Below are 60,948 nucleotides of genomic sequence, written 5' to 3' on the forward strand. Positions count from 1 at the left end.
TTGGCACGTCTCTGTCGGTGTTGTTGCTCTTTCCTGCTCGCCTTTGACGCTTATCTTTTTTTTTTGCCCTTTTTTAATTGCATTTTCAGAGAACATCACATCTGCCGCTCGTCGCCGGCTGGCCATCGTATCCGACGGAAAGACAAGCGAGAAGGCCCTCTCTTCGCTCCTTCTCCTTTTGGTGACCCTGGAACGCCTCTTCGGCTTCATCTATGTGGCGTCTTCGGATGGGTAGGCGGACAGTCGCGACACCAACTGTCATGACATCGGCCCCTTCTGCGTCGCACTCGAGCGGTGCATACACGACGTTGACATCTCGACTGCGCTCCGCTGCCATCGCCGCTTCTGCAAGCGCTGCGGTGGGGACAAGGAGGGGGGCACTTCGAGCAGACTCGCCGCAGCTTCACGGCTGCGTTGGCGCAGGGGGGTCGTCGCCAGCGCTGTTTCGCCCCACGCGCGTCGCCCGGATTCCTCCACAGCTGGCGCGGTTCTTGATCGCCGGTAGTGCTGCGCTGCTGCAAGTGTTTATGGTTGCGTACCAGCGGGAGAGTCAGAAACTTCGCCAGGAAGAGCAGGCGCGTGGTGCGGTGGGATCAGCGGAGGACTCCACAAGGTTTGGGAACCCTCGTGCGATGTCCGCGATGGAGGCGATGCAAGTGCTTGGCCTTGATCGCAGCTTCCCTGATGCGTACACGAGTGTGCAGCAGGCGGAGGCCAGGTCGATGTCGACATCCGCGTTGCTCCCGCTGGCGCCTGGGGAGGCACGTAGGACGGCGCAGCAAAACTTCGAGCGCATGTTCGACCTTGCCGCCAAGGAGGGGAACGTGTTCCTGGCAGGCAAGCTGAGCGCCGCCTACCGCATTTGTGTGGACCCAAGGTGGGATCAGGCGACGTCGGGTAAAGACGAAACGGCAGATGCCAACACACGATCGACGACGGCGACAAACGCTGGTGAGCAGGGGCGCACCTTGTAGGAGGACAGGGTGGGTCGTGGCATGCCGTTTCTAGGCAAATGCGCACGCATGTGGTGCCGCCCCTCTAGTTGCCACGTTTTCGTGTCGTGCCGATACCCAGGTGTGTATGTGTGCGCGGTCTCCCTAGTGCTCTGCGTGATTGAAACTCGGTCTACTCGACCGTGTGTCTCACGTGTCTTTGCTACTGATCTTTTCGGTAACAGGCTTCTTTCACCCCTTCTGCGTCTCCTGGTGGTCGCCACATCTCCGCGCCTGATTCACCGTTGCACCGCTTCTCGTCGCTGTTCCTCCGCACGAGCTGAGGCACATTCTTGGTTGACGAAGCGCAAAGGCTATAATCGCCCCCCTTGCGTGCACGCAGTCAGAGGGAAAAGCGAAGGCGACGCTGCTTACTGGATGAGTTCCGTGGTTGTGCGTCAACGCACGTTTCTTGGGAGACTTCAGCAGCAGTCGTTGCGGGCTCTGAGCGCTCTCTCTCCTTCTCCCCCCAACGCTGCCCCTTTCTCACAAACTTGCGCGCGCTCGTTTCAGCGTTGTCCTTCTCCCCATCTGCCATCGCAGACGTAGTGCTCCTCCATCACTTTGCAATGTGCTCTGTTACCGCTCTCCTTCGCCTTGTGCTTGCTCTTGTGCCTTCGTTGTTTGCCTCCTGGTCTCTCTCCCTTACGCCCTACTTGCGCAGTCATCTGAAGAGCACACGTACACACACGTACACACACGTACACACACGTACACACACACGTACATCCTATGTATATCTTTTAGGAGTCGGTGACACTGTACTAAGGAAAGCGCAGGCACATATTTTTTTTTCTTTTGTTGTTGTTGCACCCTCGCCTCAGCTGTTGCATTCTTTAGTCTGTGCGACGCGCACCCTTTCCACTTAGTCCGTCAGTGACCACTACACCACACCACTCCCTCTCTCTCGTGCTCTCTCCACCGCCCCTCCGTGCTTCCTTCGAAGAAACAAATAAACACACACACACACACACACACACACGCACAGAAGTCACACGACAGCTCTCTGCTGCTCTCAAAGCACCTACGGAGGGGGGGGGGACGGCCGCTCGCGTCGTCGAGAAAGCGAGAGAAAGGGGCAAGCGCGTGTCCAGCACGTTAGAGACGCGAACACACACACGCACACACAAACGCAAACACGCCCATACATACAGTAGGTACGAACGGGCCGCTCAAACAAAACCTCCCCCCTCTCCCTCTCCAACAACAAAAAACAGCATTTGCTGATTTCGCGTCCAAACACCGCTGCACGCTCTCTCTGTTTTTTTTTTCGCGTTTGATGCTGCGTCGTTTTATTCGATCCTCTTCCCCCCTCCCTCACCCGCCTCCTCCCTCCTCCCATTCGTTTGTTTCCGTGACATCTGCTCGACGCATCTATTCCTTCTTTTTGTTTCGTTTTTGCTTTACTCTTACTTCTTTCCCTTTTCTCTCGCGGGCCGCTTACGAGTTAGGTAAGGAGCGCATCTTCATTCGTTCGGTTCTCTCTTTCCACCTTTTCTCGCCTTTCGATCCGTTGCGTCGCTCGTTACTGCTGTGCGCTCTTTTTCTAGCCGAGGAGGCCTCACTCTTTCACACGCGCACACATACTCGTCAACGCGCCACCACCTCCTCAGGCGACGGAAGCGGTTGCGGCGACTTTCTTCTTCACCTGCCTTTTGTTTTCGATTCTGGAACTATTAAAAAGAATTATATGTATACATTTCGTTGGCACCTTTTGTTTGTCTTCCCTCTTCTCCAGCGCTCAGCGAGAGGGCCCCCCCCACAAAAAAAAAGCGGAAAGGAGGCTCGACGTATCGCGGCTGCGTCTTTCTTGTAGTGCTGGTTTCTTTGTGATTTTTTTTTTTGGGGGGGCGGGTGATTTGCTGTTGCTCGTGCGCGTGTGCTTCTCTCTTGAATCTGAGAGGTCGTGCGTGGGCACCTGAGCTCACGCATTTTTCTCTCCCGTTTTATCGTAATTGTGCCTTTTCGTCACTCCTGTTCTTTTTTTTTTCGGTCGTGTTCCCGTTTTTTTTTTGTTTTTTGTGTTGCGCGCGCGTGTGTGTGTACTGTTTTTGTCTCCCGCGCATGCGTGTTTCACCTTCCCATTGCCGCTTTCCTTCTTTGCAACCTAAAATAAATTTCCTCTCGCTCATTTCTCTCTCTAGTCCTCTCCCCTCAGCCTGAATCGTCGTCGTTTTTGGTGCTCGTGTGCTTGACGTCTCGCCAGGTTGGATGACGCGGCAAGATTTCCCCCAGAAAAGAAAGGGGATCTATCGTTTCGCCTGCACACATACATACGGAGAACTAAGTGTCGCGCAGACGTAAACAAACACAAGTGCACCTGGGCGAGGGCTGTTGTGGCCAGGCGGCGCATCTCCTACATCTATATTTTTTGTGGTTGTGAGCAAGCCCAAGTGCAAGCCGTGGAGAGAGAGAGGCTTTTGACCTGTTTTGAGCTCTGTTACAGCGGCCTGTGTGTGTGTGTGTGTGTGTCTCACGTGCGCGCCACTTGCCCGTCACCCTATCTCGCTGCTGCGGCGCAAAAAAAAAGAAACGGAGAGCACGCGCATTGCTGCTTTGCTGGACTGCGACTGCAGGCGCAAGTAAAAGAGAGAAAGAGAGAAAAGCTAGAGGTGCAGAGAAAAGGACCAACAACAAAAAACGAAACAAGCAAGCTGAGCTTACTGCCGGGTTTGCTGAGAGGCTGTGTTGTGTGTGCTGTGTGTTGTGTTTTCACTTCGCCTGCTCCAGTTCGGGGCGTAACGCCATTTTGGTAGCTCCTTTGTTTATATTGCTTCGCCTTTCGCCTTTTTTTTGTAAGAGAATTGTGGAACGTTTGGGGCTCATTTCCTTTTTTTCGCTGTCTTTTCTTTCATCGCCGCGCCCTCACCATCTTGTTTTCCCGACCGCGTCTCTCAGGTGTACGCCATCGCACATCGGTCAACTCGGGGCTGTGAAGGAGAGCGGCATCGCTAGGAGGTATCTCGCCTCCTCTGTCGTCGTGCTGTTTTCCGATTTCCTTATCCTTCTCCTTTTAAGGGCGATTCTTTCGAACCACGTTTTATTTCCCTCAGTCGAATGGTCACCTCACGAGGCAAGGTGAGGGGTCATGTGAAGCCGGCTTCGCCGGCTTCGGCGAAGGATGCAGCTGCATTCTTCGCTGCCGCCTCCACGGCAGTCACCGCCTCCAAAACATCTCACTCGAGCAACGATGGACACAACCCCCTCATCAATGACCTCTTAAAGGATCTTGACAAGAACTCTTCGAAGGACGTCCACGGTCTCGGTCACGTGCAAGAGCAGAGCGGTAGCAATGCTAACAGCTTTTCGAACTTCGATCTACAGCTGCGGCGGCCCAGCGAGGAATCGACGGCGAGTTGCCGTAGCAGCACCCGAAATCGTGACAAGACAGCCACGGATATTCTCTGCAAGACTGGTCAGCACTTTGTGCACGCCATGTGGATGCACAAGCTTGAGGATTTCTTCTGCCCTGCTGACGGTGAAAGCGCGGAGGACGTGCTGCGACGCCAGCTGCGCAAGAAAGATGAAGAGGAGGTGGAGGCGGTGGTGCTGACGTTAGTGGAGCTGCTCGAGGAGGTGCGCAAGGCACGGAGCCAATTAGTGCCACTCGCCGGCTCACTCTCGTTGCTCGACATGCCTGGGCGAAAGCGTGCCTCCTTCAATAGCATGCACTCCGCAGTGAGCACGGCCAGCCTCATGCGGCCACCGGTGCATGAGACGAATCAGCTCGCCATGGCCTACGATCAGCAGGGAAACCGCATGATTAACTGCTACCGTGTGATCGCGAATCTAGGACGTGGCGCGTACGGCAAAGTGAAGCTTGGAGTCGACACTAACACTGGCCAGATGGTAGCCATCAAAATAATTGACAAGAAGCTTCTCAAGAGGATCGGTGGCATGGGCAGCAGCAACCAGGAGGCGGCGCTGAAGCGCGAGATCGCCATCATGAAGAAAGTGCGCCACCGAAACTGCGTATCTCTATACGAGGTTATCGACGACCCGGATTCGCACATACTCTACCTAATCATGGAGTATGTGCCAAACGGGCCCGTTGTTCGGCTGAAACCGCAGGAACTCAGCCGTACTGCCCTGGAGTCTATCGAGGCGGGCATTCCGCTAAGCGGCGAGGTCTGCGACAAGGCCCTGATGCGTTGTGCGGTGCGGCAGTCCGCCAACGGCGATACTGCGTCCCTCACCGAGGCAGAGATCAACAGTAATCCGACAGTTTTCCTCTGCAAGCCGCTTAGCCAGCACATCTGTGCGCTGTACCTGCGCCAACTTGTGAGTGGACTTCGATATATGCACAAGCGAAACCTCGTTCACCACGACATCAAGCCGGACAATATCTTGGTTGGCACCAACCATCACGTTTTTCTCAGCGACTTCGGTGTTAGTGAGATCCTCTCCACTCGGCAGGAGGTGAAAAATGCTGTGAAGAAAAATCGTGGCAGCACGAGCGACGACCTCATTAGCGAACACTCCTTCGAATCCGACGCTAGCGATTCAACCAGTGAGGATGACGCTGGCAAACCTCGCCTGGGCGGTGGCACGCTCCTCTTCACCGCGCCGGAGCTGTTTGACACCTCGGTGACTAAAAGATTGCTGGATCCCCACCTGACCGACGTCTGGGCGCTCGGCGTCACGCTCTACTGCATGCTGGTTGGCATGTCCCCGTTTTTTGGTAACACGTACGCCGAGGTGCGCGCGAACATCCTCACGCAGACGTACCCGTGGTGCGGCAAGACGATGTACGGGACCCCACTGGCGGCGGAGTGGCGGGTCGTGCTGAACGGGCTGCTGGCCAAGAACCCCAACAATCGCTGGTCGCTGGCGCGGCTCAAGTCGTTCCTCGACCAACAGAGCTTTCAGCAGGCCATGCGGCAGAGTGCGTTCCTCGAGGCATCGACGCGGAATCGTTCCTTGACCTCCCTGGACGGCGACGCATCCCCCTCCACTTCCACAGCTCAGCGCGCCGCTGGCTTGGCAGCGTCGTTGTCGACCGGGACGGTCGCCAAGGGACTCAAGCTGCCGCTGGTGTGTAGCTCAGTGGCGAAGGGCACGAACGCCTCCCTCCCTCCCCCTCGCGTGGTTTCTTCTCCCAGGGCCGTTTCCGCCTTGCCAATGGAGGCGAGCAGCGCGGCTCGCAACTTGTGGGACTTTGACGTCTCGGAGAAGGAGGTGCGGGGCGCCACGCGAACGGTGAAGGTCGAGGTGATGCGGCAGACGACCGTTCTCTCGGCGCACACGCGCACCATTGTGCGCCGCTACGTCGAATGGATTCGCGCATGCATGCACGCTCGGAACTTCATTCCACTGGGCTGCGCGTCCCCGTTAAGTAGAAAGTCGAAGGTTGGTTCCCTGGTCTCCGTGCAGATGTGCGCTGGCGCCAACAAGAGCAGCAAAACGTTGACCGCCAGCGGTGAAAAGGCACATGTGACGCACGTCCCTGTTCTCGCTGTGGCGGCAAGGTTTCACCAAGCCAGCGAGGCCAGCCCCATAGACACTAGATCTTGCGTGTGTCCTCCGCGGAGGAGCCCCCATTCACCGGCGGGAGATACTCGTGCGGGGAGGCAAAGGAAGGGCAGCTGCAGCAGCAATAACGGCGGTGGTCGCGCGCTCACTTGCGGCAGCCTGGAAAACCGCGCCTTGGACGGCAGATTGCAGTCGCTGGATGCCGCCCTCTCAATAGTGAACTTGCAGAGCACCTTCGATGGGCACTCCCTCACCTTTAGCTTGACGTCATCGAGTCTCTCCTCGAAGGCTTCCTTTTCTTCGCAGCACGGGGACAGTGGGCACCACGCTGGCAGGGAAACCTGCAGCAGTAACGGCATGCTGGTGGGCAACTTGACAACTCCGAGCGAGAAAACGCTGGCGCCCAGGAATGGGTTGGCCAACAGAGTCAGTTGGTGTAATGTGCAGATGCCATCGACGGTCGCGCAGACGATGCTGCCCAGCAGCGTGACGCCTTCATATATTGCTGAGGAGGGTAGCCGAAAACGGGCGGGTGCAAAAGGCATCAAGGGCCGGTTCCAACAATTCACGCGCGGCACGAAAAAACAGAGCGACACCTTCGTCAGTGACAACCTCACCTCTTATCAATCCACGTTTGCACCCAGGTCACATTCCGTGGTGTCGCCGTTGCTCGACTCGGTTCTCTGTAGCGGCACCAGTGTCTTGGAAGACAGCAACCCCGCTGGGTACTGTAGTACATACCATAAGCCGAAGACTGTCAGCACGACTGACCGTTGTCTTGCCGTGCCACCAGCCGAGCACCTCTCGGCGGTGCAGTCGTCAGGCTCGGTGGGCAACAGACACCCCGTAAGGCCGATGCAGGAGCGCCGTTGTGACGGTAAACTGGTTGTTCCAGCCTTGACATCCTTCGAGCAGGTGCCGCGCGTCACGGCCTCGAAGGGGCTTTCCTCCGGTGTTCGGAAATGAGATTGACAGTTATAGAGTAGCACAGCGGGGGAGGGGCAGAGACGATACGGAGAGAATGGGAAGAGTACAAAAGGCGCAGGGAAAGCAGAGGTGCTCTTTTTCACCGACGGGAATGCAGGAGAGCCGAAGGTAGGCGTGTTCGATGTAGCACTCAAGACAGCAGCCATGTGATCCTCATCACGTGGGTAGGCGCACGTTTCTTATACCCTCAATTCGTGTTGGGTGAGGTAAGTTTGTGGTGTAAGGCATGCCATTCCCCTCTAATGCTCTGCCTTGAGTTCCCTTCTGTGTGTGCTCCTCTTCCGCGCCACGCGACTCCAGCTCCGTGAAGACCAGCTCTGGATGTGGGGGCACCCCTTGAGACGTCTCAACAAGTTACTACGTTCTGTTAAAATTTTGTTTTTTTTTCATGCGTCGATCAGTTTTCCCCTTTCGGCCTTGCGTGACTCTTGAAAAGTCGTCGATACTTCACGTTTTGCTGCATCCCGCTGTCTCTCTACCCGTACGTCTGCCCCCCCCCCCCCGACCCTTCTAGGACACAACATCGCACCATGCGCGTGCCTCCTCTCTTACCACAGCATCTCCCCTCTTTCTCCCTCTCTTTGTGTTGAACTGTCTTCGCTTTTTTTTTTGTGGTTTGTTTGCTTTGCCTTTCCGGCGTTTTCCTCTCTTCATCTTCGTCATCTTCGTCTTCATCGCCGTCGTCGTCGTCGTCCGCCGTTTTCTTGTTGGTTTTCATTTTTGTTCGTCTGGTCTCTTCACGCATTTGTTTTTCTGTTCGGTGTTGTTCGTTTTTCTTTTCGTGTGGTGTTCGTATGTTGGTCGGTGTGGACTCTTCCTGAAAGTTTGTCGGTGTCGCGTATATGTATGTATGATGTGCTTCGGCACGCCGCCCACCTTCGCCCACACGCACGCCCCCTTCCTTCTCTGCCCCCTCGCCGCCTCTCCCTGTTCCCCTCACAGGTCCCGAAACACACAAAGAAGTGTCTTTTTTTTTGCTTCGTTGTTGGATTGGTTTTCCCCCACCTCTTTTTTATTTTTTTTTTTCACCCCAAAAAATTGTGTGGTGCTGCTTGCTCATTTCCGTTAGCTTTTCCCTTTTTTTTCTTTTTTCTTTGCTTGCTTACTTGGCCCGTTGCTTCTGTCACACGCCGCCTCCCGTGCTCTTTTCCCCTCCCTTTCCGCGTTGATGTACCATAGTCTTCCCTTCAAACCGCTGGAAGAGAGGGAAGGCATGAGTAAGGGGCCTACACGGGGTACGAGAACAGCACAACGGAACGCAAACAAGACAAGTCCCCAAAAGAAAAAGGAAAGTCATAGAAAACGGCGCACCCGTTCTTCCCCCTTTTCCTTTCGATTTATTTACCCGCGTCTTTGATGCGCGACAACCATTTATTGGGGCGGAAGGACTCATCTAGCGTGTGTTCCAGATCGAGTGCTGTGGTGCGCGTCGACAATCGAGGGTGCACGTGCGCACTTATGTTTGTGCCTCTCCGCACAGTATACGCCGATGATCTTGTTGCCGGTATGCTAGTGATCCTCTGATGACAGGGGCGCCACACCAGTGTGGCATCTCAGGGTCCAGTGCCCTACCGTGTAGAAAAACCAGTCATCTTCCCTTTCCTTTCTCAGCACCGAACCACTTGTGGTGGTGGTAGGGCCAGATGCCTAAAAGGCAGCGAAGTCGAAGCGATGTATCGCTACTGATGTCAGCGGTCAGGTTTTGGACGGCGTTGCGTTGGAGAGAGCTGCGACATTGCACACATGCGATTCTTGGGATGGGCAGATTGTCGGCGTGACTCGAACACATCCCATACCCGGCCCTCACATTTCCCTACTGCTATGGATAGCCTGAGTGCTACCCCTACGTGGATGCACACCAGGTGGCGACCGGTACAATGGGAGGAGCTGTGAGGTAACCTGCGTGGCGGATGAGTTTGCAGAGATTGTTTCGGGGGCCGTACTCAGGTAAGTGAGTCGGTGCATTCGCTGTAACGCGTGTGTCTACGGTGGCTTCGCACCACGCGATGAGGCCTCTGTGGCAGGCTGGGCGACGTGGAGTTGAGCTCATGTTTTACGGAAGAGAGAACGCCGCCACGTGGAAAAGCCAAACAACAAAGAGCTTCACATTGTTGTTATGAGCGGGCTAGCCGTGCGTGTGTCCTGGTCTTTATGTTCGCTTCTTCTCCCCTCAGCTACTTTCTTTCTTTCTTTCTCTCTCTTTCTGTGTGTGTGTGTGTGCGTGTGTGTGTATGTTTGTGAGTGCGTCTTTGTGGTTGTTCATGTGATCATGTGCCCTGCTTTCTTCGCTTCTCTCTCGGGTAGCTCTTCTCATATTAACTCTTGGCTCCATCGGATCATGATGTTTTTTTTTTTCTATGCTTCTCCTTGTTATTACTTTGGTACAAGTAAACACAAACAAACCAACTCCCCCCCCACACACACAGAAAAAAGGCGACAGGGGGAGCACAAACAGCTGCGAACTCCTGCTTCTGCCCCCACCCGCCACTGGCCGACTCTGCCGGCACAGGCACCTGTATGCACGTGAGCATGGGTGTCTATCTGAAGAGGTGTGCGTCTAAACGCTTTTGCCACACCTTTTCCGCCGCGCCGCTGCACGAGGGCTGCTGCCCTCTCTCGCCTCCCTCTGCCGCTACTCTTTTTTGTTTTGTTCTTTGTGTGTTGCCCCCGAAAGCAACGCAAAGGCGAGGGCAAAGCGATATGCCCGTCATGCACGCCAGAGCATGCATTTCGCGGCGGGAGTGAACGCTGGCGCGGGTACTCCTCTGCACCAATACTTCTCCACTTCAGCGGGCCGTGCGGAAACGCTCAGCGGGAAAACGGAGATATCTCGTGTCGCGGCGCGCGAAAGCAGAAAAAGAGGACAGGGGGCAGCACTGTTCTTGAACGATGACGGTCGCCAGAGTCCACTTCGCTCCCTCTCTCTTCCTCGCTTTCTTCCTTCTTGTCCCCCTGCCCCGGATCGGCGGGGCTGCGGGTTTGCTTAGAGGGAGGAGGGGTGCCTAATAAACCAAAAGATACGGAAAGGGGAGAAAAATACAGTACGGATTTGCAGCAAAGAGGCACCGATTTTTGAACATTGTGTCGATGTGTCTCTCTCTCACGCTGACAATACATCACGAATTCACGCTTGTTGACACGGTAGAGGCCCACTCGAGTTGCTATCTGCGAATTGGCGCACCCACAGGGCGCTCGCCTACCGTAAAGGAAAAGAATTACATAGGGTAGGGGGGTGGCTTGTATCCTTCTTGACTTTTAGTATCCAGGCTTCGTCATTCCAACCGGCATATACACACAGATACACGCAGGTAGATAAGCTTCGACGTCGGTCGGGTGAGTGCAAGCCCTCTCGTGCCTATCCATGACTTCCATTGCATCACAGATCCTAGCCGCTCTGGCGGCTGCCTCCAGCCCTGTCGCCGAGACGCGCCATGCCGGTGATCTTCAGCTCCAGCAGCTGAAGTTGAACGCCACCGCCTACTTCTCCAGCTGTGCGGAAATCTTCGTCTCGCAGCAGGCTGATCTACGCGGGCGGCAGTTAGTGGGCTTCCAGCTCAAGAATAGTCTCGCAGACCCCGCGTGTGCGCAGAACGCGCAACTTCAATCGGCAGTGTGCGAGCAGGCGGTCGCCGACCCGCAGCGCATCATCCGAAACGTCGCCGGCAGTATTATTAGCGTGGCGGTGCGCGAGGGGCTGTGGCCTGCGGAACCGGTCGTCCGACAACTCGGCACCATTCTCACCCACCGGAGCAACGAACTTGGCGCGGTGCACGGTGCCATCCGCACCTTGTCGTACATCGTCGACGATGCGGTGTCGCTGCTCGATGCCGCGGGGCTGACGAAGCCGGTGCTGCTGGCTGCGCTGCCGTACCTCACGTCCACCGCCTTTGGCACGACCGGAGCAGATGTGCTCGAGATACGCGTCAAGGCCCTCGAGGTTGTCGCACTGATTTTGGAACATGCGGGTATGGACTTCGAGTCGAACAGCTACAAGAGTCTGCAGGGCGGCATCACCAGCGTCGTGCAGGCGTGCTTCGACAACCTGAAGGCACCCCTCTCTCAAGCCATCGCCACACAGTGCATTCGCTGCATGGCGCTGTCCCTCACGTTCTACCAAGAGATTGACGACGACCTGTTTGGGCAGATCGGCCAGCTCATGTACCAGGCGACCACTGCAGGCAACGGGGCTGCCCCGGCCAACGCAGAGGAGGAGAGTCTCCGTATTGAGGCGACGGAGTTCTGGCGCGCCATCTTGCACTTTCCTCATTTTGCTGAGGTGGCCCAGTCGACTGTCGTGCAAATAATTCCGGTGATCATTCGGTCGATGATCTACTCCGAGATGGAGATCGGTATGCTGCAGGCGAGCGCCGAGGACTGGCAGGTGCCGGACAAGATGGACTCGATTCGGCCGCGCCACTACACAGAGCTCAACAGGGCCGCTGGCGACGGCGGCAACGACGGCGAGGAGGACAACGGCGAGGACGACGACGAGGTGGAGGAGTGGAACCTGCGCCGCGTCTCGGCGTTGACTTTAGATGAACTCAGTCAGTACTACGGCGACCTTCTTCTTCTGCCAGTGCTGAGCTGTGTCGAGGGGATGATCCGGTCTGGGCCGGCCGGCTGGCGCCAGCAGGAGGCCGGTGTGCTTGCCATCGGTGCGTTTTGCGAGGGTTGCTACGACTCCCTGGTGCAGTTTCTGCCTGATATTTGCCCGATGCTTCTGCAGCTGCTCGAGGCGGCTGATGCGCATTTTCTCGTGGTGAGCATTTCGCTCTGGTCGTGCACTCGCCTCGGCAGCTACTTCCTCTCGAACCATCCGCTGATGGAGCGACTGATGGCGTGCATTCTGCGTAAGATGGAGAACCCGTCCAAGATGGTGCAGGGCGCCGCCGTCGAGGCGCTGCGCAGCATGCTGGAAATGGCGGAGGAAGGCCAGGTGGACGCGGCCGCCCCGGCGATTGTGCGCTCCATCGCGACATGCTTTGGCGCCTATCAGCTCAAGAACCGTGTGCTTCTCTTGGAGGCAGTGCAGTCTGTCTGCCAGACCCTGGGCGCTGCCGTGCGCGGCAGCGAGGAACTCATCTCCGCCCTTCTTGCGCCGCTGGGTCAACTGTGGTCGCAGACTCCGAATGACAGCCCCCTGCTGTGGAGCCTGTTCGACTGCATGGCAACCGTGTGCGCCACGCTTGGGCCAGCGATGCAGCCCATGACTGGCGAGATCTTCAACCGCAGTTTCTCGCTGCTGCGTGAGCATCTGCAGCAGCGACACGCCGCCCTTCAATCGGGCGACATTCCGCCGGATGAGGAGTTCACCGTGACCTCGTCCATCTTGCTGAGTGGACTGTTTGACGCCATGGGGTCGGGACTGGAGCCTTTGGTGGCTCAGAATGAGCCGGTGTTCATGCAGCTGACGCTCTCCATGCTCTCCGACGCGTCACCGCACATTCGGCAGAACGGCTTCTGCCTCGCGAGCGATGTGGCACGCACGTGCCCGATGCACTTGCAGCAGGTGCTTCCCCAGTTCTGCGACGTGGCGGTGCAGAATGTCACGATGGCCGACGAGTCGTGCTACGCGGTGGTCAGCAATGTTGCCTGGGCGGTGTGCAACTTGCTGGAGCATGAAGTGGATGGCACTGGCGCTCCGACGATGCAGGCAAGCCCGGCAATGTCGCAGCTATTTGCGCTCTTTGCGAAGTTGCTGGGACAGACCAACATCACGTCGGATATGCGCAACATGGCAGAGAATGTGTCGCTGTGCCTCGGCGTCATGCTGTACGTCGACTCCGACGTGGAGTCGAAGGCGGGCTGCTCCGTGGAGCTCTTTGCGGGTGCGTTTTGCCGCTTCGTGCGCAACGTCCGCGAGTCATCGTCGCTGCTGGAGGCTGGCACGAACGGTTTTCTGATGGCAGTGCAGCAGAAGCCGAGCGCTGTGGTGAACAATCTTGGGCTCTTCTGCGATCTTGGTTGCTCCGTGGCAGTGGAGGGCGTGGAGGCAAGCCGCATGATCCGTCATCTGCTTTCGAACGCTTCGCGAGCGAACCCCGACGTGTGGCGCCAGGCGCTTGCCGCGTGCACAGAGCCGACCCGCAAGAAGCTGTACGAACGGTACGGCTTTCAGTAGGGCGGGAGCGCGCGAGAAGTCTGTTGTGGTTGAGTCGGAGGTGTACCGCCGGCGTCAGCTGACCATGAACAGGCGGACGAAAAAAGAAAATACAGCAAAGGATATGGAAGGCGGACGTGGCCTTCACGGTAGCCAACGGTGGACTCTGTGCAAGAAACATCCAACCGTTGGCGTGCGTTTGAGCACGCCTGCATATCGGGTTGTTCGTTTCCTTTTTTCGGCTCTATGTTTGGCACGCGGCGCACCTCCGTTCTCCGCTCCTTTTTTGTGTGTTTTGTGAGCTTCTCTTGTGTTTCCTCTCCAGCAGTGGCCTCGTTAATTATGTTCTCTCCTCAGCTCAACGAACAACGACACCGAAACAACAAAGAAGTGGAAGTGAAGCCGAGAGATGGGAGAGTGTGTGCGTGCGGTGGTGTTGTAAGTATGTCTTTGTGTCTGTGTAATTGGGTCTCGTCGTCTAATGGAGAGAAGAGGGTGAGGCAGCAAGCTGAGGGAAGGAAGGGTGGGTGGGTCGTTTCTGCCCATCTCTCCGTTCATCACCTGCTTGTTGTCGCCACCTTTCCATCTGTCTTCGCTGCGCCCCACCTTTCTTTTTCTCTGATCTTGCGTCATTGTCTTTTCATTGGTACCCGTGTACGGCACCGGATTTCCCCGTCCTCCGCGCTCGCCTTCTCTCGCGGTCTCCTCGATCGTTTACTCTCTCTCTCTCTCTCACGCCCTGCCTGGCGCACGGCCTTTTCTTTTGGCCTGCTTTCCTCAGTGTTGTGGTCGTCTCTACTCTCGTACCCGGCCCTCCCCACCCCACTCCGCTCACGCGTTGTTGTACCTGTCGCTCCCTCGAGGTAACTGTGTGGAGAAGAGGGAAGGGAGGAGACGTGGTGTGGGTGCTCTGGACGACGGAGCTGATGCCGAGGCGCGGTGTATGACGGAGAAAGCAAGCAGCGCATCGAAGAACTGACGAGGGAGAAGTTGTTTATGGCGCTAGCCACCACCACTCTCAGTTCGACGGCAACCGCCACAAAAGAATGCATAAACAGCAGACTAGCTGACGATCAAAGAGAGCATGCACAGACACGCAGGCAGGCCTGTCCTACCCCTTCCCTGTATGCTGCGTCATCCGCGCACTCGCAGATGGTGCAGTAAACGTGCACGAGACCACTCGCTGCTCATTGTCATCTCCCTTCGTACCGAGTTATGGAGAGAGGGTGAGGTGGTGAGTGGAGGAGAGACGTCGGGGGTGGCGGCACTGCGCAGGACTTGATCTCTGCTGAATAAGGGCCGTTTTGACAGGTGTGTGGGGCGGCAGTCGTCGTCTGTCTTCCTCTCAACTTCTTTTGCCCCCCCCCCCCCGACACACACATACGTGTCCGCAGGTAAGACTGGACGGTGCCATGACCCGCGCATGCCCTGTTTGGTTGGATTTCCCTTTTTTCCCTTGTAGGTACCGCCCGAGATTGCGTTGTGGCATACTGCGCGTGATACAGCACAACTGGGGCTGATACCAAGCGGCAGGAGGTCGGGACAGGAACGAAGGGGCTGGGTTGCGAGGGACAAGGGAGGGAAGGACATACGAGGATGTGCTGGTATCGGACTGTGATCTGGAAAGCACTTAAAAACAAAAGGATGCTCGAGGGAGCACGGCCGTGTGTTGGACAACACGAGCGACTCGATTCAACCATGCGTCCCTCTGCTCTCCGCTTTGTCCAGCAAGCCCACGGTGTGACGCAGGCGCGGCGATCCGCGCATGCTTCCTTCTGTGTGTTCACCGACCTAAAGTCACGGATAACAACCTGCATTCCTTCTTCTCTTGATCATCGTGGCAAAACATTTTCATACAAGCATTCACACAGACACATACATACGTGCACATGTGTGCACCCCTACGCACTCATACCATGACGAGGGCGCGCCTTGGATGGTGAGCACTGACGACTAGCGTTCGCGCTCTCTTCTTACCGCCTTCCTCCGCCGGCAGGCGAGTGTGCACGAGCCGCCGCGGGCACAAAGAAACGAGGATGCGCTCTTTTCCTTGCTGCGTGTAGCTGCCTTTGCGCACTGTTCTCTGGGCATGATGGTGCGACGTGATCGGGGGTGGGTGTGGAGGGCGATCGAGTGTACGGTGTCGAATGGAGGCGATACCGTTGCTCCGGGTGCCGGCGTTGCTTCTGGTTTCCCGTTTGTCTGAGAAAGGACCCCAGTGGCCTTGCGGCTCCTTCTCTCTCGTTATTTCCACCGTCTGTGCCTCCAGAGTAGGTCTTGCCCATGCGAGCTCCGCGATGTCGTCACCCGGCTACGACAGGAAGCTGCGAGGACGGGTGGCCCCTCACTCTCGCCCGTGCACAGGCACGGGCATATACGCGTACCCCGGCGCGCTTGTGCAGCAAGCGGCGCTCTGTTCCCGCCGGCATGGCCCTCGGTGTAAGCGGCATAATCGCACACACCAGCCCGGCGGTCGGATCGATGGAGACGAATGCGCTGACTCGCCTCGGTGCAACTCTCTCACTCCTCTTCTCTCTGTTTCTCTCTCTCACGCTGGCGAAAGAGCGGAAGTGTTTGCACACACACGCACACATACGTCATCCGTCTCGCACCGGCGCACCGTGCACGCTCAGCGCACACACACCATCATCTCCGACACGCCTTCTCCCTTCCGTGTGCCCACCTTCTTCTGGTGTTTGTTCTCTGTTCACTTCACCACCTTTTTTTAATTCCATCTGTGTGAGTTGTGTAATGTATCTCTTTTGTTTTTTTTTCTGGGCTCTACGTAAGCGTTTTTGTGTGTGCGTGGAGGCGGATCACGACGTCCCCATCCCTCCTCTCTCTGTGCTCTGTTGCGGTGATGTTGGTGGCGCTCACTCAATCACGCACTGCAGCATTCCGTGACTGCTTTCTCGAATTCTTACTTATCTCTTTCCCCCTTTTTTTCTTGCGGTGGATACCTTATCTGCACACAACAGCTAACCGACGCACGCACGCACATACATACGCATTCGTACGCTCGAGCACGTTTAGACGCATTTGCCAAGTTTTCGTTTTTCTGCCTTATTGTTGCTCTCACTGGCACGTTCTGTATCATCTTTGGGTCTCGCACACCCACCGCTCAACGCCGGCCTTATCCCCTCCCCCACCTCCCCCTTCCCCGTCACGTCAACCTGTGGCTTGCGGCGCGCATAGAGCTCTGACACGCAGCCGGTAGCGATGGAGATTACCAACAGCAACGCGGTGGCGCTGTTGCCCTACGTGGGCACACTTTTGCGCGACTGCTCCTTCTTTGCGGTGGACCTGGAGTTTTCCGGCATTGACCATGAGGGCGCCGAAGCTGAGGCGGAAACACCAGAGCAAGCTCTCCACTCCCTCATGCGAAAGCCATCTGACCTGTACCCGGCAAAGTTGCAGGCTATCAAGCCGTACAGCATGGTGCAGATCGGCATCTCTGTCTTCATGGAGCTAGCGTCCGGTGACGCCGAAGGAGTCACGAGCGCGAGCGGAGCAGCGTCTTTGACAGTGCCCCCTTCGGCCGCGGCTCACCTGCGAAAGGAGGTGGCAGAGTTCTTAGCGGCGGACGTCGAAAATCACACCACCTATGCGGAAACCACCACCGTGGTGGAGGGAATGCTGACGAGCGCGAACAGCGCGGCCGCGGGCTTCACCTCGGCGTTCACGTACATAACTGAGCAAATGGTCGCTGTTGCGCAGTCGCTGGGGGTCGTTGCAAGGCCCAGCGACATTGGTGCCACGGCGGAGCCGCCGCCGCTAACTCAGTCGCTCCCTGGCCTGCGGTACCATTACCGCTTCTTAGAGGCTCTCAGTCGCGCTGTTGCCAGCTATCGGAGAGAAATCACCGCCACCGGTGCGTCGGCGTTAGAGGCGCCGGTGGCGCGCTACAAGGTGCACACGTTCTCTGCGCTGACGTTCCCGGCTGCAACCGACTTTGCGGCGAACGTCACGCTCAACATCGACACCGCCCAGTTCCTCGTCAAGAACGACATGGACCTGACGCGTTGGGTGAAGGAAGGGCTGCGTTTTGCGCCGATAAAGGTAGCGGCCGCCCAACTTGCCAAGGAAGCTGAGGCGAAGTTGCAGCAAATGAACCTGCTGGCGCAGCCGCACATCGTGCTGCCAGGATACAAGGAATGTATCGGCAGCAAACTAGACGAGTTGCTTCCCCTCTCTCCAGGCGAGCTGCAGCTAGTACGGTTTGTCATCGCTCTCCCGGATGCGGGGTACGGTGATATGGCGGCAGCCAGGGTGAAGCAGTTCTACGTCGGAGCACTTCGTCCCCTTATCTCCTTCGCGCGTGGCATTGTTCCCGAGTCGGCGCTGCCAGAGTCCATCTACACGAGAGACAAGCTCTTCAAGGACGAGATGGACGCGCTGGCGGCAATCGGGATGACGAAGGCGAGCCGCAAATTTGTGAGGGCCGCCATCTCCAGCAGCTGTGGCAGCGGGTGCGGCTCCTGTCTCGTCTCTCATAGTTACGGCAGTGCCCTCTTGGAGACTCTCTTGTACGCAACCGAAGTGCAACGGAAGCCCATCGTTTTCTACAACGGCTACACGGATGTGATGTTTCTGCTGCTCGCCCTTTATGGGCCGCAGAACATGCCACCGAACCTGTCGTCCTTTAAGTCGCTGGTGCGCCGACACTTCCCCTCACTTTTCGACACGCGCGTTCTCAGCTGCGCTGGACCGCTTCAGGGCTTGGGGAACTTTACGGGGAAGCTCTCGAGCGTCGTTGATGAGATGAGCAAAGTGAGCGCTATCGGGCCACACGTGTCGTTTAGCTTTGACCCGCTCGTCTCTGGTGGCCGGGACGCCACGCAGCACTTGGTGGCCCACAACGCGGCCTTCGATGCCTTACTTACTGGCAAGCTTTTTGCGTTTGCCAAGTACGGACTCGAAAATGCCAATGTCAGCGTCAAAGTGTATGAGAACTTCTTGGCCACCTATACCACGTTGATGTCGATCAACCTGCAAGGCAACGTGGACAGCGTGCTGCCGGAAGCGGCTGCAAACGTGTACTACCTTACGAAAACGTCTGGGCTGCGGGCTGATACGATACGTGAGGCGCTCGCGGGGTGTGGTATCACAGCCGTTGTCATGTACCGAAGAAACGGTTATACCATTCAACCAGTAGGTGCTGCGTGCCAGATGCCGGACCTGATCGAGGTGGTGAGAAAGGCGCTGCGCGCTAGGGCTCGCTCGCAAATCGAATTGTATCAGATCGCGCTGTGAGCACACGCACGGATAGAAGCCAAGGAGAGAGCGCGCGGTTGTGCAGGTGGTGCGGAGGGAGGGGCTGAGGACGCTCACTAGTACTGCGCGTGTGTGTGTATACACGCCCACATGCCTTGACCGTGCCATGATGACTGCGTGGGTTCCGGTTGACCGAGTGCAGTCAAGGGATACATGATATGCATCGGTGAACAAGAGCAAGCGAAGAAAAGGGCGAAGCATTCTTTGGCATGAGCTAAAGATTGTGCAGCGGCGTTGCCATCTTGGCCATTCCCGCTCGCCACGCACCACCGCCCCGTCCCTCCTCTGTCTCCTTCTCTCTCAATCTCGCTATCTCTTTTTTTTTTTGCTGTCGTTCTTTCTTCGTCACGTTTGCGCCTGCTTGTGGAAGTGCTGCAGCTTGGAGCAGCATGCGACACGGAAGACAACAAAACGTAGGAGGCGGCTGCATCTCCATGGTCCACCACACGGAACAGCAGCCCAAAGAATGGGAGCTGGAGGCATGGGCTGTGGAGAGACACAGAGTGCAAAAAAAAAATGTCTGATAGCGACGCGAACGTTGATGCGAAGCGCGAGAAAGGTAAAGGGAATGGGGCCCAACTCTCCCTCTCTCTTGCAGGCTCTGTTTTGTATCTGCAAGCAGCGCACTCTCTTTCTCTCTCTGTGTAGCCGTGAGTGTGACATTGACGGGCTTCCGTTCTTCACGCTGCCCCCTACCCTCCTCCCCTCCTCTCTCCCCCCTCCCCCCATGTGCCCCCTCGACAAAATGCCACCTCTTCGTCCACTTCCATCTCTTTCTGTTTTTCTTTTTTCTCTTCTTTTCGGTGTTTGCTAGCCGAGTTCTGCTGTTCCCCCGTTTTTTCCTTTCTTTTGCTTTTCGTGCTCCTTTCGCCGCTCCCCAACCCCTCCACAGGCCCTTCCCCCTTTTCTTCCGTCTTCCTCTGCCCACCTGTCGCGAGCAGTGCTACAGATTTCTCCTGTGGCTGCGCTATCGACTTGACGAGAGCACGTCGAGTACATCACAAGCGACACTCTCCACCCCCACCCCCTCCCTGCTCCTGCTCCCGCTCCCACACTGGAGCAGATACGGCCGCACGTTGGCGTCTTTGCAGCACTTCTCTTTCTTGCATTTCTCTTGCTCACTTCTTGTGGTACCGTTTCGACAATGTCTGCACACGATAAGAGCTTGGCGTACCCCTTCCCCATCTCGATGAAGATGTATCGAGAGCAACGTGAGCGGCTGGGTGCGTCGCTCCAGCAGGCGTTCCCAGAGGGTGGCCATGCGGCGGTGCTGCGGGCCGCCTCTGAGGTCCCCGTGAACTCGACGGACTGCAACTACCTCTTCGTGCAGGAGAGCTACTTCCACTACCTCTTCGGCGCGGAGATCCCGGACGCGTACGGCGCTGTGCTCGCAGGCGGCAAGAGCGTCTTCTTCATTCCGCGGCTACCGGCGGATTTCGCGACGTGGATGGGCCCGCTGCCGACACCGCAGAGCGTGAAGGCGCAGCTGGAGGTGGAAGAGGTGCACTACGTGGACGAGATGGAGCAGGTGCTGATGAGCTGCGGGGTACACACCGCCGAGGTGCTGAAGGGCACGAACACGGACAGCGGTCTCGAGGTGCTGCAGGCGAAGCTGCCGGAGGGGACTGCGCTGGCAACGTCCACCGACTATCTTTATCGTGTGCTGAGCTCGCAGCGCTGCTACAAGACAGCCCTTGAGGCTGATGTGCTCAAGTATGTGTGCAAGGTGTCGAGCGCCGCGCACGTCAAAGTGATGCAGATCGCGAAACCCGGCATGTCGCAGCACCATCTCGAGTCTACATTTCTCCACGACGTGTACTACAATGGCGGCTGCCGCCGTGTGAGCTACACTTGCATCTGCGCCACGGGCCCCCACGGTGCTACGCTGCATTACCCGGACAACAACTGCGTGATCGAGGACGGCACGATGGCGCTGCTGGACATGGGCGGCAACTATCGCGGCTACGCTGCCGACATCACCTGCAGCTTCCCTGTGAACGGCAAGTTCACCGAGGCGCAGAAGACCATTTACAACGCGGTGCTCGACGCGCACGACAGGGTGATGCGCGCGATGAAGCCGGGTGTTGAGTGGGTGGACATGCACCTGCTCGCCATCCGCACAACCTGCATGCACCTGATCGCGGCGGGTATCCTCAAGGGCGACATCGAAACGCTCATGGCGAAGGAGATCATGCAGTACTTCCAACCACACGGCCTCGGCCACCTTATCGGCATCGACGTGCATGACGTTGGCGGCTACATGGAGGGTTGCCCTGAACGGCCGACGAAGAAGGACTGCTGCCGTCTGCGCACCGCGCGCACAATCGAGGAGGGGCTTTACATGACCGTCGAGCCTGGCTGCTACTTTAACACGGCACTGCTGGAGATGGCGAAGGCAAACCCGGATGTGCAGGTGCACCTGTGCATGGAAAAGCTCGAGGAGTACGTGAATTTTGGTGGCGTGCGTATCGAAAGCGACGTCCTGGTCACGAAGGACGGCGTGGTGAACTACACTCTAGTGCCACGCACGGTGGAAGAGATCGAGAGAACGATGGCGGGTGCGCCCTTCACAAAGGAGGTGGAGGTGTACCACAACTGAATCCGGCTGTAACCGCAATAGGGGCGGCGTTCAGGGCGCTGGCCGGGTGTGGGTCTTTTGCACTATGGTGTCTAAACCCCTGCTATGCGTGCTGCTACCCCTTCTGGTGTGCACTGTCCGTAGAGCTGACAAGGAAAACAGACCCAGATAATAGGGCCAAAGCAGATGGAAGCTTGCACACATGCACGCGCGCATTCACCTGCACTGACAAAGACAGTCGAATGGACTCGACCAAATCCCATCGTGATGGTGTCTCTCTCTCTCTCTACATATGATCATAGGAAAAGACTAGGCCCTCTTCCCCACGCACGTGAATACATCCACGCCTTCTTGGTTATTCGTATTTGCCTTCCGGTGTGTTTATCGGCGTGCGTGTGCAGAATGGCGGAGTGTTTTATTGTGTACCTGCAAATGCTTTTCTTTCTGCTTTGGTGCGTGTTTCGGATGAGTCTCGAGCAGTAAATCGCTTCTCTTTTCTTGTGTTTTCGCTCTGCTCGTTGCGATTCGGGAGCTTGTCTCCTGTTTGGGATGCCGGCGGAGGACAGAGAGGAATGAACTCGATCAAAGGGAGGGGCTGCTGAGGCAGCGACTGTCGAAATGCGGGCGAGAAGGGCCGAAAGAACGGAGGAAGCGGTCGGCGCTCGCGTGGCGGTGGTGCACGGATTGTGGAGAATGTGCACGAAAAGACTTGACGAGAGCAACCCAGAAACGACAGTTTTTTTTTTTTTTTGGGGGGGGGGGGGAGGGGTAGCTGCACGCTGTACGTGCAGGACTCGAAGACGACTGATAAAAGCAGTTATAGGCGACCCGGTCTTAACCTTCTTTTCTCGCTCGGGGTGCAGATCTCCTCGCAGCCTTCCCTTCGCTTCTTCAGTTTCTTCCATGTTGCTCTGCTCTTCGACTCGGTCTTCTCCGTCACTGCCTTTGAAAGTGAGTGAGTGCGTGCATGTTTACATCCTTCCTCCTTCCTTCGCATTGATCTCTTTTTGAATTCTCGTCTTCTTTGCGTGGTTCGCCAGACCGCCCCTCACCCGCCTTCCCACCGAAATCGAGTGTGCTCTGGCGCTCTTTTCGCGCGAAATGGTGGTGATCGGTGTGTGTGTGTGTGGGGGGGGGTAACATAGGCGTGAAGGTGTGGCGCTACTCACTGTTGATAGGGAACGGGCCGAAAAAAAAAAATTATCGAACCGAACAACACACGAAACTCCTTTTGAAGTCCGCCAAAAGGCGAATCACGGCAGTCGAAAACAGGCACACAAGCAAAAACAAAACAAAACACATGGCCAGAGCGAGTGACAGCAGTTTTCGTGAGGCGGAGGGCCCTGCTGAAAATGGAGAGGGAAAGCAGGACTGCACCATTGTCGAAACGTTCTGTTGTCCACTACACCCGCGGTGGCAGCATGATCCACCATGGTTGTGGGGTTAGGGAGGTGCCCTGCGCAAGCGGGAAATGCGTGTGCTCTGTCCTCTTCTGCGGATTGGAAGGGCAAGCTGGACGCACATGCGAGGCGGTTGCTGGGCGCGCGAGTGTGCACGTGCGCTTCCTTTACTCACCTCCACGCCCTTTTCATGAAGGGCTCTGTTACTCGCTCATTCTTCCGCCATATAGCTGTATATATATATATATATATGTGTGTTTGTTCTCCGTACTCATTACCTCCGTATTCTTGCCTTTTCGTTCTCCCTTGGGCTCCCACAGTCGCCAGAGAGACACGCCGCCGCCGCCCCCCCTCCCCTTTCCCACGACCACAGAGTGCTGCGTCTATTCACCAGCCCCCTACTCTTTGCGGCTGTTTGTGTCTAGTTCACAAAAGGGACCCATGCGTCGTTTTCGGGACTTGAGAGCGGCGTCGCAAGAGCAATAAAACTCCAAGATGAAGTCGAAACAGGCACCTCGCGCCTCTGCCAAGCAGACACCATCGGTTTCCAAGAAGAGTGGCCACGCAACCAACAAGGCAATCACCACGTCCACCGCCTCCCCCTCCACCTCCGACTTGGACGAAGTAGCATCTCTGTTCAACACCATCAAGCAGGCAAAAGCGCAGAAGCACGGCAGTGCCGCTACCCTTCAGCCGCCATCCCTGCAGAGGGGGGCTGGCGGAGCATCGGTGAAGGCGCATGATATTAAGCGCTCGTCATCTGGCGCTGGAGCGCCTCCTCCGTCGTCCTCATCAGGGGCTCAGGCGAAACCCGTTCGCGATGGACTCTACCACGCCCCAGAGAAGTCGCTGCAGATGAGTGACAACCAGTTCTTCAGCGGCACTTGGCTGAGGGAAGACCGCGCAGCCGCGACCACTGCCACCACCTCCTCTGCTGTCCCAAGCACGGAGTCTCCCGAGGCGTCCGAGGAGCTGTTGCGCAGGGAGGGCGTGAATCGCATCGTGTCCATGGAGGAGCTTTCCAAGATACTATCGCATAACACCAGGGCGGGCACCACTCCTAACTGCCCGTTCGACTGCGACTGCTGCTTCTGATCTGCCAACCGGAAGGCTTGGGTGGGAGTGAGTGTGTGTGTGTTTGTGTGTGTGTGTGTGGTGTGTGTGTGTGTGAAGCTGCACAGTCGACGGGAAAGAAATCACGCGCGTTGTGGCTGCACGCGAGTATTTTTTGCTTGGACCTCTCCGCCGCTGCAGGGACAAGCGTGCATCAAGTGCCGCGCGTCTGGGGCGCTGATCAGTCGGGGTAAAGACGTTCACTTCAGCGACATCAGCGAAAGACGAAAGAAATGGCAAAACCAAACTTGATTTGTAGTCTCCTGCTGTGCGGATGAATATGTCGCTGTGAATGCCGGCGCATCTGAAGGGCCACCTGCCGCTGCTCAATGTGACTTCCTCTTTCCTCCGGCGATGCTTTGAGTTTCATTGGCGCTCATGCAACCGTCTTTCTCACTCGTTTCCTTGTTTTTTTTCTTTTTCTTTTGGAGGGGGCGTGATCTTCTACGGCTTCCCTCTCGCGTATGCTCTGTTCCTTCTCAGACTCGCTCACCCTCGTACTCATCTGCCACGTACCGACTTCAGCGCGAAACGGGCGAGAGAATCTTCTCCCCCCCCTACACTGTGCGTACAGAGGGAACTCGGCGGTACCACGCTCCTGCGAGAAGGACGGCAGTGCTGCGTTTGGTCCCGTGGGATGGGATACGAGCCGTAGCTGTCACTTTCTGGCCCACGCGCACGCGCGTCTCTGCCTCTGCCCCCGCTGCGCGCAGTCTCCCATCCGCCGAGGATCAGCCACTTGCTGCAAGCGGGGAGCTGTTAAGGAAACAGCTTGTCAACAGAGCACAAGCATTCAAGAGAGCGGTGCAGTAGATTTGTAGACACACGGTGGGAAGGGAGCAGCACCGCTGAGTCGAAGGCCCGTCTTCTGTTCCGTCCCCTGCTACGCCCTTTCTCGCGCAAAGCGATCGGTCGACGCAGAGGCGCTCACCCGTGCAGGTAAGCGCTGCGACGTCTACGATGGCCTCTGCCTCGTCGGCTGCGGCGGTGAGGGCTGCAGCTCGTGATAACCCTTCGCCTTTTCCGCCGCCACCACGAACAGCAGCGCAACGCCCTCGCCTGAACGTGCTGGGAGGACTGCAGTGCACGCCGTCCCGTCGCTCGCTGAAGTTTTCCGCCAGCTGGCATGCGCGGCAGTTTCTCGCCTTCGACACCGCAATCAGCCGAGACGAGCGGCTCTTCTTGTTTATGGAGCTCTTTGTGTTCCGCCAGCAGCTGGTGGATCGGCGCGTGTTGCCTGACTTCCAACCCGCCACATACGCACCAGAGGAGCTTCTAGAGGTCCGTGTCATCACCGACCCGCGCCACCCCGCCTACGGACAGGCAGGCCTCTTTGCCAAGAGCACGATCCCGTCCAACACAATCGTCACGTCCTACTCCGGTTTCATTGAGGTCTTTGCCACGTCGTGCAACTCTCGCACGTACACGATGGGGTTTGGCGCCGTTGGGGACGACTATGCGCTCGACGCGGAGTTTGTCGGCAACTATGGCCGCTTCGCGAACGACCCGCGTGGCGTCGGCACTCTGCAGGCAAACCTCTCCGCTGAAAACCGCTTTAACAACCGCGGGGAGTCTTTCACAGCACTCGTGTCGCGGCGACAGATCAACGCGGGAGAGGAAATACTCATGTCCTACGGCAAGGCACATCGACTGAGCGCGACACCATGGATGACTGTCCAGGGAGAGCCCATCATGCGACCGCGCCTTGGAGGTGTCATACCGTTTCCGTCTTTCCGCACTGAAACTGTCTCCGCTGACTCTGATTCGACTTCTGCGTCCCCTGCGCTCGCCACCTCGTTGCCGCAAAGGTCTGCCGACAGCGCCAATGCCGAGGACAGCTGTGCAGCGGAGGGATCAGGCCTCACTGCCGGCAGTGTCTCTGTGACAGATGGTTCCGCCTCGGTGTCCAAGGTTGATGGCTCATCAGCGCCGGCAATCGACCCGGCGGGGACCACCTTGAGTGCGCCGGACACGAAGCAGCCGCTGGCGCGATCAAGGCTTGTGCCTGGGGTCGCTAACGATCTTCTTTGGGAGTGCACGCAGTGCGGTATGTGGTCGATCTGTGAGGCGTCCACGGCGGATGCACCGCTGCGCTGCGCTGCTTGCGCCACCCCAAAGCTGAGTGGCGCACGGCTAGTAAGTCTGCTCAGCAGCCCAGCCATCACACAGGCGATGTTGCTCGCAGAAGCAGGGCTTGACGCTCAAGGGCCCTCTGCAGCAAGCACTTCCACGCCGCCGCAAACGCAGGTCTCCGCTGTGTCGATCACCTCCTCTACTAGCTTCAGCTCTGAGCGCACCGACTGGCCCATGAACGTGCCGTTTCTACCGTGGCAGGTATGGGACGCCGCCGTGCCGCTGACGGTGCTGGCGAAGCACTCGCGCTTCGAGACCCAGAGACACATATTCGTGTACACGGTTGACACAGGGCTGGACCGAGAGAAGCGCGGCCGCAGTGTGCGTGACGCCCATGGGATCGGGCCCACAGTGGCTGCACCGATGCCGCCAGGGACACCCGACGCGGAGCAATCGCAGGAAGCCTGTCCTTCCAAGGGGAGCCGATTCCAGCCTCATTCCAGCAGCGCAGATGACGCCTCGCTAGCGTGGGTGCGAGTTCGTGACGAACGCCCTATTGTCACAGAAGAGAACCGAGCCGGCCGTGGCCGGCGCGGCAGCGCTGCCCACGGCAGTGGCCGTTCGAAGCGCAACGCGCTGTGGGAACGACAGGGCGATCTGGACTCGGAGGAGCTCGCACTTCTCACCCCCGGTATCGCGGCGCTGCCCTTGCTATCACCTTCCGTCTCCGTCTACTCGCCGGCACATGCTCTGGCTTCTGCCGCCTCGCCGACGAAGCTGCCTTTTCTTGAGTGGACAGCATCGGCGAGCGGAGAAAGGGGCACTTCCGCAGGCGAGCACTCGGGTGTCGAGCAGACGGGGAGTTTCACCGCGATCGTGTCGCACGACACAAGCGACTCCGTTGCAGGCATTTCGACACGACCCCCGCTGTCTTACCTCTTGTCCACGACGCAGGAGGTGGGCCGGCTTGTTGTTCTGCGCCGTGCCGCCGCCAGTGGGCCGTCGCCGGCTGCTGGGACGCCGTATTCGCCGCAGATGACTCTTGTCCGCCGGCGCTTGCAGTGCATGACGCGCAGACTTTTCACTGGCAAAGCGTTTCAGCCAGGTGACGTCGTCAGCTACGTTGGCGGCCTCGTGCGGGAGCGCGGTGACACCCGATGCCCCGTGTCCAACTCCTGCCTCGAGATCCCCCTTCGCTTCTTTCTGCCGCCGCGACTGCGCCACCGTTGCGGCCGCGGGGCTTGCTTGGCACGCTCAGGAGATTCGCTGTGCGACGCAGCGGAGGATGCGGCGTTGCAGACCTTCTGTGACCGTCTCGATCGCCTTTCCCTTGTTGTGACAAACGAGTTCATGTACTGCCCCTGCCTCGTGCTGGAGGTTACGTGGGAGAAGAATAGTGTGGCAGTGGCAGGAACAGAGGTGAGTGGCTGTGCCAGCGATAGCGTGGGGTATGAGGACGAGGTGGATGATGCACTCGCGTCCTGCAACGTGGCCCTCGTGCTCACGATGGACGCTCTTGGCAGTCCCTTTGCCTGTGCGGTGGCGATTAAGCCCATCGGCGCCTTTGAGCCTCTCCTGGCGCGTGCGCAGTAGCAGTCGTCACAGAGACAGGCGTCTCGGCAATCTTAGACGACCTCCGTGACGTGTTTATCATTCTCCCAACCTCGGCGCCGTTTTTTTCCGTGTTGTTTCCCTCACCCAGCGTATCCTCTTGGGCGGTCGCCTTATCCCTCTCGTGATGCCGCAACATCCGAGGGCTGCTGTGAGTGGCCGGGAGTGCTACGGTACTCAGGAGCTGCAGCGCTTCCCTGCAAGAAGCGGCTGCGGCACGCCAAGAAATGAAAGGGATCCGAGACGTGTAAGCGTGTCGCCCTCGCTACCCCTTGGGCGAAAGAACAGCACACGCATGAATGCCACTTCTTCGCTACAGTGAGCCGTGAGCTACACGGCTCACTCGTGCACGGTGCTCTCTGCTTGCGCGAGCAGCCGGGGAAAGTTTTAGGCGGAGGCATTGAAGCGCGCAAAGAGAGCAATATGCAATACCCCCTCCCCTCCCCCACTCTCACGTCCACATGCTCCAGCGGACCTGCGAAGCGATGGGGGCGTTCATGCATCAGTCCCGCGCGCATGCAGCTGCCATTCATGATATTTTTCTACTTCTTCCTTCCCCTCCGCTCTCCCTCCTCCCTATCGTCGCTGTAGCTCACGTCCCCGCGCTGTCCTAGAATCCTCATTCGCTTCGGGGCTCAGCATAACCCAAACTCCACTCGTGCACACGCACACGTCTACGTGTGTGCCGCTCGCCGCATCTCTCCTCATTTTGCGTGTATGGCGAATCTGTATCTCGGCGCGTCCCCACTTTCCCATCTCCATGAACACTCGCGGCCTTCCTCCCTCTCTTCTCCTCATCAAGTCTCCATAGGAGTGCGCGCCTTTTTCTTTCTGCCGGCATACTTTTCATGCGGTGTGTTGGTGCATAGTGTCGAGTGCCTTGCTCTTTTCCTCTTTCGAATATCTGTTGCTGTCTGTGGTGCCCTGGGGTACGTGTGGATCGGCGCCATTTTTTTGTTTTCGCCCTTTTCTTCTGTTTCGCCCCGCTCGTCCTAGCGGCTCTCTCTCTCTCTCTCTCCCTCCTTCCCCTGCTTCTCTCCGTCACCCACCACCGAGGCACTCCCTCACCCTGTAGGTGTGACCGGATCCCTCTCGCCTCGCCTCAGGTGCACTCGCCGAACTTTGCTTGCTCGCTTTCTTTTTTTGTTTTTTTCGGCCTGTGGCACCGCTTATTTTTTTTTTGTGTGTTTTTGCTCTCCGCGGCGCACGCCTTTGTTTGTCGTCGCGATTTTTCCGTTTTCGTTTTCCTTTTCGCTTGGCCTTGCATGAGGAAGGTCAAGCGAAAAGGGCGAAGGCAGAAAAGAAGGGGAAGACACAGCGGGGCCTTTTCTTTCACGCACACAGAGAGAAGCGGACGGGGAGGAAGGAGACCAGTTGTCGCGGCGACAAGGGGCGAAGGAGCGAGCGAGCGAGAAGCTCAGAGGTAGAGAGCGTAAGGCGAGCAAAAAGCACTCAGTGAAAGGTGAGTACTTCCAGACTTTTCACGGACATTCTCTGCGTCGGTACACCGAGGCTGCTGCGACTAGAAGAAGCGTTGCAAGGGTTGAAGCAGTGTTGTCAATATCATTTGTGCTTGCATTCTCACTTCCGTGTCTGTTGTAGCCCTCTTTTTTGCTGGGCCTCCTCGCCTGTCAGCTGTGTCTTGTGTCTCCTTCCCGTTTGGCGGTTTTCGCTCCTCTTCCCCGCCCCCCATTGATTCAGTTGCCTTATACATTGGGCATCTTTTTTTTTTTGCTCGTTTCTGTGGCGCGTTGAGGGAGCTCCCCGCTTTGTGTGTGTGCGTGCGCTCCTTCTTTTTCTCTTGCGTCTGTGTGTCTCTGTGTGTCTGTGTGTGTGTTTTTTGCGTTTACGTGTGTGTGTGTGTGTCGACTGCAGGTTTTTGTTCTTCGCCTGCCATTTCACCGCACGGCGCGTGTGCGCGCCCCCCTCTCTCGCCTTAAGCATTTTACGTCTTTGCAAAGAGGGAAAGAGACAAAAAAAAAAACAAAGCGCCCTCTGGCCTGCTCAACTGCTGCTGTTCATGTGAAGAGGTGTGTTGAGACGTGCCAAGGTGTACCTGTCCCTCACTCTCTCACTCTCGGTGTATGTAACGCGCCGTTGTTCTCTTTTTGTGCTTCTACAGGGTGGCTTTCGGGTCCCGGTTGTTCTTGTTGTTGAGTCTGCTGCCCTTCCCCCTTTTTTTTTCGCTTGCTTCGCTTTGGTTCTTTTTTTTCTCGTTCTCTCGCCAGTCTTTCGCCGACATCGCGGGCGGCCTTTATCTCGGCAGGCGACGGAAAATCCCAGGCACCGATTGGCATACACGCTTGTGCCGTGACTGTCATGAGCGGAAGTGGAGCGACAGGTAGCGGCAGCGCCGCAGGGCTCTCCAGTAGCACCAACACCAACTGTAAAACATCTACTTCAGCTAGAAGCAGTGGCAACAGCACAAATAACAACTCGATCAGCACGGGAAAGAAGCCAAAAAGCACTACAGCAGCAGCTGCGACGACGCCAGAGGCGTGTGGTAGCGAGAACGGCTATCACTCACGCAGCTCGACCAGCCCCACCCCTACATCAGATGAAGTCAGTGTGGCGAGCTTGACGGCCGCGACGGCAGGCAGCAGACCGTCGAAATCGCCATTGACCCCAACAGAGACGATCGGTGCGACGTCAGGAGAGAGCGCCATGACACTGCATTCACCGGCGGGCACGCCGGCTCGAGCGCGCAAGCCCCCGGAGGCCTTCGCCACGTCGCTGCTGAACCTCGAGGTGAAGGTGCTGACGCAAGCGCTCGGCGCGGAGAACCAATGGGCAGAACAGGGCGATGGCCGTGTTGTGTTCAGTGACTTCACCATCCGCGTCATCGCGGCTGGCGTCGGAAAGGATGAAACGCAGAGGGAAAGGAAGACAGCCGAGCTGACTTCCTCTGGGGCAGCTGACGCAGCCACGGCAAGCGGAAACGACGGCGTAGGGGCGGCGCCGCGGAAGAGCGTGGCCACCTCGGATGCGTCGGCGCTGTCGAACACGGTCTCGGAGTTCGAAGAGGACGACACGGCCGACGAGCTGATCATTCTTGAAGACACCATCAGCAACGACACTCCGTTTGTCGGGGAGAACTGCTGCATTGTATGGAATAGCTTTGAGAAGCAGCTCTCTCTGTGCCTCATGTATGCCTCGGAGGAGGGCTACTCCGCGTCCTGGAGCGCGCTCGTGGCGCTGCAAGATAAGAGCTACCCGCCGTTCCGCTTTGACCTCTTAGAGCGATGCCGGCCAGTCAGCGAGCGGACGGCGCTGGCACCGGGTGACAGTACGTCCTCCCTCACCCCATCCACGGCGGCGACCGACAAAACAGAGGACGTGGTGCTCCCGTACTCGTATTTCATCCACACCAAGTACGATCCCCCCCTCGGCTTCATCGAGCATCACGCCTTGTCACTCTCCATCATCGAGCACCGTCACGCGACGAACCCGGCCCTCTACGCGGACAAGGAAACGGTACTGAAAATGCTGAACATGGCGAACGCTGACCTGCTGGACTACCTCATATCAGAGGACACGTTTCCGCTGCTTCTCTCGGGGCTGCAGTGCACAGCTGCGCCGCGGAGCTGGTCGGTGCCGGAGCCGCTGCGACTGCTGCACATACCTGAAGAAGTCATCACGTTTATCCGGAAGGACCGCTGGATCGGCTTTCTGCAGAACACGGTGCTTCCGAGTTGCGGCGCCGCCGATTCGGTTGCTGAGCTGATCGCCAAGTACGCAACTATGAGTCGGCGAGTTCGCAACGACATCGTGTGCGCGCTGCTCACCTGTGACAGCATGTTCTCGGAGGCTTGCGAGGCGCTCCGGGTCCTGCCTCAGGTGACGCCAGCGATGGCGAGCGGTGGGTCAAGTGCGCGCAACCGCGGCCTGTCCGTCGAAGCCTCGTTGAGCGTGACATCTCTCAGCTCTGAGGGACGTTGCAGCATGAGTGGAGTAGGGAACGGCGCACCGTCGCCCAGCTCCACACCACCGGCGGTCGACACCGTGCCCCCGGCGCAAAAGGCGGAGCTGCAAGTTCTCGCTCACCTGCGCTTTTTCCGCGAACTTGTTACCCTTAGCATTGCCGAGCTCGGACGTGAGATGGTCGGGCCGATTGTGGGCAAGATTTATCAGAGTGGTGTGCTGGAGCCGCTCTCCCTCGTGGCGGAGAGGTTCGCGATGCCAAACGGGACGGCGGCGGCGTTCGTCAAACACATCATGGACGGTAGCGGGGGCGCACTGAACGGTGCCCGGCGCAACGGCGGTGGCGGCTCGGCCTCCAACTCGAACAGCGCCGCCGCTGGTGGCACAAGCAGTACCGCCAACTGCTACTCGCTCGCGGTGGAGCAGGAGCTGGCGGCAGTGCTGGACGTCACGCTCGTGCGGCTGAACGAGCGGCAGGAGGAGCAGCTGATGAATGAGCACGTGCGATCGCCGATTTTGGCAGACCCCGTCAAATACAACGGCATTGTCACATTCATGCTGCGCCAGCTAATCGTGGGGGGTCCTATCGGGGCAGCCTTCGCGACCAGCGGCACTGGCACGAATGCGACTCGTTCCTCCTTGTCCATCTTCCCGCCACCAAAGCGTATCCTTCGAGACAGCATGTCCTCCACCAACCCATTTGCGCTCTTTCACGTCCTGGGACTTCACGATGACGAGGGGTCTGCCGCGTCGGAGCGCAAGCTGGACTCCGAAAGCACGGGCATCCGCAATCGGTTTCACAATTTCATCATCACCAAGTACATTGCCCACGCCACGCGTGGCGTCATGACGCCGGTGCCGCTGCCCCCCTCCCTCGGCGGCGTCGTTGGCTCTACCCGCAACATTCCCATCGTGCAGTTTAACAACGCCAACGCGTCCCAGAACGGCGGCGCTAGGCCGGTGCATCAGGACGGCAACGGCAGCGACACCGCCAGCGCGACGGTTGGGGCACCGAACACTTGCCCGGCAGCTGGCGGCGGCGGCAGCGGTGCGGCGTCGCCGGTGTTACCGCTGCCGCAGGGCATCACTCCCGCGCTCATCCGGGTCCTCGAGTACATGGTGAACCTCACGAACAACGCCAATCGCGAGTTGATTCTGAAGACTGTCTTCCACTACAAATCCCATATTTGGCACTTCATCGAGGGCGTGTGCGACACCTTGTGCGGCGAAAACGGGGCCGGTGCACGGTGCCAGATCGGGTTAGATGTGCTGTGCGGCTGCGTGCGCTTTCTCAAGGTTGTCGTGACGCAGATGACGGTGATCACGGCAGAGGTGGATGAGAATCCGCTGTCGTCGTACGCGTCGTCACGTGAGCCGTTGTCGCCGCAACTCGTCACCACGATTTGCCGCCAACTCACTGTGGAGAGGGACACCTTTGGCTACTTCCTGAAAGCATACAACGAGCTCGGTGGGCGACGCCGCGACTCCGTCTTCCACTCGAGCCTGCTATCAGTGCTTGACATTATAGGCAAATGCTCCGTGCACGAGCCGGAGGACAGCACCACGAACAACCTACGCGATGTTCGCGACTACCTCTTTTTCAAGCATTTCACACGACTTCCGGAGGTATTCGCCTGCCGTTACCGCGAAGCCCTCCTGAGCGAAGTGACCGTGCGCCTTGGCCAGGAGGCGACGCACTCGCCAAACGACAGCGTCTCTGTGCTGAGCAGCACTGCAGGCAGTGAGCTGACCCGCTGCTCTAGCAAGCTTCGCTTCGTCGACGAGGTGGATGCAGTATCAGGCGGTGTGGATGGCACGGTGGTGCCCAGCAGTGTCGTGAGCCCTGCCATTATGGTGAGCATGGCGAACGCGGAAGAAAAGCAGCGTCGGCGCCACGGCCGCTCGTCGATGGAGCAATGGAATGCAACGGCTAACATTGCTATGGGCTCACCATTGCAAGTGCGTTCGGTGGCTTCCTTGGGCTTGGCGGATGACCATGGTACGCGGGCTTCTCCCTCGTCCTCGCCACCGAGCCGCAAGAGCTCACCGTTGACGATCAGCATCACCCGCCCAGGTAGTGGTAGCAACAGCAGCAGTGGCAGCGCAGGTAGCTCCCGCACACCAGCTGGTGATCTGCTCAAGGTAAATGCCGCTCAGCACAATGGCTCTTCCGTGAATGGCGACGGGCCGCTTGCTCAGGCCAGTCCCCCCAGCACAGTGGTGCCGACCACCCGTAAAGCCGACACGGTGCTGCGGCCGACCGCGCCGAAGGAAGAAAAGCCGCCGGCGCGCCCACGCAACTTCGCGAGCGTCCTCGAAAACCCCTCGCGCACCAACGCCGCGGCTTCTGGCGAGCAAGGTCGCAAGAGTCGGAGCATGCCAAACGCCACTGCCAAGCACGCGCCTCCCTCTCCGGAGGAAGTGTTGTTGAGCAGAACTGGACAGAGTTCCGTGCCGCAGAGTGTGGAGCACGCCAATGGGACGGCACTACCGTTCAGTGACAACGTTGTGCTTCCCAAGATCAAGAAGCTCCTTTCAACGGGCGGGAAGCGCTCGTGAGATGGGCCTTTGGGGACCCTGCCCGCTTTCTCTGCTGTCCACAGAGTGGTCTGATAAGGGCGCACGCACACTTGCTAACGCCCGGTGTCGCGAGTGCTTCCCTGCTTTCGTATTTCTCTAGTGTATATACCAACCCTTGACACTGTTTCGTCTCCTCCCCCTTCGTCTCTGAGTACCGAGCGAAGCATCAGCTCTCGCAGGTGTCACCTGAGGTGTGGCCGCAGCGCTCTCCACCTCATGCCGGGTCTCACACATCCTCCGCGCTCCCTTTTTTCCTCCTCACATTTCCCCCGCTTCCCTGCTTTCCTCCGTCTCTTCCCAGCGTCGCCATTCGATTCTTCTTTGTGTACGTTTCCATTGGTTGTTTTCCCTCCGCCTCCCCCTTTTTGTTTCTTCGTCTCGGCCTCGTTGCTCCCTTCTCGCTGTTGTTGTGCGTGCTCTCTGACCAGGCAGTGCCTTCGATATGCAGGGATTACTGTCATCTCACCTTCTCCCTGCATAGATGCGCACATGTGTATACAAAGGCGGAAGATGAAAAACGAAAAAGAACGCAGCAAGTACTCGTGACCTGTGAGGCGTGTCTCACTGGCATCTTGTGCTCTCTCTCTCTTTTGGTTGTGTGTATGTATGGCTGTGGAAAAGGGCACATTGGCACAGGTGTTTTTGTTGGTGCCTCCCCGCTGCACTCTAGTTTTCCTCTCTCCCCCTCCTCTCCATCCCACCTCCCTTTCCCTCTCTGCCACTCCCCTCACCCCCCCCCACCCCCACGCCCCTTCGTAATGTAGTCTCTTCTTTTCGTTTTTTTTTCTTCGGAACACGTTATTGGGCTTTTTCTCTTTTTCCGCATCTTCTCCCTACCTTGTTCCTACTCACGTTTCTGTTTTGCTTTTTGTCTGTCGGCCTGTCTCCCCCCTCCCCTTTCCCCCCCCTTCTCACTCGACTGCGTGCGTCAGCGCTTCTCCTTCGTCCGCTTCGCGAGGCGATGGGGTGGGGAGGTAGGGAGGAAGGGGCGTTTGAAGAACACGAAACACACACACGCACACACCACACACACACACACACACACACACACACATTCACAGAGTCACAGCACAGAACAAGAAAAGAAACACGAAAACAGCACTGCACTTCTTCCCCTCTTTTTACTCGGCTGTTTTGCGCCCCTCTCTTGTTTACGGTCATGGGGCTTGTTCTCCTCCCCCTCTCGTCTGCGTGTGCGTGTGCGCGCCCGTTCTTGTTCTCTTTCCGTTCCCTGTTTCGCTTCGAAGTGCGCTATATCCTTCGTGGTTGCTTATTTGCTTTGACGTTTCAAAGTCATCGACGTCAACGCGGTACCGGGACCCTCGTCCCACGCTGCCCTTTCCTTTCGGGGCAGAGGGAACTCTCTTCTGATAGCGCTTCTCCATGTACATGAAAAAAAAAACAGAACAAAACAAAACAGCAGATGTGAGGGCGAAGTAGTCAACGTGAACATGCAGAAGCGATAGACGACGACGAAGCAACGCACACGCGTGGAGACGGAGATGCAAGAAAACGCACAATCAGTGCGCGCTGTCATGCATGATAAGGCAAGGCTGGGGACCATGAGCAATTGCGCCAGCACGCATAACTTCACACGCGTATCAAGAGGGAGAGGGCAGAAAAAACACGGGTGCCTTGTCATCCTTTAGTATCATCGCGAAACTGGTGACGCTTGCGACCGTGCGCTCTGATATGCTGCTCGTTTCTAGTTGCTCTCAGACGTGGACATCATCTTTTTGTGTTCCGCCCATCTTCCCTCTCCCTAGGTTGTGCACTGGCTTGTGTAGTCGACTGTTGCCCTCCCCTTTTTTTGTTGCACTCATATGGCGTCCGACCTTCTCTCTCTGCCCCTGTGCGATTACCTCTCTCTTCCTGGTTGCCGTTTCTCCCGCTTTTTTCTCACTGTACACGTTTTATAAGGTCGCCCAACACGGTGGTGCATCACACGCGCCCTGTGTGGTTTCCTTCTGGTCAGGGACGCCTCTTTACTTTCGTTTCTTTTTTTTTTTTTCGCTTTCGTGGTCGTGTATTGTGTGTGTGTGTGTGTGTGTGTGTGTGAGTATGTTCGTCGCCGACGAAGATGGTGACTGGCTCGCATCGATATATCTTCCCACATGGGTGCGCCTTCCCTTGTCTCCCCGCCCCCATGTGCTACGTACCTTCCTCCTTCTCTCCTTCAACTTGGACGAGGGCACATCGCGTCGCAACAGCGTTACTGCCGTCCTTCTGTACTTCTTGTTTGTTTCTTTCATCAGTACACTTTCATGGATTCTTCCTTTAATTGTTTTTTTACGACCTTTCGCGTCCGCAGACGGGGTCACTGGGACGTCGCTGGGCGTCGCCCTGAAGCTTGATCGCTTCGTCTATGAGGGGGAGCTTCCTTACTACGGCACGGAGCGACGACTGCGCGATCCAGCTTGCTGGCCACCTTGACGACGGATATGACGTGATGCCCACCAGTCATGACAGACGACTCATGATGCTCCTTTCAGAAGGAGGGCTGGAAACTGTGCTGCGCCCTGATTGCCAAATCGATCCGCAAGGACGGGGTGCCCACCAAAGCGGCAGCGAAGCGAAGGCGCGAGCTTCAGCGTGCCGCGCTGACCCTCGCCACCACAAACTCCACAACCGCACCCGCACAACTGCACAATTTCACTCTGGGATAAGGGCAAGCTTCATGTCTAGAGTGGTATCTCAGGCCACCGGGAGTGCTGTTCAATCAGGTGAATGCTCTTGTAGACAGCTCGAACGCGAAAGCGGACACAGCTGAAAGCAGCTTTCGAGAAGGCAGCCTGCGCGTCGCCCGAGCATCGCCCTCGCTCGGACATGCCCATCAAAGAGCCAGCCTCGAGGGATGGATGCAGTCCCGCTGCGCCCTCACTCCGTCCCCGCTTTGGGACGCGGGCCGGCACCCGGCGCAAAAGGCCCTTCCAGCGAATCGCCTCGCGACGACTGCGCGACCATTCAGCGAGACAGGCTCCAGCCGCACCCGTAAAGCCTCCCCGTCCCCACCCCGCTCCGCTGTAGACCCCCCTTGGGCTTGCTCCTCCACCTCAACAAGTCGGTGCCGCGCCAGCCAAGGTACCAAGGCAGCCGCGGCGTTTGTCGACCCTACGCCGGAACGCTGGGCTCCCTACATCACGGCGCCTCAGAGGCCCAACCGCGGCCCGCACCACACTCCCCGCATCCTCCACGGGCAAGGATGTCATGCAGGCCACACTACGATTCGCCCTCCACAAGGTGGTGCGCTGGACCCTGGAGCACGCCAGGCATCGGGGTGAGCACTCCGCAACACAAGGCGCACACTCGTCGGTGCGCGGCACCGCAACCATCAGCAGCTCACTGCTCCACGCAGTCACCTGGTTACGCACGTCTCACCCGCGCTGCACGGGCTGCCCCCGTCGGTTGCTTGTCGCTGCCCCCACCACACCCTCTGTGCCCACACACAACGGCAGGCTGTGAGCTCTCTGTGTGCGCAGGTGCATGTGTATCCACCGGCCCCCTCTGCCTGAACACAGCCTCGCGGCTTTGAAGGGCGTGCGGGCGAAGAAGTGGGTGGAGCGCCTCCTGCCTCCACAGGCTCATGGCCGTGTCCGGACTGTCGCGGCAACATGCGGGCAAGCCATCCGGGCACGCCACCCTCCTCCCCCAGGCCAGAGCGCCGTCTTGAAGCAGGCCGCGGGATGCCGCAACTGCGAGCACTGCGCGCAGGCGCTGTGGAGCGCAGCTGGCACGGCGTACCACACCCAGGCAAAGCATCCGGCGGTCAGCGGTGCGCGAGGGAGGGGCGCGAAGCGGCGCATGCCGATCACCCCCCGGCGAGCATGCCTGCGAAGCATGCGGCAGCCCCTCTACATCCCGACGGGGTGGGCTGATGAGGCGCAGACGCCGGAAGCATGACGAGAGCACCACTGAGCCCTGCAGACACCCATGCGACGAGTCACCGCGCCACATTACGGAATAGCGCGACTTGCAGCGGCTCTGGGCGGAGGAGGACGACACGCAGGCCGGGTCTCAGAGGGCCCCCTGCCCTGCGGCTGTCCCACCTCCTCGTCGAGCTCGTGCGGCGTGCACGGTGGCGCCGCCCCCTGTCCCGCGCGGCGACAGAGACGCCGTCGCCACTGCCCCTGTGGAGCGCAGGACGCTGTTCGCGACCCGCTTGGACCGAGGCATGCGGACCCCAGTGTGGGGTCCGTCTGGCGCCCGAGGCGCATGGAACGTATGCGAAAGAAGGGACGGGGAAGGACAGGCGGATCCCGTTAGGTGGATGTCTCCGACTAGAAGGCAGGACGGTTCGTCCCTGACGACGAGCATGCAGCTGTTATACAGCAGAGACAGGCGATCAGTGGTTGCGTATGCGAAGATTTGTTACCATGGTTGTTGGGGGAAGGCCGCTATGACGGAAGCGTTTTCTTTGCTTCTTACTTGTATCTGTTTGCATAGTTGTCACCCCTCCCGCTTGTTTTCGCGCGCGCTGTAGGAAAAGGGAATGTGTGGGGAGAGTCTCAAGCAGCTGTTTTCGGATGAATGCTCACGTGCCAGCGTGTACGTGAAGTAGGTGTGCGCCGCGCGATAAGTGTTATGTCTGCTAATGTACAGTAGTTGCAGCTTGCTCCTGTATGAGCTTTTTTTGTGGTGTATACTCTTTTCGCGTCTTCTTGCGTTGTCTATCTTATCGATGGCACAAGTGTGTCCAATGTCGCAGCTTGCTTCGACGCAGCGCCACCCAGGGCCTGACGGCCAACATCAGTAGTGATACATAGCTCTGACCTCCCCACGTCGTGGGTACTTGACCTTGTCACCACCAGCAGTAGTATCGCATTGGAAGGGAGAAGGGCCGCTGAGCTCCCCCACACAGCGCGGGTGCCAGGCTCACACACCACGTGCTGAGGTGTGTGCTCCGTCACGAAGCACTTCGGTGCGGATGTGAGAAAAAGGCGAAAAACGGAGGCAACGCGTCCGCTTGTTCAGAATTGCTTTGCGTTGTGCATGTGGTGGTTTGCTCTCGACGGATTGGGGTCTGGAAAGGAGTAGTTGATCGTCGGGTAGAATAGCATTGACTTCCTGGGTGCGCACGTTTTTCGTCTTGTTCTCTCTCTCTTTGTCTGTCTGTCTGTACGTCTCAGTGTATGCCAGCGCGGCTCGGTTGTGGTGCATTTGATGCAGGACGTACAAGAAGCATCATTATTCTATTTTCCACCGCGTATTTGTTCTCGTTGTCGCCCTCCCTGTGCGTGGTCACGTGTGTGTGTGTGTGTGTGTGTGTGCTCAAGGATGTTGTTTCTTCATCGCGTTTGCTGTTCATGCTGTGCGTTCCCGCTGAGTCTCTCTCTCTCTCTCTCTGTGTACGCAGCGCCTCTTCCCCACGTTCGCGCCCACCCCCCCTCCCCCTACGCGGTTGCTTTCTTTTTCTGCGTCTTTTGTGTTGCTTTCATTGTTTCCTTTCGTCTTACGGGTGTGTGTTGCGTTCTTCATTGTTTGCCTGCTTTGTTTTGCATCTTTTGTCTCTCGTACTCTCGTTGACTCTGTTACTTCCTTTGCGCGTGTCCCGGCGTGCATATGTGTGTATCTGTATATATATATATATGGGTGAGTTCCATTCCTTTTTTTTGTTCAAGGCCCCTTGCCGCCGTTCTCCCCTCCTGTTTTTCCTTTCCTTCTCCCCCCTCACACTCTCTTTCTCCTCTCTCGCTATTTGCGGCTCTTCTCTCTCTGGCAGCATCCGTCATCTCGCCTGCCTCCACCGCTCTGTTACCACGCTTCGCTCAACTCTACCGTCGTTGCTTCTTTTTTCTTCCTCCTCTTCGTTTTTAGTTTTTTTTTTTTGCGTGCGTGTGCATGTGTGTGTTGTCTCTCTGTCTCTCCATCTTATTTTTTTTTTTTCGTTCGCTATGCGCACCACTGTTGGCGATAGCACCGCACAGATGATACAGACGAAAAGGCGCACGGAAGATCAATGAGATGACTCTGAAAAAGAAAACGAATGGCGCGCTTGACAGCGTCTGTCTCCTCGTGCTTTGTGCGTGTGTGTGCGTGTGCGATACAAATGCCGACCATGCAGCAATCCATTTCCGGGCTGACGAAAAGCAGCCGCCTTGCCGTCCGCATCGGTTTCAGGCTCCTTTGTCGCACTCTTTGCAGCCACACAGGTGCACTGTTTCTTTTCCTCTTCGCTGATCGTCTGGTTTGCTTCCGCTCTCCCTTCCCTTCCGCTCCCTCTTCACGTTCGTTCTTCCCTAACATCGACGCACGCGCGTTGGCCACCGCATGGCTTTGCACGTCCACCTCCTCACCTCTGTGCATACATACACGCACACGAACACAACGGCATCCGCACCTGAATGCACAGGTACTCATTCTTATGCAGGCACGCACGCATCGGCAGACTTGCCTTTCAAGACGCACCTCTGGACTCCAGAGCAATCCACTTGCCGAGGTGACGCCGAACTCATCATCAGTTGCTCTTCTACCCGCGTACTCTTATTGCTGCTGTTGGTGCGGTAGCGGTGCTGCTGAGAAGGCAAAGGTGGTGTAATCGCTCCCGCTCTCCCCTCTCACCACGAAAACACAGCGTGGAGCCCCAGCGACAACCTGGCGCTTAATTCTAGCACGGAGGCGATGCAGACATCGCAGTCCCTTCACACAGCGCCAGCAGAGAAGGAGGTGGAGGCCCCGCCGCAGCTGCCACTGACGGATGGGCGCTGCTACGCCTGCCGCCGGTGCCGTCGCATCTTGTCAGAGGTTCAGTGGTACGCGACGGGTTGCGTGGAGTGCAGCGCAACGATGGGCGTCCCAGACCGCGACAGCCTCCTCGACTTTGCAACCCCACACTTTCACAACTTTATCGGCCTCATTGCGCCAGGGCAGTCGTGGGTCGCACGTCTAATCATGAAGAGCCGCGAGCCTACGAACGGCATCTTCGCCGAGACGTTGTCTGACGATGAGCCGGAGGACGAGGAGAATGAGATAGAGCCCTACGTGGGGGACGCGGACGAGGAGGAAGGGCCAGCCTTGCTGGATGGAGAGGACGGCGCTGCTGAGCCCGTGCATGAGCTTGCTGCAGAGGCTCCAGAGTAAAAAGGACGGCCCCCCTCTCTCCCCTGCAAGAAGCAAACAAGTGTGCTAAGCGTCGTTGCAGCGCGCCGTCGCACCGACTCTGGCTTGTTGCACAAAGATGACTATGCATGCAGCGGAGCATCTTTTGTGCCCAACCTGGGTAGTTGCTGTGCGACTTTATTGAGCAAGATGCTGATATCCCCTGCGTACAGAGATGGCTTGCGTTGTGCCCCCCCCCCTTCCCCGCATGCCGCTCCTGTTTGTGTGCTGCCCTGTGCTGTGAGGACAGTGGTGCGCAGGTGGCGTACGCGTCTGCGCTTCAGTGGTCGTGTTGGAGCATCTCTATGCAGCTGTGTTGGTGTCTCCGCTACCTGCCGGTGCGTTGGGCTTCTCCCGTTTGCGTCGTTGAACGCGTGCGTGGCTACGCGCGTCTTGTTTGCCTAACACTCTCTCTCCGTGGACCACGAAAAAAAAATACGAAAGCGAGTAAAAGCCGCCATCGCACACCATGAGCCGTGTACTTAGGCGACGAAGAGCGGTGCTGAGATCGACGAGCGGCAACGCGAAGTGATCGAGCCGGGCATTGGAGAGTCGCTTCTTGTCTCCTTTTCCATTCGGGTTCGACTGGAATAGCGAACGGGAGGGGGGGGGGATGCACGGCGAAGACAACGTCTCTGCTTCGGTTAGCGAAGTGATGAGCGCGTGCCTTGGATGATGCGGCTGCGTTGCCACTTCCGCCGATGGCAGTGTCTGCGTCTCTTCGCCTCCTTTGCTGCGTTCGTCTCTTCGGACGAACGGGGCTGATCGCACTCCCTGTCCCGCCATCCCTCTGTCTCTCTCTCTCTCTCTCTCTCTCGACCGTCTTCTCCCTCGCTCGGTTACTCGTTCTTCCTCTGTTGATCGCCCGCACCATGGCGCAACGTTGGATTTCTGTGCGTGTGCGGGTGGTGGTGGGTTCGAGTGTGCGTGACACCTCCTCCCCCTTTTTTTGCACTGGCACACCGACGCGTGGGCCTCCTCCCTCTCACGATTTGTCGACGACTCCGACTCTCTCTCTCTCCTCCGTCTCTTCTTGCGCACATCCTCGGGTGTAGCTGCATCAGACAGGCTGCCGCTCGTGCTCCCGCCCTCCCCACCGGCGTGGTTCGATTGGGCTAGTTCGCAAAAACACCTTGTTAGGAGAGGATCCGCGGCGATACTTCGGATTGCCAAGAAGCCAAGCCCTCCCTCCCGACAGAAGCGGCAAGTGGGTTAGTGGACAAGGAAGTACGTCACACGCCCTTCTCAATAGCTGGCAGTGTGCAGACTGCTGTCCCCTGGCCTGCTCTGCTCGTGCATTGAGGTCTTCTGTACTCTCCATCAATAAGGACATAGCGGTGCCCCGGCACAGGAAGGAAGAGAATGCACAGCGTTCCCGCGGCAGCTGCGTCTCATGTTGCCGCGGTCAACTCCGCCGTAGCGCGCGGCGCTGAGGCGTCCTCGGCCGCTGATCCCTCAACGGCAAGCGAGTTCGAAGCGTGCTGCCGCGCCCTCAGTCACAAAGTCAATAAGGCTGTTGTGGAGCAGCTCCCAGTGCTAGAGAATGGCACCGTTGTGGACCTCTCACACAACTACGTTGGCGCCGCCGGGTTCCAAGCGATTGCGGTTATTCTTCAGCACAATCCAAACGTAACCGAGGTACGCGCACCGCGCAATGGCCTCACGAACGACGCGGTCGTTCTCTTCTGTCGAGCCATGCGAGGGCACCAGCAGCTGTCCGCGTTGGACTTGTCCGACAACCCGGACGTTTCGTTGGCCGGCGGGCTGGCCCTTGTGAACTTGGCACAACAGACACCGTCCCTGCGTGTGGTAAAGCTGAAGGGCACACATGTACTTGCAGCGGTGTTCGATAAGCTGACTCGCGCTCTCGAGTACAATGCATCGCACCACGGCACCACCTCGCCCAGCGTTGTCGCCGCACTGTCGACCGCAGCTGTGGTTGCCTCATCGTCGACGTCGCCATCAAGCGCTGCTGTGGCGATGGCGGACGAAGCACGGACACTGCAGACTCTTCGCGCACGTGTGGAGGCGGCACTGGAGGAGGGCTATCTAATCCCGCCAGCATCCCCGCAAACAGGCTGGCGTGTTCTCGATGTGCCCATTCTGGCACCCCCGCTGTTGTTCGACAACGAGGTGTGTCTGTTGTGCAACGAGGTGTTCCCGCGACTCAACCAGGAGTTCGCCTCGCACCGTGTTATTCTCTGCCCCGTCGTCGTCGGCGGCGGTGCAAAGGCCGTCGAAGACAATGACAAGGCCAGTGCTAGCGCGGTGTGGCTGCGGCCTCACCGCACAGCCGGGTCGTACAACCGTGCACTGCACTTCCGCCCAGCCAGTGACATTACCTCCATCGTTGAGCGCGGGCGGTTTGTGACTATCGAGCTCATTGGCGACCTCTCCGGCGACTACGCGCAACTCGGGGCGAGTGCCATGCTGAGGTTGCAGGGTATCCCGCAGTCTGCCCCCCAACGCGTCGAAAGCCATGACGACGAAGAGCCTGAGGAGGCCGCCGCGCCGCTTCAGCCAGTGCTGTACGAAGCGCACGAAGCCGCGCTGCGGTACACTCGATGGCTGATCGTGGCGACGCGGCGCGACACGCGGACGCTTAAGGTGCCTGCCGCGCTAGCGCCACTGCTCACCGCCGACCCGATCATCGCACACCCAGACCGCCACCGGAGCGTCGTGCGCGCGGTTTTCGTCGGCGACGAGGGCCCGTCCCCGAGCGTTGCGGGGCCAGCGAAGGTAGCTGAAGGCTGCAGGACAGGGACAACATCGGCACCCGGTGCCATCCCCACCTCGCTTGAGTGGGACTACGCAACGGAAGAATACCAATGGAGGCGGCACGTGGACTGGCGGGAGCATGTTGTGGCCACGGCGCCGGTGGCGGAGCTCGTCATTCCGCAGTACACGGCCACCTTTGACTGTATAGACGCACAGGGTGGCGTGCGACTGAAGCACCTTGACGGGTTCCAGACGGCCGTGTATGCGCGACTCCGCACTGTTTTGGAGGCCTGCGTCGCCGCTGAGGCGAGTAAGCGTGAAGCCAGGGAGGCAGCTGAGTCGGACGCCGGGGTAACGTCACTGAGCCGACTGCTACGGAGCATCGGAACGCAACGGGCGTGGGACACAACGTATATACAGGCGCTGGCCGCTTCCAGTAGCGGCGCGGCGAAGAAGAACCTCATGAACCGCATGATACTCTACGCTGCGAACCCGCCTAGCCGCAACATGCTGCTTTTGCACGGCACGGACGCCGCCTCGCTCGCGAGTCTCATGGCGCGCGGCGCCGCCCGCCTGCAGACGCTTCAGCACGCGTACACGTTGGCAGTCTACACGGCACGCTCAGCTCTTCTGCACGAGGAGCCGACAGAGCTTCGCAGCGTTATGACCCACGTTGTGTCTCAGCTGACAAAGGACGCGGCGGTGCTGCGCTACGTGAATGCAGAGGTCGACATCGAGCGCTTGAGCGGGTTCTTCCTGCAGGTCATATCCGGCTCTCTGGCTAGTAAGAAAGTCGTCAGGCCGGCGCATGCCAGCGCTGCGACGACAGCAGCGGCCAGAGCCATGTGCGAGGCAGGGCTGCCCGGGTACGTGGCCCAGTACACCTTGAACACGGACGAGGAAGCCAGCGCTGGCAACACGGCCTCCACCCACGCCTTTGTCGTCCTGCTGGATGGCTTGGAAGAGTTGGCGATGCCGGTGCAGCCATGTGGTGCCCTCGTGCACCCGCCAAGGAGCAGCGGCAACATTGCTGGTGGCGGCGGCGCCGAGCCATCCAGCTGGTCGACAGAGAGGCCTGCTCAGATGCCTTGTTCGGCGGCCCCGTCAGGTGCGACGTCCAAGACTCAGCCGAAGCCACCGAAAACGCTACTGGACTGGCTGCTGCCTCGTGCACTGGCTCGCTACGTTCGCCTCATCGCCAGCTGTGTGTCGAGCAGCGCTGCCTTTTCGTCGTTCTGCCACCTTGGTCGTGATAGTGTGGACATGCTTGGCTTTGGGGCGGTGTCGGCGAACGAGGTGGAGCAGTACCTGTCCCCGGCGTCCCTCGCGCGCGTTGGCCTTGTCTTGTCAGAGGACGAATACGAGTGCGCTCGCAGCAAGCGCGATGCCCCGATTGCGGAATACATGAACTACCTGCTAGACGCCGCACGCAGCGTGCATGAGGCACCTGGTTTTCTGACGCAGATGCAAGTGATTCAGACGTTCCCGGAAACCCTTCAGGAGGCTGCGCAGGGCGTGTACGATCGCCTTGTGCACAAGTTCGGCCTCCCCGTCACCTGCAATGTTCTGGGGTTGCTGATGGCGTCCCGGTGGGGCCTGTTGCTGCCGGAGCTGCGCGATCTTTTGCCTAGTTTGTCCATGTGTCGACTGCAGGAGCTGCTGCGGTTGCTGCGGCCCGCCCTCGAGCAGCAGGCACCGGTTGCGGCAGCGGAGATGATGGGCGTCGGCAGCGGCAACGTGCTGCTTGGTGCTGTACGCCTGACCGCCCCGTCGTTCCTCGAGGTGGTGCAACGCGAGTCCCTTCAGCGAGTCACGGATGAGCTGCAGGTCGAGAACGATCAGCGCATCTGGCATACGCGCCTGGCACAGTACTATCTCTCTATTGTCTATCGATGGCTGCAACCTGGTGCGGCGGCGGACGGGGTGCCCGCCAAGGTGCGTCGCGTGAACGACGCGTCGGCTGCTGAGGCGTACGTTTGCCCTGAAACGCAGGCGCTGCATCGACGCGCCATGAAGGAGGTTATTTACCACATGACGCAGAGCGGCGACTTCTGGTCGAGGATGGATGTGACGGTCTTGTCCGTGCCTTTCATGGAGCAGGTGTACGAGCTCGGGCTGGGCTACGCCTACTTGCGCGACCTAACGGCGGCCTTCAACGAGCGCTACCAGCGCCACCTCCTTAGTGAGGACATCGGGGAGCCGTCGTGGCAGCAGTACCCGCTCGTCGCTGAAAACGGCGGAGCCAAGATCACCGCGATGGCGGCAGACGAGGCACAGGCGAGCGGCACTCCCGGCTCGGCCGAGTCGAGCCGCTACGCCCTTCCTGCAGTGCTGATTCGCATGCGCGACTATATCTGCTTTGCCCGCCAGTACGGCCTGCTTCTGTCCCTGCATCCAACCCTCGTGGCGCAAGTCGCGTTGCAGCTCCCGGCGAGCCTCCTGAACGCTGTCCAGCGTGATACCGTCACGTTCCTCTGCCGTCAGCTGCAGGACAACGGCGGATTGAGGGGGAGCAGGGCATCTCTGTCGCGTGTCTTCTTCTCCATGACGTCCGCAGCAGCTAAAACAGAAGGGAAGCAGCCAACTCATCTGCGCCCCATCACGTGCGCCGCCTTCCTGCCGAATCGGCTCTTCGTGGTGACGGCTAGCAGTGATCGCTCGCTGGCGTGGGTGAATCCAGAGAGCGGAAAGGTGGCGTGGTACGCCCGGCAACCGACGGCAGCGGTGGAGTCGCTCACGGTGTGCCGCACCAGCGCTTACGTTGCTGCCTTGTCGGAGGATCGCACGGTGTGGGTGTACGACGGCCTGCAGGGCACTCTCGTCTCGCAGTGCCGCGGAAGCAAGTGGTTTGATGCCCCCATCGCGTCCCTCACATTCTCGGCTAGGGGTCGCTATCTCTGGGTCGTGACAACGGACGCGCGCGTGCGCTGCTTTGCCTGCGAGTCTGGCCAGCTGCGGTGCACGATGAGCTTGTCGAAGCTGCTGCAGGTGTGCGTCGATGAGGTATCGGCCAACGGGGAGATGACGCAGCTGGTGGGTGCAGGGGCTACCGCGGCAGAGGAGGGGATGCCCCTCGCCTCTGGTGAGTGGCGTCATCGCCGCCATTACCTGCACTTGCTCGTAGACGCCGAGGACGACGAGGTGTGCACGACGGTCGTGGCGACGGAGCTGCGGCAGTGGCGTCTGCGTCCGTGGGATGAGCTACTTCTGACGGCAGAGAAAGATGGCCGGCCAGGGCACAACAACACAACCCTCATTGCGTGTGAGATGACCATGAGCTGCTCTCTTGCCAAGGCGCCAGCAAGTGCCTCGGATGGCCCGGTGGGGTATAAGCTCATGAAGTTATGGGAGCCAGCTAGCGTGCGGTCGCCCGACATGTGTATTCTGGCGGCGCCACACACCGAACCCGAGGTGCAGCTATTCACGGTGGAACACACCACTGGAACTCCGCGGCTGGTGGTGCGGTTCCCGCTTGTCGCGCCTTCCGGCGGCAACTCAGGCGCGGCACCAACGGCACAGGAAGTCTCCGTGATGTGCACGTCGCCGGACGGTCGATGGGTCGCCGTCGGGTTGAGTTGCGGCGCTGTCAGCCTCTTCTCCATCGGCGCTGCGTATCACGCGTGGCAGAGGCAGCAGCAGCAGCACCAGACGGACGCAGCCCTGGTGTGTAGGCCGACGTGCGTCTACACGAGTCTGATGCCGACACCAGGTATGTCGGCAGCTCCGCTGCGCTCTCTTACGTTTCACCGCGATGGCCTCTTTTTGTTTGCACTTGGCAGCTGCCTTCTCTGCTGGCGCCTGCCCGACGCCGCCTCTGTGACGCTCCAGACCGACGCAGCGGAGGCCGTGCGCAACACCGCAGATGGCCAGTACTTGTGCTCAAACACACCGACGTGTCTTGCCGTGCTGCCACCACCGACGCCATGCATGAGCGGTGCGGAGCTGCCTAGAAATATCGCTGAAGTGGCCGTCGGCGATGACACGGGCCGCGTGACTCTGCTCACGTTGTGGCGGCAGCTCAGCTAGAGAGAGAGAGAAATGGAAAAAGGGCTTTGAAACGGAGTGAGAAAGCGATGGCGTGCCGGCCGGCCGCGCGTCGGGTAAGAGGATGCGATTGCTAGCGGGTGTAGTGAAGATGTGGGACTCTCTCTCTCTCTCTCACTTTCTCTGCGTGTGTGGCTCTGTGTGTGTGCCCTCTGTCGGGTGTGCGTTGCTGTGTGATGGGGCTCTCTCGATGCCGCAAGCGTCTATACGCGGCTCGGTCGCCTTGGTTTTCCTCGCTCGCTTTCCGTCGTTGTTTGCCCCCATCTCTTTTCCGTGGTACCCCCTTCGCGTACTTCCCCTCCTTTCATTTGACGCGCGCGCGCGTCTGCCTGTCTCTCCGTGTGCGTGTGCCCATTCCGTCATCCCATCATTGTCCTTCTTCAACTTTCCACTTGACCCTCTCACCCCACACTGAGTGAGGTGCACCAGAAAGGCGAAAAGGGAGCTGAAATGTGAACGAGCGACGAAGAGAGCAGACGCGCGCGGGGTCTCGGCGAGTTGTCCGAAACCGCCCACCCATCCCCCCCCCCCGTCCTCGTCAGTTATGCCGCATAGATACCACAGACTCGACGAGGAGAATCTGCGCCCTTCCCTTTTCTTTCGGGTTCGAAAAGAGGTACGATGTACAGTAGCAGCGGGCGTTTTTTTTTCGTTTTATTATTACATTTCTGTTCTTCAAAGTTTTACACGGTTTGGGCATGCGGAGCGCATGTGACACACGTGCCACCGCCGCACGTGTCTGCGTGTGCATGCTATGCATGTATACGTGAGTGTAGGTGTAGGGCTGGTACGTTGGGGGACGTGCGATGGCGCGTTTTGCTCTTGAATCGAGGCGCTTGAATCCCTCTCTGAGTGTCGCTTGTCCGATTCAATCATGTATTCTGCACGTCTCTCCTCTTTCTTTTTTTCTTTTGCCTTTTTACCTTGCACGATGCAACGCTGCTTTGCGTGTGTGTGTGTGTGTGTGTGTTTTATGTGTAGCGAAGGAGGAAACGCAAGAAAACAGAAGGGGTGGGGTCAAGGGTCACGAAAAAGTGATCCAGCGGGGCCGGCAGCTCCTCGAAGTCAGAGGCACATGCATACCCACAGACCTACGCTCAGGCCTCACCGGGCGCTTCACTGAGCACATTGCTCTGCGAACACGCTGGAGGTGGCGGAAAACACCGAGGCAACGGGAGAGACGCGTAGCTCACCTCAGCATGGTTTTTTTTCTCGTTTTCTGCACCACAGCTGATGATAGAGAGGTGGGGGTGGGGGGAAGAGAGACAGTGAGGCAGGGATGACCAGTGGAGTAATCCATCGCCCACTCTGCAGTAGTCTCTCCGTTTCAGCCTTCACGCCCGCACATCAACGCACACCATTGCATCAACTTTCTTCTGCTTCGCCGTCTGCTCTCTTTCTTTCCGCAGTATCATTGACATTGCCCGCTCATCGAGCACACGGGCTCCAATATCCGCAACGGCACCCGGAAGCGCACGGGGCCGTTTGAGTGGGCTGCTTCTTGTGCTTTCTGCATACTTGCATACACCTTCACACTCACGGCAACGGTAACAGCACGACACACACATAAACACACACACACACACACACACCTTTACGAAGCGAAGCCGAGGAACGTGAAGCAAACACTTTTCTTACAGGAGGCGTGGCGGATACGCGAGAGTGCTGGTTGTTTAACGCTGGCGGTGGTGTGTTGCCTGCGCCTGCGCATCGCGTACGCCTTCTTTGGCTTCTCAAAGGTATATTTCCCTCTCTTCTTCGTTCACTGGCGCTCTCTCTTCCAGCGGACAGAGAGAAACGCGCGTGTTGTGAGTTGTGTGTGAGATGGTGTTGTAGATCTCAGCAAGGTTAGCTGCAGCTGCTTCCCTCCTTTTTCCCGTTTTGATGCCTTTTTCTTCATCATTGCACGACGTCGTCTGCGTTGGGCGACCTCTCTCTCTCTCTCTCTTTGGTTGTTGTTCGTAGAGGCGAAGAGGATAAAGTGCGGTCACACGTTTCGCGTGTGTCTTGCTTGCCTGCGTCTCTGCGTGTGCAGGTGTGCCCGCGTCGCGGCGGTCGTCCCCCAGTAGTTCGAAACAGCGTGAGGGAGGAGAGGGCACAGACGCACTCGTCTGGCCGTCCTTTTTTTCCACTCGTCAACTGGTGCGTGACTTTGCCGCCTCCCTCCCCCCTCCTCTCACGCACTCATCTTAGCTGCTCGACCATCTTTCCTGTGCTCCTCGTGTGAGCCACAACAAGGAGCAGAAGCGCGAGACCAAAACAGTTCAATCACATCTCTTCAGTGCCGATCGAAGGTGACCCCACGAACGAGAAAAAAAGTGCGCACGCACATGCACACGCACAGAAACCTGCACCAAGGTTGCATGCCGTGGGATTATCAACAACCGCTCTCTTGTAGAATCAATACGAGGCGGGCTTCAGGCTTCATTGCCAGCGAAAATTAGCCCCGCTCGCAATCGAAAGAATTCTCGTTGCTCCCACAGACGTGCCTCATGTCGGACACCACCGGCACATCTTCCGTGCATAGTCAGCGGCAAAGATGCAACATAGTGATGCAGCGAAGGCGTCGCCTCTGCTCCAAGTCTTCTACTGTGCGCTCGTCTGCGCAGCGAATCTCTCGGAAGCCGAGCGCCGTCGATGCACCTGCTGCCGCCTCCACCGTGGTGCCGGCCTCCCCCGTTTTGGCGTTGCAGAAGCTCGGTTCTGCGAGAAAAGCTGCAAGAGACACGTACGGCAACACCACGCCCAAAGCAAACGGTCTTCACGGGTACGGCCAACGGTCTCGAGCGTCGCCCGGCGATGGGAACAATGTCGACACTGCCCTAGAGCACACATCTCTGCCTGCGACCAACAGGAGTGACGAGTTGCCAAACGTCTTCGGCACCGACTCGTCGTCTACTGCACGAGTTTCCACTCTTCACGACGATTCACATGTGTGCCCGGACAGCGCATCGACAAAAGGGCCGCTGAAGGGCGCCTCAGGGGCTATGGCGCGCGACGCGCTGTCGTTTGATGTGTATGGGGGGCCCGATGTGTTCAAACCTCACCCTCTGCGGCTGCTGAGGGGGCCAAGGCGAGGTGCTGGGAGCGGGTCTGCCGAATCCACCTCGGCAGCTGAAGAGGGGTCACTCTGCAAGCAAACCTGCGGTGCTGCGTTCAACAATGCTGGCGCTGCAGAGCGCGGAACCAGGGGCCGGTCCCTTCTCGCTTACTCGTGCAATGCGGCGACGCAGGACAAGACGACGCCGCCCCCGAGTGCGCACCTGAACCAGCCTTCAAAAGGCAGCTACCCTTCTAGCACTCCCGCAGCGAAAGGATTCCCTCCCCGGAACGTCTCAGAGAATCTGGGCGGCACCATTAGGGCGATAGCAACCATAAACAATGCCGACTCAAGCAATGTGCTTGCCTCTCCTCCACTACCCGTTTCTCACAGGCCCAGTGTAGGATCTGATGATGATGCAGCATCCATCACCAGTGCGAGACAGCCTGTGCGAGGGCGGGATGAGGCAGGCGCGGCAAGAGCGTTGTTGGTGGTGCCGCAGCTGTTTCATCGCAACGGGTCTACGCCACCTTATCAACACCTCTCTCCCGTTTGCGGGTCCCTTCCCTCGCAGTCACAGGCGGGCATGATGACTGTGGCCGAGACGAAAAGCACGGGGAGCGTCGACTCTTTTTCCGACAAAGGATCGTTTTCCTCTCGAGCACTGCGCGTCGAGCCTCAAGTTCCGCCAATGCGACCGTCAGGATCTGCAGGGGCGACCAAGAAGTCATTGTTGTCGACGTCGACCCGTAGCGGTGGGTCTGCCAGTACGAAGGTGCCGTCGGCGCACTCCATCGCTCGACTGCACGCCGCGCCGATTCCGCTGCGCAATTTCGGTGCGACGTGCTATCTGAACTCGGTCGTGCAGTGCCTGCTATGTACGCCTGGCCTGCTCCGCAAGTTGAACATTGACCGTCAACGCATCGTGCGCGAATGTGAGGGGAGGCGCCGCTCCGAGGCGAAGCAAAAGCCGGACGACACCGAAGGGCAAAGCTGTGCAGAGCGCAAAGCCCCGGCAACGTCTTCACTGATTGATTTGGGCACCGCATGCGCCGCGCACCACGTCGCGGTTCAGCAGCTTCTTGTCAGCCTCAAGGCGGCTTGTGCGGAGTGTAACAATGAGTTTTCGTCTAATGGGCAGAAGGACGCGCATGAGTTTCTCATCACGTTGCTGGGGGTGATCGACAAGGAGGTTTGCCGCAGCAAGCCAGGTAACCAGGAAACCTTCAGAGACTTTGAAGATGAGAAAAAGAGTGATGTGTACGCGCGATGGGTGAGCTGGATGCAGCAGGAAAACGACTCGACCGTGTACGACCTTTTCGGCGGAATCACCGGCTGCACCGTCAAGTGCTCTAGCTGCGACCTGACCTCCTACCGCTTTGAAGTGTTGCTGCACATCTCCTTGCCCATATCTTACCGTTCCCGCTCACAGGGCGGCGGAACCGACATCGAGTTGTCCGACGGGAAGTTCGACGGCAAGGCGACGCCTAAAGGGGTCGCTACCGCGGACGAGCTGCTGCGCGAGATGTTCTTTAGCGAGCGCGGGGAGTCCCTGAATGGGCCGATGCAGGTGACGTGCGAGCGTTGCAAGCAGCTGCGAGACAAACGCATATGGTATTCAATGGAGTATTGGCCGCCGATCGTGGTGCTTCATCTGAAGCGTTTCAACAACGCCGGAGTCAAGGATGAGACGGCGGTGGTGTTTCCGTACACGTTTCACCCGCACCGGTGCGTCAAGTATCAGCTGTACAGCGTCTGCTGCCACCGTGGCACTTGCTCCTCCGGGCACTACACGGCGTACACTTACGTGCAGGCGGATGACAAGAAATCCGTAGCGCGCAAAAAGGCCCCCACGGTTGCGGCATTCTCCGATATATACCACCCCTTACTGAAAGGCACGCGAAGCGATCGCATCTTCAGCCCCCAGACACTTCCGCGCAGGGGTGGCGCCGGTATCTTCGGCTGGTTCGACGGTGTCGGCATAAGAAACGGCGGCAGTAATGCACGGGCTAGTAGTGAGGCATTGAGTCCCAAAAGAAACGGAAGGGCTGATGGGAAAGATCGAGTCCGTTCGGCAGGGAGGACGGCGAAGGCTGGCAAGTGGTATCTCTGCAACGACAAAAACATCACCGAGGTGACAGCGCTGGACGTGCTGTCGATGACGAAGGAGGCATACATCCTTTTCTACCGGCGCGTTGATGATGGGGACGGGACGATCATCTGACCGGGGGCGGCCTCTGTACGGGTAGAATGCCACCGCCTTCCCCCTGTCGTTCATCTTTCGTCTCTGTTTTCCAGGGTGTTAGGAGGTGTGAATCCGTGCGGGGTAGTTTTCGCCGTGTTGATGGCGTCCCACCCTCTTTTGCGCACACCATCGCCTTTTTCCCTTCGCTGCTGATGCTCGCTCCGCAGCCGCCTAGGCCCAACTTTGTGCGTGCGACGTGCAGTACACCATGCCTGAATAGAAGGGATGCATGTTGTTCAAGTCTTTGGCGCACATCTCTGTCTCCAACTGCGAGTCCTTTCGCGTTGCATTCTTGCCGCACCGTGTATGATAAGCTGTGTGACTATCATATCTGCACTTTCATATTGAAGAGTCGACCGGCGGTGAAACCAACCTTCTCGCTCTTGTACTCGTTTTCCCTGTTCGTGTGTTTATGTTTGCGTGCTCCTCCGCAAAAAAAAATGCGTATGGGGCTTATTTCGTGCCTGTGCAGGAGAGCTGGAAATAACTTCAGGTATACCTATATATATATATGTGTGTGTGTGTTTGTGTATAGGTATATTTTCTTTTCGTCATCGTCGCTGTCGCGATTCAGGATGAAGAGGGAGAACAGGCGGCCTGCGCTCAGGCGACCCTTGCCACGGCTCCTTCGCGGTATCCCTCTCAAATGTGATCTGTGCGACGGGGTCTTTTCCGTCTCCTGCTTGTGAGAGGCACCGCATCACTGTTTCCATCGTGCTCCTTCTCTGCCTTGCTTTCTTCCAGCGTGGTTTCGGATGCCTTTTGCGTTTTGGTCCCTTTCGTGTTTGCTCGTCGGCTTCTGAGTGTTTCCTGTCCCTGATGGCAGAGGCCACCCCCGTGCGTGTGGTGCCGCAGGGCTCAGTGCAACCCCCACCCTCCACTCTTTGTGGAAGGAAGCCGAGAAGCAGCCCCCTCCGCCCTCTCTGTCCCTGCCCATGCCAAACTACCTCTGGTGGGGGAAAGGGCCAGCTGCCCACAACACCGAGAGAGAGATTAGAGTGACTCACTGCCACTGATGTCGGCGGCCAGCTCATGGACGGTGTTCTGCGCGAGCGGGCTGTGAAAGCGAACACGCTTGTGTCATTCGCATGATAGGCGAAGTTCCAACGGAACTCGAACACATCCTACCTCCCCCCTCCCCCCCCATCCCCCGGCCCTCGCACTGCCCTGCTAGTATGGAGAACCTGAGTCCACCCCTTCTTCCGAGAGGGACGCATCAGGTGCCTGCCGGGATGATGGGAGCGGCTGCGAGGCGACCTGCAAAGCGAGTGGGTGGACCGAGCTCGAGGCAGGGGCCGTGCCCAGATGGCTGGGTCGGCGCATGGGCTGTAACGCGCGTATGCCGCTGCTTTGCACCATGGGAGGGGCCTCTGTGGTAGGGCGGGAGGTAGTAGCGGGGCGCTCAGGTGGCGTGTTACAGCAGTGTGGAGATGATAAATGGAATGTTCTGCTTGTCGTGTAATGTTTGTATGCCGCCGTTGTCAGCCTTTGACGTTCATTGCTCCTCTTCTTCTGTTCCTTATTCGTCTGCACATCGCTGCGCTTCTCATGAGGCGCTGCGTCTCTGGTGCACCAACGCAGTAAGAGGTGAGTTGAAGAGGCTGACGGTGCTGGAGAGAGGGATAGCGCCGCTACGCGAAGACGAACGCCACCACACAGCTCATAATGCAGCTGGTCGTCATGATGTTGGCTGTATTTGGCGGCTGACGCTGCTCATGATTCTATTTTTGTTTTCCTTGTTTGTGCTCTCGCATGTGCCTTTCCGAGTTGTCGGCTTCTTTTTTTGCTGTTGCTGCGGATGTTTGTGTCCTTCGTCACGCGTGCTCCTTGTGCGCGCGTGTGTTCCTTGTTCTCCTCCTTTTCGCAATGCGTGTGCACGCGTCTTGCTGGTCCCCTCCACCCATCGCCTTTGCGTGTTCTGCGTTTGTTACTTCCTTTTTCGTGGTTGCTTTGAAAGGGATTTGGTTTCCCTGTCGACCCCGCCTTTCTTCGCCCTCACTTACCTCTGGACCCTCCTTGAAAACACGCCTCTGCCGGCGCACCTCTTTCTCTGTCCACTCCTGCAGGTTGGATACCTGTTGAGTCCGCGCACAGGATCCTCTACCTTTGCAAGGGCGTGCTTGCGTGTGCCCCTTCTTGTACTCATCGAAGGCACAAGGCGCGAGGGGGACTAAAATATTTGCAAACAGCGGCACAGATGTCTGCTTTCAATCCGCGTTCTCACAGGCGGATGCCTGTGCCCATAGATACGCGTGCACGAGGATGTGTTTGTGTGTGGACAGAGTAGCACCCATGAAAAGTTAACGAAGGAAGCAAAGAGAAAAACGGCATGCTCTTGTGCGCGCGCACTCATAAACTGTTTCGAGTCGTCTCGATTCTCACAGCCTCGAACGCCTAAGCATTGCTCCAAATTGCGCGCCTGTGCCTCGTTCCGCGTCTTCCCTCCACCCTCCCCATCAACACAGGCGATGTTTCTCTGGGCACCGGAGGAGAGATGGAAAGAGGCTGCACGGAGCTGCATCTAAAGCACTCGCCATGTCACGGTTCCTCTTTTTTTTTGTTGTGGTTGTTGTCATGCACATCGAGTTCCTTCATGCCTCTTTGGACGCAACACTGGAGAAATCTCCCGTCGATGTGCGGATGTGTTTGGTGCCTCGCTGCTATCCAGCAACGTCATCTCTCCCTCTCTCTCTCTTCTGCTGCGCTCACCTGTTTGTTGTATCCCATGGCAGAACGCGCCTTCTAGATAGATCTCACATATTCAGTTCTACCTCTTTGAAAGTGTCGGTGCCTCCCCACCCCCTCGCCGTTGTCATCACTTACTCCATATCGGTGATTCTTGTCAACTGCTCTTTCTTTTGCTTCGCTAGACCTCAGCGCGAGTGTGCGTACCATCGCTGGCAGACATCCTTGTTCTCCGCTCCCTCTTCCTTCAACTACTCAACACGCACACTCGCATAGCGACTTTGCCTCCGGAACGACCGCCGTCGCACACCCTCTGCACCCCACACGGACAGTGTACTCCTGTGCCTCCACACACTGCGACAACGAAGTGCTCTTTTTCTTTCACTGGAGCTCATAATCCCTGTGTCTCACACGGACGCTCCTGCGACGGGCGCACCTCTTCCCCCTTCAGCGCAGCATTTTCGACGCTTCTTTTCTTTGTCGTTCAACTTCTGTGCTTTGCTGCGCAGTAGGCCGACTACCGCTGCCGCTTCGGAATGGCCGCCGGCAACTCCATCTCCGTAAAGGTGGATGTGCCGTCCCAGGTCAAGGGCCAGGGCACGCTGGAGATGTCGTACTACATCTACCCCATCACGATGCGCTTGCCTGGCTTTATGAGCGATGCTCGGTTCAACCGGCGGTACACCGACTTTGAGACTCTGCGTGGCCAGCTGTGTGCGACCTACTGGTACTGCATTGTGCCACCCATTCCCGAGAAGGAGTCGGTGCAAGATAAGCTTGGGAAGCTGCCACGCATGGTGGCGTCGGCGAAGGAGACGACCGCTTCGGAGGGCGACCTGCTCGAGTACCGTCGTATCAGCCTGCGGCGCTTCCTGCAGCGGCTTGCCTACCACCCCATTCTGGGCAAGTCCGACCTTCTACAGAAGTTCACGAACGATAACGAGTGGCGACAGTGCATTCGAGACCCGGTGAAGCCGCCTCGTTTTATCGTGTCGTCGTCGTTGGAGGAGATCGCCAGATCATGGGTTCCGTCAAGCAGTGCGTCTGGCGCCGGTGCTCAAGGTAGCGGTGGCGCTGCCGGGGGTGGTGGCGTTAGCCAAACCGGAGCTGCGTATCAGTCGGCACTTACTCAAGAGCCAGTGGATGAGGCGACGTGGAGGGCAACAAGCGAGTACATTGGTGAGCTGGAGTCTAACCTCAAGAACATGCGCAACCTGCTGGAGGCACTCGTGGATCGCCACCGGCGCGCCGCCTCCGCCGTGAGCAACTTTGCCGCCTCTTTCGGGCTGCTTGCGAACGGTGAAGAGGATGCCGAGCTGCGCGGCGCCATCGAAGGGGTGCGCGACTGCGGTCGCAAGGTGGCAGACGTCTATAGCAAACACGCCGACAACGAGTCGACGCGGCTTGTCAGCACGCTAAGCTTTTACGTGGGTATGTGTGCCGCCGTGCGGGAGACTCTGAATCACATGTTCAGCGCCCACCAGTATCTGCGCAACTTGCAGAAGAAGGGCCAGGAGCTGCAGGCGTCGGCGATGCGAGCACAGTCAGCCAACCAGGTGCAGGTGCAGAGCGAGCTGCACTTTGTGAATGAGCAGCGGGCCCACCTCGAGGAAGACCTCATGGGCGCCGAGAAGACCTTCAGTGAGGAGTTCGTTCTCTTCCACGAAAACAAGCAATATGACGCCAAGGATATGCTGAAGAAGTTTGGCATGCTGGAGCTCAGCTTCTCCGAGTCAATGAAGCAGGAGTGGGACGCCCTGCGGCCAATGTTGGAGTCCCTCGGCACATAAGTCCGACGAGAGAAGGCGAGCCGGCGGAGACCCATCCTATCCTTCTGCTCCTAACGTACCTGTTATTATTACTCACGTTTCTCCAGTCAACATGGTCGCTATGGAGCCGTGGTCGTCCATTCATCTCTCCTCTTCGCGGCATTCCTAGCGCCGTGACGGGAGGGGTGAGGGGGACGGCGCTTCTTACCTTCTTTCCGCCCGTTCTCCTCGCCCGCGCATGTCGATCGTTTTTTTTTTCATGCTACTAGCTTGTGTGCTGTGACGGTTTTCCGTGGCGCTTAGGTGGGAGTGCGGCGTACCATCTTATCGTGCATGTTTCTCCTTCTCTCGCTTTGAATTTTCCTTTGCGTTGTTGTAGTTTGATGTTGTGGGGGCGATGGTCATGGTCCACTCCTCTGTAACGCTTCGCGGCAGCATTCATCTTCGGTTCCGCCGAGCTCCTCCCCACTGTGCTTTGTATTGTCGTTTTCTTCGTCTTCCGCCGCGTTCTTGGTCGGTGCCTCTTGTTCTCTTGCGAGGGCGACAACTGTGGGGAAAAAGTCGCCGCGCATGGTCTCAAGGCATGCGAGTGAGTGTAGTTGTACACGAATGGGAATGTTGGTGGTGGTGATGGTGGGGTGGGGGCGGATGCGTAGTGGTAAGAAGTGAAGGAGCTCGGGGTTTACATGGGCTTTCTTCCGTTTTTTTTTTTCTTTGCTATGGTGCTGCTTGTCTTTTGTTTCGCTGCCTGAAAGCTCTCCGTGTTGTCGATTCTCGTTTTGAATTCCGATCAGCGGAAAAATCGTGTCCTTACTCGTCCTGCAGCATAGTCGGTGCGTCCTCTCTTGTCTTCGTCTTCTGTGCATGTCGTTTTTATGCTTCTGTTGGCTCTTGTTTTTTCCGCTTTTGCACCCTCTCTCTCCATCTCACGCGTTCCTGGATCCCTGCTCGATGTGATTGTTTCTGTTGCAGATGCGGCAGCGCTCTAGCGACGCGTGCCTGCCTCTTCTTATTGTGGCTGCCTTCGCTCTCTCTTTCTCTCTCTTGCCGCGTCTCAGCGATGGGTTTGACTGTCTTGTGATGTTGCGTCGTCACACGTGCGTATGGTGCTTCTGGGTGTTGTTGTTTTTGTTTGCTCGCGTGGATGTCTGTCTCCTGCGCGTCACCCAAGGTGATGTTCTTTCTCGTGTTCATGTTGTGTATGCGTGGTGCTTGCCCCTCTGACGCTCCCTGCTATCGGAAGAGGGAAACGGGGCACCCATGGACGGCACAGGAAACGAGGAAGCGACAAAGGAAAAAAAAGATGACGCGAAAAACAAACCGCTCCCCTTCCACCCCCCCCCTGCCACACGAAAAAGAAAAACGGGACGCGACACGGTTGAGATGATAGGCGCAGTCGCTTGCATCACTTGCGCGTGAGCATATGCGTGTTCTGCGATCAGCTTACTCCGCCTAGACACTTGCCTCTGTGGGCAGAGTCTGTCGTATCATCTCAAGTGCACTACAGGAGGTCCAAATGTGTTCGGCATGCAACCGGAGGAGATGTGAAGCACTCCCCTTTCGAAAACGTTTACTTGGCTAGCTGTACCCGTTTCCTTCTCTACACGCTTGCGCGCTCGTCGTCTCTCTTCTCCCCTTTATCGTCGGTGGGGTGGAAAGCACGGCGCATGGCCTCTCTACCTCTGTCACTTTGAGGCACCGCAGATTTCATGCGAGAGGTCTAAAGCAAAGACAAATCAGCGTAGCAGCGCCGCACTTGCACGCACAGGCACACCGATCGACATGCAAGCGAAGCTTTCTGCACCTTGCCATACCCTCTACGACGCCTTCTTGTAGGCTCTATCGAACTCGCGGCATGGCATGACGCAGCACATGCGCCCCCCCCCTTCAAGGCGCTCACATGTGTAGTACATGAAGCCGTTCCCGCACTGCATTCTCATCCCATCCTCTCACACGGACCTCGTCGTCACGTGTAGCAGTCCTGCACTCTGCAAGCCCACTCCCCTCTATGGACTGCAGACATGAGAGGCCCAGCGGTTTTTGCTTCTTTGCTACACCGTTTGGTCTCCCTCCCTTTCTCTTGGTGTGTAAGTTTATGAGCCTGCCCCTGAGCATATCACACGCTAACGACGGGTGAACGCGCACCGGGCCACCCTCCTTCTTCACCAGCATACGTAGCATTCGTTCACCCGCTTTCTTTTCCGATTATCTGTTCGCATCGGTTTCTTTTTTGTTGTTGTTCAAATGTTGAAACAAAATTGATTGCGAGCACGGATCAGGGTGGCGCTGCGCTGCATTGTTGTGCGAGAGCGAGCGAACTCCTCATTCTCTTTCCGACGTGCCAGACCACGCGTAGCGCGACGAATGCGGACACCCCGAACGCACGACGGCTCACCTGTTTTTTTGTGGGCATCTCAAGTGTGTTGCGGTGCATGCGAATCTATGCGAGGGTCGCCGCCTTTTTGCTTGTTTCCTTGGTTGCCTGGAGCGCTACCGGATCAGTGTGTTGATGACCCCTCACGCGGAGCTAAGACAAAAAAAAAGTAGGCCCATCAATTGAAAGAGAGCAAGCGAGTGCAGCGTAGCCGATCCTTTCCGTGTCTCGGTCCTGCCGCTCCTTTCGATTCTCGCTTGCTGCCCATTTCGCTGCTTCTCTTTTTTTTGGCATACTTTGTACTGGCCTTCCATTTTCTCCCTTCTCTCTCTTGCGCGTCTCTGCTCTTTCCCCTATCGTTTTCCCTGCACGGCATTTCGCGTCTCACATACTCATGCGTACACACGCACACACACACACACACACATACATACATATATATATATATATATGTATATATGTATGTGCATATATGCATACGCGCTCTCCCTCTCTCGGCCTTGACCCACCGCTCCCGCAAACAAACGAGCACGTGCCTCCTGCCAGGTAAGCACACACCTGCACACCGCCTCTCTGGCTTCCTCTTGCGCTCTTACCTGCGCGCGCTGATATTGCGCAGCCACACTGAACACGATCGGAACAAACCCAACAACAAGGCAAACGACCAAAGAGAAATCGCCCTTTCACCTGTGAGGCCGAGACAGCTGCAGACAACTAAAAAAAAAACAAGAGGAAGAAGCTTTCCGATAAAAAGGAAAGAGACGGTAGAGGGCGAGCAAGACACTGGGCAAAAACAAACAGTCGGGAAGACAAGGAACAGCGCTGCCTATACAGGCCCCGCACCCATCCCCCCACCCCGAAGCCATAGGCGTCTTCG

General features: G+C 58.0%; 12 protein-coding genes across 12 annotated transcripts; all 12 read left to right on the forward strand.

Annotated features, from left to right (window-relative positions):
• Positions 1-227: 227 nt before the first annotated feature.
• LMJF_35_2310 (conserved hypothetical protein) lies at positions 228-974 on the forward strand (the record flags this gene model as incomplete). The annotated part of the gene is made up of 1 exon (XM_003722577.1): positions 228-974. The coding sequence occupies one exon, from the start codon at positions 228-230 to the stop codon at positions 972-974; it is 747 nt and encodes a 248-aa protein (XP_003722625.1).
• Positions 975-4,049: 3,075 nt separating this feature from the next.
• Positions 4,050-7,430, forward strand: LMJF_35_2320 (putative protein kinase; the record flags this gene model as incomplete). The annotated part of the gene is made up of 1 exon (XM_003722578.1): positions 4,050-7,430. The coding sequence occupies one exon, from the start codon at positions 4,050-4,052 to the stop codon at positions 7,428-7,430; it is 3,381 nt and encodes a 1,126-aa protein (XP_003722626.1).
• A 3,382-nt stretch (positions 7,431-10,812) lies between these two features.
• On the forward strand, positions 10,813-13,572 carry LMJF_35_2330 (conserved hypothetical protein; the record flags this gene model as incomplete). Its single annotated transcript, XM_003722579.1, has 1 exon — positions 10,813-13,572. The coding sequence occupies one exon, from the start codon at positions 10,813-10,815 to the stop codon at positions 13,570-13,572; it is 2,760 nt and encodes a 919-aa protein (XP_003722627.1).
• A 3,198-nt stretch (positions 13,573-16,770) lies between these two features.
• Positions 16,771-18,804, forward strand: LMJF_35_2340 (putative ribonuclease; the record flags this gene model as incomplete). Its single annotated transcript, XM_003722580.1, has 1 exon — positions 16,771-18,804. One exon carries the CDS (start codon positions 16,771-16,773, stop codon positions 18,802-18,804), a length of 2,034 nt encoding a protein of 677 aa, XP_003722628.1.
• A 1,165-nt stretch (positions 18,805-19,969) lies between these two features.
• On the forward strand, positions 19,970-21,424 carry LMJF_35_2350 (putative aminopeptidase P; the record flags this gene model as incomplete). The annotated part of the gene is made up of 1 exon (XM_003722581.1): positions 19,970-21,424. The coding sequence occupies one exon, from the start codon at positions 19,970-19,972 to the stop codon at positions 21,422-21,424; it is 1,455 nt and encodes a 484-aa protein (XP_003722629.1).
• Positions 21,425-23,298: 1,874 nt separating this feature from the next.
• On the forward strand, positions 23,299-23,898 carry LMJF_35_2360 (conserved hypothetical protein; the record flags this gene model as incomplete). The annotated part of the gene is made up of 1 exon (XM_003722582.1): positions 23,299-23,898. The coding sequence occupies one exon, from the start codon at positions 23,299-23,301 to the stop codon at positions 23,896-23,898; it is 600 nt and encodes a 199-aa protein (XP_003722630.1).
• A 1,206-nt stretch (positions 23,899-25,104) lies between these two features.
• On the forward strand, positions 25,105-27,582 carry LMJF_35_2370 (conserved hypothetical protein; the record flags this gene model as incomplete). The annotated part of the gene is made up of 1 exon (XM_003722583.1): positions 25,105-27,582. The coding sequence occupies one exon, from the start codon at positions 25,105-25,107 to the stop codon at positions 27,580-27,582; it is 2,478 nt and encodes an 825-aa protein (XP_003722631.1).
• A 2,682-nt stretch (positions 27,583-30,264) lies between these two features.
• On the forward strand, positions 30,265-34,080 carry LMJF_35_2380 (hypothetical protein; the record flags this gene model as incomplete). The annotated part of the gene is made up of 1 exon (XM_003722584.1): positions 30,265-34,080. One exon carries the CDS (start codon positions 30,265-30,267, stop codon positions 34,078-34,080), a length of 3,816 nt encoding a protein of 1,271 aa, XP_003722632.1.
• Positions 34,081-40,719: 6,639 nt separating this feature from the next.
• On the forward strand, positions 40,720-41,178 carry LMJF_35_2390 (conserved hypothetical protein; the record flags this gene model as incomplete). The annotated part of the gene is made up of 1 exon (XM_003722585.1): positions 40,720-41,178. One exon carries the CDS (start codon positions 40,720-40,722, stop codon positions 41,176-41,178), a length of 459 nt encoding a protein of 152 aa, XP_003722633.1.
• A 1,380-nt stretch (positions 41,179-42,558) lies between these two features.
• Positions 42,559-47,940, forward strand: LMJF_35_2400 (conserved hypothetical protein; the record flags this gene model as incomplete). Its single annotated transcript, XM_003722586.1, has 1 exon — positions 42,559-47,940. The coding sequence occupies one exon, from the start codon at positions 42,559-42,561 to the stop codon at positions 47,938-47,940; it is 5,382 nt and encodes a 1,793-aa protein (XP_003722634.1).
• Positions 47,941-50,450: 2,510 nt separating this feature from the next.
• Positions 50,451-53,222, forward strand: LMJF_35_2410 (putative ubiquitin hydrolase; the record flags this gene model as incomplete). Its single annotated transcript, XM_003722587.1, has 1 exon — positions 50,451-53,222. One exon carries the CDS (start codon positions 50,451-50,453, stop codon positions 53,220-53,222), a length of 2,772 nt encoding a protein of 923 aa, XP_003722635.1.
• Positions 53,223-56,464: 3,242 nt separating this feature from the next.
• Positions 56,465-57,718, forward strand: LMJF_35_2420 (putative phosphoinositide-binding protein; the record flags this gene model as incomplete). The annotated part of the gene is made up of 1 exon (XM_003722588.1): positions 56,465-57,718. The coding sequence occupies one exon, from the start codon at positions 56,465-56,467 to the stop codon at positions 57,716-57,718; it is 1,254 nt and encodes a 417-aa protein (XP_003722636.1).
• Positions 57,719-60,948: the final 3,230 nt, after the last annotated feature.

The sequence above is a fragment of the Leishmania major genome, chromosome 35 (genome assembly GCF_000002725.2).
Source record: "Leishmania major strain Friedlin complete genome, chromosome 35".
Taxonomy (NCBI): Eukaryota; Euglenozoa; class Kinetoplastea; order Trypanosomatida; family Trypanosomatidae; genus Leishmania; species Leishmania major.